The sequence below is a fragment of the Fundulus heteroclitus genome, chromosome 10, assembly GCF_011125445.2.
Source record: "Fundulus heteroclitus isolate FHET01 chromosome 10, MU-UCD_Fhet_4.1, whole genome shotgun sequence".
Taxonomy (NCBI): Eukaryota; Metazoa; Chordata; class Actinopteri; order Cyprinodontiformes; family Fundulidae; genus Fundulus; species Fundulus heteroclitus.
The window spans coordinates 20,583,149-20,655,237 of NC_046370.1; the positions used below are offsets into that span (position 1 = coordinate 20,583,149).

General features: G+C 41.1%; 1 protein-coding gene across 1 annotated transcript; it reads left to right on the forward strand.

Moving 5' to 3' along the window:
- Positions 1-4,596: 4,596 nt before the first annotated feature.
- On the forward strand, positions 4,597-48,402 carry grid1b (glutamate receptor, ionotropic, delta 1b). The gene is made up of 3 exons (XM_036142588.1): positions 4,597-5,301; positions 38,829-38,984; positions 48,320-48,402. The coding sequence occupies exons 1-3, from the start codon at positions 5,220-5,222 to the stop codon at positions 48,400-48,402; spliced, it is 321 nt and encodes a 106-aa protein (XP_035998481.1). The 5' UTR covers positions 4,597-5,219.
- The last annotated feature ends 23,687 nt before the right edge of the window (positions 48,403-72,089 follow it).

Below are 72,089 nucleotides of genomic sequence, written 5' to 3' on the forward strand. Positions count from 1 at the left end.
ACGGAAGAAGGCAAACAGAAAAGCTGATCAGGAGAAATGGAGAACAGATCTAGATGGCATCCCACAATCCCCTGCACTGTCCTCACCACCCATGCTATATCCTTCCTTTCCTGCACTGTGCAGCTCCAATGCTCTCAGCACTTGTGCTGAGAAGTAAATGTCTCAGCACAACAGTTTAGTTGAAAGTCCAGTGACTTTCAACTAAAGTGGTTGCCTAGTGGTTAGAGCCGTGCGCTTGCGTTCTGAGAAGGTTGCAAGTACCTGGTACGATCCCCATAGCCTGCACTCTGGGTCCCTGAGCAAGACCCTCAACCCCAGATTGCTCCCCAGGTGCTGCACAGTGGCAGCCCATCTTCTCCCCAAGGGGATGGGTTAAGATGCAGAAGTGAATTTCTCCATTGTGAGATCAATAAAGTTCAATTATTAGTTTAAATTTTCCGAGGAAGAAGAGCTGTTGTTGGGTTTTCCTCACCTGTATTTAAAGTTCTGGTGAATTTCATAATAAATTCACCCACCAACTTACGCTAACTTGACCAGTGCAAACAAAATGGCAACACAGAAACGTAAGGAAACAGAGGCCTTTGGAGGATGAATTAGAATATTTAAGCACACAGGTAATGGGTTTTGCACTAGAAAACGAAAACCATCACTGTTTTTTAGTCATTCATGAAGGATAGCAACAGAAAGGACCACGTGAACTTCTGTTATGAAGACTTTTTCTGCAGCCGGAGCAGCCGCTGGCCACTGTTTCCCTAAGTGTGAGTGTGGGTTTGCAGCTAACCGGAACTGGATCAGGACCGTAACCTGCACCGTAGTCAGTGTGATCCCCGGGTACGATTGCGGACCTCCTCTCTGTAGTGGATCTCACCATCATCATTGGAAATGAGACCCACCACAGTGGTGTCATCCGCAAAACTTCACAACAGCGTTTGTGGGGTGAATAGCAGAGCAGTCATGGGTGAAGAGAGTGAAGAGAACAGGACCGAGGACACAACCCTGCAGCGTTCCAGTGTTTATGATCAATGGTGCAGATGTGTTTCCCAGTCATTGCCACCTGGATTTGCATTTTATAAAGAAAAACAGAGTCCCTGTGAAGGCTTTCTGGACTTTCTCAATAACATAAACTTCTGACCACCTGAAAGCTTTTCCACACGATTCCACACATGTACATTTTGCTAATGACACGTTCAGAAGCACTGGGCTTTGCTTCCTCTTTTATGGCGATACAGACCCTCTAAAATAAAAAAAAACAAAAAAACAAACCCAAACATTTAAAAAATGCAGGGGTCTGAACAATATATATATTTTTTTCAGTTGCAACATAGAGACAAATCCTTGTTTTGTATCTATATGTGATTGGAGCATTACCCTGCCTCTGCTTGAGACATGTGACAGAAGAGTGAAATTTATCTCTGCCCAGACTCGTTCACCTGAAACTGTTTTATCAGTTTGTGAGGTGCTTAAATGTGCCCTTTCACATTTTGTTTATGAATCTATGATGTCGCTGATGTTCAGGCTGCAGTTTGTCCTTCTCTCCATCATCACCCAACACACACACACACACACACACACACACCGTCAGTTAGTGTCAATATGTGAGGAGGCAATGAAAGTTGTGTAACGTTGCTACCTGACAGCCCATTAAACCCGAGAGGGATGAGGATGCAATTACATTGTCATCCACTCTGGAGTTACAGCCGACAAAACAGATGGATCAAGTGGGGGGAAAAAAAAAATCTAAGACAGGGTTTTTGTTTTAGAAGAAAGGTAAGATTTTTCAGGGTGAGCGGCTGATTCGTTGACAGGATATCAAATGACTGAGAGATGGTGATTATCGACTGTGATCAGCCATGTCATAATGTTCAGCTGCTGAGTTTAAAGGACAAGACGCGGGTGAAGTTTTCCTCTGGGAGAAATAAAATCCCTCCTCATGTTCTGTCACTTCTTCTTTTGAAAAGACCAGACTTCGCTTTGAATGGAGCGGCAGATTTACAGCCTTGCCACTATGGTAATTCACTCAGAGTGCAAATAAGTGTTTAAAAGCAGGAGCAGCAGTGGCGACACATCAAATTTCTTGAAAGCCTTGGCAGCCGAGAGAAAAAGAAGGCATAATGAGGAAAAAAATACAACACGAATCAGTTTGAAAACTTATTTTTGATTGGATGCAAAGTCGCAGAAACAGATCAGAAGGTCAAAGTCTTACCCGTGCTGATGGAACCTCTTTGCTCGTTTACAGCAATTAGGGTTCAACAAACTAACAGATTCTTATAAATGTCTTTATTTTTTTCCAAAAATGTCGTTATGTATATAGAAATAATTTCTTACATAAAGAATAAATTCAAATTTTACAGCTGAAACTTCCTCATACAGCCTTTGCTTCTATGTATTTGATGTAAACATCTTATTTGCAACTTCACTAAACTTTATTTCTACCAATGCTGCTACAATATGACAATTGACTGATTTCTTTATAAACATATTTTGCATTAACAAGTTTTCTACTGCTGGAAATAACTCACAGTACCCTCTGGGTCTTTTTGGCATGCTACTCCTTGTAGTGATATGTTACTGCCAGCAGGAGGTGTGATGTTCTTTTGATGAAGCTGACTGATTCCCGTCAGCTTAGCTTTGCAGTGGATCTGAAGGTGTGGGGGGCTTACTAGCTCTGTCTGTGGGGTCTTACTTTACTCATGGACATCTTTCAACTCTAAACTAGAAATACTTAGACGTTTATCAGATGGTTTTTGGGTTAGATCATTCCCATCAAATGTGTTTAAACCAGGTTATTATCTACTTTGGAAAAAAAAAAATCCCACTTTACATCAGGACTAATATACAAAAAAGTATCATTCCAGTAAACAAGACGTTTCTGTTAAATCAAAGCTAAACTTAAATACAAGGAGAGACTTTTCATTTTGATGGCCAAAAATAAAAAATTAACATATCCCCAGATTATCATGCCATTCCTACATGAAGTTAGAAATAAAGTGGAGAAAAATACATACGAGTAGTGCACTGAATATGGTAACTGAATTAATGCTTAAGATCAGGGTGGCTGTAGATTCTATAGTATAGAGAGGTTGTCCTCAGTGAGAAAGATTACTGGTTGTTATCTCTTTGTGTTTAATGACAGTAGAGAGATAAGATCATTTATTTTAGTAAGGATGACAAAGTTTGAATGCGTTGATCAAATTGACCGCAATTCGAACTCTTGCAGGCTCCTTGTGCAGTGATGTAAATTCAAAGTGAAGAGCAGATGTTCGGAAACATCTGGCCACCATAGGTGCAACTCCCCACCATCACTGTCACCTAAACAGACAGACAGCGCTAAGAACAGATATCACCTAAAAAAACAAGATTGTATGCAAACCTTGAAACTTGTGGAGCAAATTATTTTCAAATCACAAGATATTTGTATTTATTCAAGAAAGGAGAATTACGATTTTAACTGATGTGAATGTGGAAGTCCACTATTTATTTATTTATTTATTTATTTATTTATTTATTTATTTTAATCGTCATCTCGGCTGTAAAATGAACATTAGGAGGGAAAAAGACAGTCTGAAGATCCAGGGGAGCTGTCCGGACCCCGTTGGTGCTGAAAATCTGGACGCAGTTGTAGAGCTTTTTCTCAGCATTTCTAACCACACGTAGTCAAACAATTAAAAGACATTTCTGAGTCTTATTCAGTCGCAAGAAATATCCTTTAATTGTAAGGCCAGGTGTAGCACTCTCTGATTCGCCTCTCCTCTCCTCTCCTCTCCTCTCCCCGGTGCGTGGTAACAGTCCCGCAGCGACCGTCAAACCAGGTGAATGGATGTTGCTCAGCACCTGGAATGACATTACAGGACATGTCAGTGACGTCACAAACACATAACCAGCCAGAGGCTTGACTCCGCAGAGGATGTCACCCATCAGTGTTTGACCACAGCGAATCCCTGCTGTTGCTGGTGACTTGTTGGAAACTCCTCCACTCCGCTCTGCGCTCACCTAAAACCTCAACCACGGTTCTCAACCGCTGCTTCTTCGTTCTGAGAGTTTTTTTTTTTTTTACGCAAAAAAGCCGACGCATAACATGCAACAAAGTGCTATACCTCGTCGCGTTTAGATTGAAGAGGTGAAAAAAATATGTCACATGTGCTGAATGAGGACCCACGCTTAAAAAACAACGAAGCCTGGTACAGTGTCCAGATTCGGTCCGTTCGCAGCGCGTAACCGAAAACCTCACCAAGGTGCTTCGCGCAGATTTTAGAGAAGAAAAGCTGTCATTCGTACTGTAACTCCACACACGGAGGCAAGGGAGAAGCTGACAGTTTTCCACCATTACTGTTACCGCCATGTAACGGGATAAATAATCCCAAGAGAGATTAGATCGCGAACATTTACGCACAAATATGAGAGTCACAAGCAGACGCAGCGCGTCTCTGAGTAAATCCAGCACATGCAATACCTTTGTTTCAGCGCAAAAAAATAATAAAAAAAATCGCTTATTTACTCCCTAGAACGACAAATAGTTAGTGGCATTGCCGGTTCTGGACGTTAAAAAGCCTCAGCCCCGGTTCTTGAGTCCCCGAAAGATCACCTGAAACCTTACCGACAGAGCGAGTATCACCCCGGGGCGAGAGAACCTCTGCGCCTCCTCCGCGCTGCGCTGCGCTCCGGCACCCATCCTTCCATCCATCCCTCCATCCCGCCATCCCTCTCCATCTCCGTCCCGCGCCTTTCTTTCCTCTGCTCCGGCTTCCAGCACCGGAGATAGATGTTCTGCAGTCACGTGGGTTGAAGGAGAGGAAAGAGAAGGATGGAGAGAAAGGAGGGAGGGAGGGAGAGAGTGAACGTCCCTCCTCCTGCTCCTCCGCAGTTTGCAGTGTGTGATGTCTCAGACTCGGAGGTAGAGAGTCAGAGCTGCTCGTCCGGCGGATCTTCACCTCTGAAACAAACCCCCGGTGTCTCCTGTCATCCTCCCCCTCTTCCCCTCTCACCTCCCCGGCTTCGCTCCTCTCTGGAGCCCTGGAAGATTCGCTCTCTTTTTCCTCTATCCTTCTTCTTCTACTTGACTCTGACCAACAGTTTCTTCAGTGGGATTTAGTTTTCTGCTCATCACTCCCCCTCCAACACTTCGCTGCCGCCGCTTATTTTCGGATTTGCTCATAAGTGAGAAGGAACCCAAGAATCGGCGAGGTGGATCCGTGGATGCGCCTCTGGGGCTCGAACTGGAGATGGAAATGCTGATATTGTTATTTCATTCCCTGTGGATATTGCAATGCAACACCGTGAGTGCCGACTCCATCATCCACATCGGTAAGACACCATCGGGGCTTTATTTCTGTTCAGCCGTGCGGGTTTTGGCTGCAGGGAGAATCGGGCTGCGCTGAATAGGAGCAGAGAGCAGGGGACGCTTACGGGTCGGAGAAATGTGAATAGATTTCTGCTGTTATAGGGCTGAGGTGCATGCGCTAAATTCCAAACACCTCCGCATTGTAAAGATAGAAAAAGGGGGACTTACTTTCATGGCTGATTATCATTCCAAGCCGTGCCAGAATACCGCGAAGAAGAAGAAGAAGGAAGAAATGAGACTGTTGCATTCAGGCTCAGACGCACGCAGAGTGGAGGCTGAGAGAGCGCCCCGCAGAGTGTTGCGCCATCCATCCATCCATCCATCCATCCATCCATCCATCCATCCATCCATCCATCCATCCATCCATCCATCCATCCATCCATCCATCCATCCATCCATCCATCCATCCATCCATCCATCCATCCATCCATCCATCCACGGACTCCTCTATGCATATATCCATCTTCGCTTTCCTGGAACAGGGAGCTCTAGTTTCCACATTTCCACGCAGAAACCCTTCAGATCGGCCCTCCGTGGGTGATTAGAGGGTTTCACTTTATCCATCCATCCTCCTCCCCTCTCCCTCTCTCACCCACTCCTCCCCTCATCTATAAGCGTGAACTTTCAGTTGGACGTGAGTGAAATGTTAATCAACTCCAGCAGAGGAAGCGATGACAGAGGGGACAAACGGCGACTGTTCGGGCTCTGAGGCGGCCAGCGCCGGCCTCTCTGCCCTCTTTTTATCACATTATTTCCTGCTGTTTCAGTCCAATCACTGTTTCACTGAAAAGGTGAGAGCTTAGTGAGGAAGCGGTGGAGCTCGGATGAAACAGGGGGGCACTTCTCAGATGAGCTGGAATAATTCCCCTCAGAGATGATCCAGATCCCTGATGTGCTGCAGCCAGAGCTCGATGCCGGTGGCGGCACTGCAGTGAGCCGGGGTGCTGAAGCCAGCAGAGGAGAGGAGGAAAGCTGCGGAGTTATTCTGCAGAAGGATACACATCCCTCTTTAACTGATGAATCGAAACACGCTATGAGAGAAAATAATCTGATCTGAAACATCACTGTATGGTTTATAAGGCCCTCAAACCACACATGCATTCCTGGCGTCTCATGTGTTGGATGGTAATGAAGTGGACACAGAGCCGGCCTGAGGGAAAAGCAGAGCTTGTGGCTGCTAAGGGCCTGTTCCTGGTAGGGACAGACTGGGAAAGCCACCAGTTGCTCACATGTATGAAAAAACACTGTTGACAGACTGACAATATAAATACCAACTACACTATGCTTTAACTTAGAAACAAGAAGGAATATCTTTATAGATTATAATGTAAACATGACACACACTCATCCATCCATCCATCCATCCATCCATCCATCCATCCATCCATCCATCCATCCATCCATCCATCCATCCATCCATCCATCCATCCATCCATCCATCCATCCATCCATCCATCCATCCATGCATGTGAGGAAGCAGAATGTATTGTATGCATGCATGCACACATGCATACAACGGTGGTGCAAAAGTTAGGGAGGTCGTCCTGTAACTGGCGGGTTGCTGGTTCGATCTCCTGCTCTGGACGTCGTCGTTGGGCAAGACATTTCAACCGGTGCTCAGAGGGCCCGGTGGCGCCAATGTATGGCAGCCTCACTTCAGTCTGTCTGCCCCAGGGCAGCTGTGGCTGCTAGCACACTGTAGCTCACCACTGTCAGGGTGTGAATGTGTGAATGAATGAGCGCTTTGGGGTCGTCAGACTTGATAAAGTGCTATACAAGTAAAAGCCATTTACCACATACATACATACATACATACATACATACATACATACATACATACATACATACATACATACATACATGCATAATTGGGCTATGGGGGTAAGAGTCCAGGAGGGAACCCCAGAGATCTCTTGAACCGGTCAAGCGTCTCCGACCCCTCAACTGACTCACCGAGGCCTTGATAACAGAGCTCCTCGCCCTATAAGGACTGAGAAGACACTGTGGAGGATGCTGGTTTTACCGGGCAGCATTTCATTTTTTTGGTCACAAATTAAACCTTTCTCCTCAGCTTAAACGCAGAAGTTAAGACAAACAGCTGGGCGTAAAAATGACCAGACTTCCAATTTACTTGAACTGATCAGAACAAGGAGGAAATGAACGGCTGTCTCATCTGTCCCAACATTTCCTAAGCTAAGCTCTGGAACTATAGTAGCATTAAGCAGCAGTGAAGTGAATAGGTGGGCCTTTGCTCCCAAAGAACTTTCTGCTCAGGGCCGTACAGTACCTTAGGGCGGCTAGGTGGGGAAGCATGCTTCTTTCTTTCATGTTGACTGGATCCAACCTTGTATCTGGACAAAGTAAAAGTCCCGGGGACAGGCTGGGATGTGTGCATGGGACAGATGGGAGGATATCAGCATCCCTCTGGGAGAAATCAGCATTCAGTGGGAACAGTGATGTGGGATTATTACAAACACAGAACAGCTAATTCAACAGATCAACAGGCTGACACCAACATGCCGCTCCGGGATGATTTATGAGCGCAAGAGAGGGAATTAAGACCTGTTACTGATGCATTTGGGTTCTTTAGATAGAAAACTCAGGCTGCACACGTCGTTTCATAAAGCACAGATGTTTTAGGGCCAGGACCTGTTATGGTAAAAGAAAGAGTAACTTGGTGACGAAGATAAAGAAACTGAATCACATATGCGAGTTTCAATATAACCTGTAGAACGTGTCTGTTGTTACCTGTTCAAACTGGGCAGGTGGATTGTTGAAGCTCCTCGTCATAAAAAAAAAAAAAAAAGCATTTTGAGACGTTGGTGAGCTCGCTTCCCCATAACAGGAGAGAACATGCAGCACCCAGAGCTCCAGCTGCACGAATCTGTCATTCCCAAAGGTTTGAGCTGGTAAAAGATGTTTCTGTCCACCTGTGAGGGAGGCTAATTCAGAGGCAATCTCCTCGACCCAAACTCAGCCATCTACATCGTTTCATATCGTGTGTAGGAAAGTAATCACGTATTCTTTTAAAATGCGAAATGTAACCCAACTTTGAAACTTAGCCTCTAAGGAAACCTAAAGATACGTCTTCTTTTTAACCCGAACACTTGATTCTGTCGTTCAACCAATACTGCTGCTGGATCTGGGCCAAAGATTCACACAAGAGTCTTTTTGTTTTCTAACATTTTCGAATATTTGCCCTTTAGGGTTTGTCAGAGTCATGTTCTGTCACTCTGCTTTACTGCAGGAGCAGACGGCTAAATCAAATCCATATTCTCATACAAGTATGTCCTTATCCGTCTATCAATCAGTTTAACGCCGATGTCTTCCTAACCATTCAGCAACAGCTGCGATATTTCTCATCAGCTCTTAACTAATGTTGTTTTTTTTCTTCCCCCCGACATTCTCATATGGATCATTTAGCAAAATCTGTTGGTTTAAGAGGGAACTGAATTTATTTTCCACATTAAGGGTGCTACAACGTGTTCATGTCGTCGAGAATCTGTTGGAGCTCTCTTCGGAGCTGCGGTTGCTCGGCTGCATTCAGGGACTCTGTTGTTTCCTTCACCCTCTCCTGACAGCCGGATCAACTTGGCAACGCAGCGCAGCAGAACCCAGATCAGTTGTGACAGTTTTTCAGCCTCGGCTCTGAGACCCACCCCAGCATCTGTCTCGTCCAGCCACGCTGCTGATCGCCTGCGACGTTTCCCGGTTTGTTTGTCGCCTCGTCTCCTCTGTCCGCCACTGAAGATCAGTGGCAGGAGGGGAGGTCGGCAGTGAGGTGCTGACGGAGGAGGAGCTGATTGGTAAAAGAGCTGATACTCAATAAAGCGTGGGCGCTGGGCCTTTGGTCATCCGTTGACCCCATTTGCTGCCGCATTCAAGTCCAGCACCGGTGGCAGGATCCAGCTAAGTCAAGGTCCAAGAATCTGCTAAATTAAATCTGTTCAGATCCCAGCGGCAGCAGATGCTTTCTCTAATTAGTTACACTCCCTGTTCTTTGGTTCAATGTGCATAAAATCAGTAAAAAAACGAAAAAAAAAAACCAGCTGCTGTAGTTTTTATTTGTGCCGTGAAAGAAAAGGAGCGGCCGAGGACAATCAGAAAGCTGCAGACCGTAAAATAAAACAAATAAATCAGTTTTGAGTTACTTTCTGCCCTTAATTAAAACTCAGAGATCAAGTTGTCAGTTAGGAACACTCAGGATATCAGAGACCCCTTGGGAGGTTCAGAAGAACATCTCCTTCCAGAGAGGCAGCAGTGGAAGTGATTATGGGAAGCAGACACACAGCTGGATGTCAGACCTGAACAGACGAACCCGCCAGCACTCACAGATGGGCGAAACAAGCTGCATGCCGTGTGTCCAAGACAAAAAGAGATCTTTGTTTCGGAACACCATGCCAGCAGCTCACCAGCTCTTCAGGTTCGAAAGTCCGTTCTTTACCATTGTGCCTGTGATCTCACAGAAAACATTCATAGAGAGGTTTGATGAAGCACTTCACAGATAAAAAGTCTGCAGAACTAATTGAATCCCAACAGACCGTGGACTTAATAAGATAATGCTTTTGTCTCTGTATCTCTGTTTTTTTTTTAACGTCTAATTTAAAGTTCTAATAGATTCTGATCTGGCTGCAACCACTTCCAATATGCAAAGAAGAAAGTCCAACAAAATGCTAAAACTTTGAAAACATTGGGGAAAGTGAAAACTAAAAGTAAGAACACCCCAAAAATTATAAATGCTTTTAAACTGTACTAAAGTTAGGTTTGCTGACAGATGTTCAGTATATTAAACTTTATAAAAGCAAGGCAGGAAGGGCTGGAGGCTGGCTGCCTCTGACTTTTACTCAACTTTTAAAATGTGTTTAAATAAATTAAATATTTGCATCCCTGACCTTTCTCACTCCATATTTGGTGGGTTGGAGTCAGATTTCGGCCAAAAGGGAATATGCACAATAAACACTCATACAATAATTTCTTTTAATGTAATTCACAGGCACATAGACTATTCTCCACATACATTTTGAACAGTTTATTCCATGCATGGCGTGGGAGTTTTTTTTTTTGTTTTAATTAGAAAAGATCTGAAACAATGTACAAAACAAGTCAAGGAAGTATATTTGATAAATCTATAGTTGTTCTCACATCAGAGATCATTGACAAAGCATTTTTGTACATAAAGAGGAGACAAAAGGACAACAAAAACAATAGTGGCATAGGCTAGGTAACAGAACAGCAAGGATTTAGCAATTTTCTCACACATCTTGGCAATTTTCTTATTTGTCTTAGAGATGTACTCAAGTGACTTAAAATATTCAGCAAAAAATGGATTGTTATTTGCATGCATGCTTGATTTAAGTATCTATTAAAAAATGATCACAAGCTTAATGACCTCAGAAATATCTAGATTGTCCATGAAATAAAGTACATTCTTATATGTGAGAGAAGTTATATTAGGGATTTTGAGTGAGATCCAACTATGAATATCAGACCAGAAAACACATTGACACTGTATGATAGATAAACAGTTGTTTCTATTTCAGAGGAACAAAAGACACACGGATCAGAACCAAACTTTTCTGTGAAGTAAAGTTACCACAGAGTATATAGCATATATATTTTTGAAGTGGGTTTCCTTTATTTTCAGTGAAATTGGATATTTCACATTCAAAGAAAATGACCTTTTTTGAAGGCATTTTCTAGGTCTTGTTTAGACAAGACCTAGAAAATGCCTTCAAAAAAGGTCATTTTCTTTGCTAATAATGTTAGCATTATTAGCATTAAAAAAAACTTTCTATTTAAAGGCTAGAATGATCAATTTCTTATTAGATTTTCTGTCTTATAGTGAGACCGTATCAGTTGTCAATGAGAGCATACATGTGTTGATAGATGAAAACAACATAGTGTTTTTTATAAGTTTAAGTAAAGGTATGGGAATCACTTTACAGACCTTAATATAGCCATTACAAGAAACCTTTACTTTGTACTTATTTACAAAGTCGAGAAAACAGCATACTGTCTGTCTGTAACAAATCCTGATTAAAACATATGCCGTTTTCATACCAATCAGGTTTAAGATTTCTTGTCAACTGTTACAACCCTAATATTCCACAGGACTGAATTGGGAGGAGAAAATTTGTGAAAAAGAAACATCCCAAAATCTAATGCTTGCTTATAAAAACTTTTTTAAAGGTATCTTGGAAATTTCAAAATCACATTTGAGCAAAAACTCTAACCCTCCAAGCTTTAAAAAAAATTGTATTTGGAATGTGGTACCATATAGACTGAGGCTGGGAAATACACTCTTTTAGCCATCTGACTCTGAAAGCTGCAATAAAAGACTCAAAATCTAAAGCATTTAACTCTCCATTTTCATAATCTTTTACTAGTGCTGATTTGCGTATGTAGTGAGTTTTATTTCTCCCGGTACAGTTAAATATTATAGAGTTGGACAACTTCATCACCTTTTTGGAAAGTGAAAATAGAATGACAAGCACTTCGATCCATCGGGCATATATGAAGAAAACCTTAGTCTCAAAATACAATCAAATACAAATGCTCGTATGAGTATTCATTATACGTGTTCCCTTCTGGCAGAAATATGACTCCATATTAGCGAGACTGTATTATATTTAAGGGTAAATCCGAGTAAAGCACATTTAATACAAAAGCACACCACAACATTCAGATGTTTAATTGTAAAAGACAGCCATTTCTCTGTTTCTCACTCTCTACAATTATCTACTTCCTTTGCGTTGCTTCATACGAAATCCCAATAAAACACCTGCGATCTGTCACATGGTGGTCCTGATGTGACAACGCGGGAAAAGTTCACGGCGTGGCGTAAATACTTTTGCGAAGCACCGCGCGCGTCAGTTTAACCTGTGAATGGGGCTGTGCTTAGCTGTTTGCTTCTCACCGACAAAGACCGACCTGGGAATGGGAGTAATTAGAGAGTTAAGAGTGATTTTTATTGTAACTGCGTCGTAAAACTGAAACAATGAGCAGCAGGAAGTCGAAGAATCAATGACGCCCGGCCTGCGAGGCAGCATTCTTACACCCCGTGCAGCCATTTCCATTTGTGTTTTTCATTGTTTGTTCCAGAGAAAGGCACCCCAGATGATCCAGATGGATCTTTTAAAAAAAACAAACAAAAGGAGATATATTTCTGTAACAGATCAGAGTCAGATGTACTCAGTGCGAAGAGCTATCAGGTCATGCAAGTGTTGCTATCAGGCTCTAAGACGCTGATGCCATCTGCGCTCAGGTTGTAGCTCTTTGTTTCCCACCTGGGCAGTTTTCTAGCTCAGAAGGTCCCTTAAATGCCCCTCAGGCCGAGCGGATAACAAGTCACTTTTTATAAAGAGCCAGAGGAGGAAAGATTAGCCCGTCCCATGAGCCAGGCAGCTGACGAGGGATGATTTACGGCGCTGCTGTAGTGGCTAGCAGAAGGAGAGCCTGCTTATCCGATGGCTGGTTTTGGAAAGGCAAGCTCGAACTGCAGGAATCCAATCTGTTAAAGCTGGCAAAGCAAATGAGCAGCTGCGGCCTTTTTTTTTTCGCCCCCGCCGCTAAATAAGATAAACTGACCCGGTTAGGGAAGAACGCAGCGGCCTTCCCGCGCTGTCTCGGTCAGGGTCCGGCCACAGCGTTTACCTCCCCTACCTGCACAGACGCACATACGCCAGGATGGACACAGCAGCCGGCTCCGAAGGCTTAGCGTTTGACCCTGGAAGAGGCATTAAAATACTCCGCGAAGCAGCGTTAGCGCTCCTTCTAATTCGCCGTGACAAACCTGCAGATGCAGACCGTGTGGGCAGAGCGAGAGGAACAGGCTGAGAAGGGAAACTGCTTTGACTAATTACAGGTTCCACAAAGCTGTTCTTACATGTTTTCTTTTTTTTTTCTTCTATCCCTGAAGCTGAGATGAAGCCTCTGTAGTTTGCGGCGAGCATAAGTGGAAATAAAAAAAAATGAGTCTCTCAGAACGCGACACCGCCATTAGACTGTAAAATCAGATTCCGCAGATCATATTAAAACCATTTATCAGTGGGTTTAAACTTATTTGGGCCTTTTCTGGTCAGACAAATGGCTTGCTGATGAATAGATCTGAGTATTAACTGAGTAGTTCAATACATCAGTAACCGTGCTCCTTATAGAGGAGCGGGTTATTAAAGCGTCATCCTGCTTTACTCGGATCCAGCTTCACACTCTCTTCACGACTCACAAAAGATGATTCTTCTACACTTTCATACACAAAGGTAGATAAATAGCCAAAGCTGGAGACTCTGCGATGTCCTTCGCTAAGCCATTAAAAGTTTAGTCCAGCACTTGGTCTTGACTGATGTTATGTGTTTTGACATAAAATTGTGCTCTAACGTGCCATGAGATTATGTTTATCATGAACCGTTGTTATGTTTCTGAGCTGAATTGAGGTGCAAGCTGGGTGGCAAGGCAAGGCAAATTTATTTGTACGTCAGTACAAGGACAACGCAAAGTGCCTTACACGATTACAACATTGGAAAATTCAAACAGAGTAAAAAATGAGTAAAACAACAAGCAGTTGGAGTAAAATGGAATGGAAACTAAAAGCAAATATTAATGATTTTAAAAACAGTTGGGCTGCAAACTTAAACTAATGATGTTTCAATTAACAGTTTAACTTGAACAGTCAAACATAGTCCTCAACAATTTAGTTTTTAATCTTGATTTAAAGGAACTCAGGCTTTCAGCACTTTCACAGTTTTCTGGAAGTTTGTTCCAGATAAGTGGAGCATAGGAACTAAATGCTGCTTCTCCATGTTTGGTTCTGGTTCTGGGTATGCAGGCTAGACTGAAAGTTGAGAGCCTTCACTTGCTAACTGTCAGCAGGATAACCTGAACGTGACTGTGCTGGCCGGTGAGGAACCAGAGCTGGTGTGCTGTCACGTTTCCATCGACGTTCTCATGCGCATTTTGAGGTATCGCGTTTGAAAAAGATTGATGGAAACAGCGAAATTCGAAATGTTTTACACTCGCCTTAGGTGTTTTTTTGGGATTTTCTGAAGATGGAAGCACACTGGCCGGATTGGTTCTGACGCAGCGAACATTTACCTCACAGGACTGATCAGCTGTTTCCGCTGTCAGCGTCGTCCCGAATGTTCCCATAACGAGCGCGTAAAACGCATTTCTTTCTCTACGTCTCCAGACAGCATGTAACATCGGCAACTTTAGCTGACTTGTCAGAACGATTAAAACTTGCTCAGAAGCAGCACGTTCCTGAAAGCCTCTCCATTTTTTTTCCTCAGATGTACGGTCCATGCTAGTGTGCAATCTCTACTTCCTGCTTATCATTGTCAACTTCTGATGAAGTTACAATTTGCGTAGCCTGGTTAATCCGCTCCAAGCCAGTGGATGGGCACACACCTAAATCACATGTTCTGTTTTTTTTTTTGTTTTTTTTTGCAAAAGTAAGCGCAAAATTTGCACGACAATTGGATGAAAACATAGCCTGTGAGGTTGAGCGGTACCAGCTAGAAATAGTTGGAATCCTCATCAAACCTTCAGCATTATGTTTTGGACTCCTGATAGGGGCAGAACAATGCCAGAGCGGTCAACAGATCCCCCCCGATGGTCTGCTACATCAATCTGGCCGAGGAACCTGATCAAGTGGTCTTTAACTCACACCTCAGGGAGAATTTCTCTCGTGTCTCCTGGGAGGTTGGGGACGTGGAGCCTAAATGGGCCGTGTTCATAACCTCTACTGCGGATGCAGTTTGCAGCAGCCATAGCGTGAAGAAAAACAATGATGCTCATTAAGAAACAAAAAAAGAAAAAAAAACAAATAAAAACTAAAGAGAGGAGAAATTGGTTGTTTTCTGGCTGTGGATAATTTGTCTCTCAGGGACAAGAGAGATACAAAAACGGCATTAATATTTTGGTGAGAAATTAGCTTTTCTGTTGTTTCCTTCTCCTCCTCAGAGGAGGCGTTGTGTAAACCAGCACATTATGGTCCCTTTGGAGCTGGTATTAAAAACTAGTCTGTTGTTCAGCGGCTTTCGCTTGTCTCGGACTCAGAAAGGTATTTTTTAAGGCCTTGTGAGTGCCCCCAAGTGGTCAGATAATTAACACTAAATTATTCGGTAAGTAGGTCATGTCATCAGCTTCACTTTTAGTTTCAAGCATCCAGCAGGTTGAGGTTAATAAAAAATGCCCCATGCATTGTTATGTACTTTTTGGGCCACTGCTGCAACAGTTGAGTGACATTTACATCAACGCCGTAGCAGAGGCTCACGTATGGTACACATCGGGTGTTAGGAGGTGAGATTTGCAGTGTAGAGCTGAAAAGTCAGGGTTTTCAATGCCAGGATGTACGAGGCTGGCTGCATTATATAACCTGGTAATGCCAGGAGGTTGTGAGTTCAGAGTCTGAGTAAACTGCCAGGAAGAAGCGTCACCGGTTCAAAATATGATCTTTTCTCAATCATTTCTCAAACAGAAAAATCCGACTGAAGCCATTGTAAATCATGAAAGCTTTCAACCATCCTATATCAGATGACATTTAATCACCTAATTCATCCACAAAAAAGCCCATTGGATTACAGTCATAACAATTCCCCCTTCTTGTCTGTCTTCTTTTCTCATCAGCTAAATAGCTGCCACTTTATTTCAGCCACGGCGGCACCCTCCTCCCCCCCCATCATAATCATCAGATAATAATACAAAGACATGCAAAGAACTGACTGCTGATGTTAGACTGAACGAGTAGTAAAACATGCCCAGGTCTGTTCGTGTTTTGGTCAGTGGGCGTCAGGATTGATGTTGGGACCGCATCAGAGCTAAACTTATTTTCAGGTTTCGGAGTTTTACATTTAAGCGCCTCCAAGTGCAGTTGGGTAACTTACTTATTTTCAACCGTTTTCTGCAACATTCCTCCTTTAATAACAGTTTCTTTTTATGAGCTTTTCTCCTTGATCGTCTCCATGAATGCAGCCTCTATGTTTGCAAATAGCGTTAGGTGGGGGGTTGTGTAATCAGTGTTTTTTTTTTTTTTTCGGAACCCTGACACCCTGGGAGTGAAAATGTGTCAAATAAAGAGGAAAATAGAATCGCTTCTATGTTAAGATGCGCTTATCTGGAAACAGAGCGCCTGAGTTAACAAACTACCTTCACATTCAGCGCTGCGGTTTCCGTTATGAGGTTTCGTTTAGGCCAGGATGCAAAAAGAAAGGTACTGTATGTGGAACCTGTGCAGCAGGACTTTTCCCAGTGGACTGCAGGTTCTTTTAAGGTTCTGATGCTTTTATTTGATTCTTGCAAATGACAAAAGGCAACTTGTTGCTACGGATAATCATCACAGCTTTGCACCACTTCAAAAAAAAAAAAAAATTAACTCATCATATTTTCAGTACGGTTAAAAACCAAAAACAAAAGGCAGTTTACCACTAGATCACATCCTAGATATGGATATGTTTGAAGCCTAGTCTTCTGCCTGTTTTGCGTTTCTCTACAGTTCGCAGTTACTTTGCCTGCATTCGGATTTATCTGTAATTGGATTGTTGTCGTTCCTTAACAGCGGGCTCTGAGTACCGGGATCTAACATGCTGAGGAAGCACAATGACTAAAGGAGTACAGGCGTGACTATTTGTGACGCCTGCAGGTGTATTAGGGAGTAACGCAACAAAACCTAAAACCTAGATGTACTCGTCATTTACTGGAGACGGCAGCGACAAGCAGTACAAAGTTGGTCCTGTCTGCTGCTTCACGGTAATCTGAGGCGTAGAACTCCCGGAGTTACGAGACGAATGTTGACAAAATGACGACTCTTACATTTTCTCAACATCATCCGCGCCCATTTCAAATTTCTGAACAACAACACTCCACACAAGCAAGAATCCTGTGCAGACCCGGAGTGTCCAGCTTGCTCCCTCTAACAAGTCGATACCAACGGCGAAAGCACCTCCTCCGCATGTCCTCAAGCTCTACAGGAGCCCGCCGAATCATTCGCGTGTGGTGTGTTGAAGCAAAGAAGCCTCCAAAACAAGAAAGACACGGTGCTTAAAGACCACATTTGGGCAGCGCTGGGCTAGATGATGGATTGAAAAAGGAACTGAGAGAGCTGCCAATCTAGGGACGCAGGAGGAGAGGGATGTCACACGTTGCCTACCAGCTTGGCCTGTGCAGGACGTTCCTGATGGAAAGAAGCAGGCAGAAGAAGAGGAGGAGCTGAAAATGTGGAGCTTACCGAGGGAAAATGATGTTAAACGGCCACACTGAGCATAAATCTTTACTATGGGCTGGATTGCTCTCCCTGACGCATCACCTCCACTCGCACACGCTCATGCATTATAAATAATGCTCGGGAGCTTAGTGCATGCATTTGGTGTAAGTTGTACAAGTTGAAGGATCTTGTAAGCAGCTCGGTGTAGAACCTGCAGACTTTAAGTGATTATTTTTTGGAACAATCTTTTAAGCTAATAAAACTTTCGCCTACGAGAAATCGTGAAGATTTCCTTTCATTTATACAATCTTGACTGCTTGTATCATGGATCCGTTAATCCAGGTCAAGGTGTTTGATTTACCAAAGATAGAACCAACAGAAAGTATTTACATCCCTTTCATCTTTTCACACGTTAGAGTTATTCTAGATAGGAGCTTTTTTTTTAGGAGTTTAGGAGTTTTTTTTATTTCTCCTAGGTCTCCTCACAGCCCCCATAACGGGAGGGCACGGCAGCTCTTTAAAAAGACTTGGAGATTCTTCGTCGTTGCCAAACCTTAATCCGGGCCTTCATTAGCATTCCCTTCCATGGCTTAATGTTTTGCTGAAGCACATTGGGCAGCAATCACAGCCTCAAATCTTCTTAAGTATGTTTTCACAAGTTTAGTGCTCCTCTTTGGGGAGCATTACATTCTTCTCCTCTGCAGACCCTCTCGCGCTGAGCCACGTTTGATGGGTTGCGTCAGGAGAGAACCATTTTTAGATGCTCAATTTAACTTTATTCAGTGCTTGACTTGGCAGCTCAAAGACATTTACAGATGGCTCCTAAAGCCCCTCCGTAGTCGTCTTGGCCATGCACGTTATGTTATTGTGTTGACAGAGGAGTTGTTGACTTCAGTCTCAGGTCCGAAGCACTCCGGAGCAGCTTTTTCTTGAAAAAATCGCTCTTGTTTGAGGTGATGAGGAGGGGCTAGTTTTTGGCTTTTTGGTCAAATCCAAGTGGGCTACCATGCTTGTTCGGCTGCTACACCGTAAAGGCCTGATTGGTGGAATGTGTTAGCGGTGGTTGACCTTCTGGACGGCTTTCTGTCTCCACAAGGGAACACTGGAGCGTTTTAGTCAGCTCTCTGACCAAGGCCCTTCTTTCCTGATTCCACACTTTCTGGTCAGATCCAGAGGTGGTCCTGATGGGTCAAAATGTCTCCATCCATCCATCCATCCATCCATCCATCCATCCATCCATCCATCCATCCATCCATCCATCCATCCATCCATCCATCCATCCATCCATCCATCCATCCATCCATCCATCCATCCATCCATCCATCCATCCATCCATCCAATTTCCATCACGCTTATCCCTGTTGGGGTCGCGAGGGTGCCAATGGGCGAGAGGCGGGGTACACCCTGGACAGGTTGGCAGTCTATCGCCGGTCCAAAAAGTCTTCAACTTTCAAAAAAGAAAGTTGAAGACTTTTTTTTTTCAGCAGAAAAAAGCTGAGAACACATTGCTATCAGGATGTTCAGTGCTTCTGATGTTTTTTTTTTTTGTACTTGTCCATATACGTATAACCCGATACGTTCTCGCCTTTGGTCTTCACTGCTTAGTTTTTGCTCTGATACACACAGTCAACAGTCAGACCTCAGTTACACGAGCGTGTTTGAATCCAAAGCTCGTTAGATCTGCCGAATGAAATCAGCTGAGCAGGCTGACTCCGATCAGGCTGACAGAAAGATCTCAAGGATATCAGTGGGAATCAGATGTTTCATGGAATGGGTGTGAATACTTATGTATACCTGTAAATCTTTAATTTTTTAAATAAATGTGTTTAAGAAAAACATGCCTTCCCTTCCTAATCACGGTATCATGATATTTTGAGTAAAAGACTATAAGTTTAAGCTACTGTGAGTACTTATTGGTGGCGCTGTACAAGGACATCTACTTTAACAGAGCACACCCAGTGCTCTCACCAGCGTTACAGCAAAGTCACACAGGCGTTTCCTGTCGGACGAAGTAGCAGGAAGAAATGTTAAGTTTCGTTTTCTAAACAGGCTTGAACTGAAGGTGAGTTTTAGCCTCATGTTTCCCACCCCAAAGGTCTTTAGTTTGAGCACTTCGTAAGCTTTCGGTTGTCTTTTTGGGCGTCGCGTAGAGGAGTTCCCTGCTTTCTGGCTTCGACACGTTCAAGGTTACCGTGATGTCATTCATCACCCGGAGCCTGATGAACAAACAATGCAGACCTGTTTTTTTATTATAAGACGCAGTTTGTTAGTTTTACAGCACCTCCCAGCTGCAGAGGGACAATAGATCTTAATATCTGTCATTTTATCCCCTGACTGGAATGAATCCTGTTTGTTTCAGCCGGTCTGGCTGATCACGTCTCTAATTTCAGCAGCTGCACATCGCATTTGCATAACCTCACTGAAGGTGATGAGTTGGCAGTCAGTCAGGAGAAAGAGGAGCTCAGCAGCTTGTGTTGGGGTGGAGGAAGAAGGAGTTCAGCTCTCGTGTTCGGTTTTTTTTTACGGCTCTCTTCCTGCTGGCAATGTCCGACGACGGGGAGACATATTGCATCCTGGAGTAAACTAGGAAACAAACTCTAGTTCTGGTGTGCGGTCTCCTGGCAGGATCTTCTTCAATGTTTTTGCAACAGGACACAGAGCCGAGGCGTCTGTTATTTGGATCTTTAATTATGAAAATAGCCTTTCATAAATCCGCAAAACCCCGACTGCTATAAATCTGCTCGCCGTTGTCGCGCTCGGTCTTTGCCGGCGTTTTAAACCCCTCGCAGTATTTCACATTAAACGCATCCTGGCGCAGGATCGGACTAATTCTGTTTAGACACCGCGAAACCCGAAAGGCCAATCCGTCACAACAACACACCTCGACCGGCCGACAGCGGCTCGTATCGCATCTGAGGGCAGAACGGCTGAATTGGAGCCTTTGCCTCTTCAGGAGACCTCTGTCTGAGTGGGAGGATTTCATGATAAGTGCCTCTAAATTACAGATATGTGTTTAGGTCACATTACGCCGATGCTCTGCCTCGCATTTAACTCAATTAGAGCTGACATGGCTGATGAGCTCAGGGATGCCTCTGCTGTTGCGGTCCCATCTATTACCAGCGGGTCACCAGCGCGTCTTACACGGTTGTCTTGGGGATATTTCACAGTCAGCTGACAGAAGCTGTGAAACTGTTGCTTTAAGGTGGCAAACAGGCTGAATTTATTTAGTGCTATTGTATTCGTACTGACCAATCAGCTTTACACCAGAGCCACACTCACCCTGTCACACACCAACACAAAGATCGGCGGGCAACTAGGGGTTAACCGCCTTGCCCAGGGGAACATCAACATGAGGTAGGAGGAATCCGGAAGCGAACCCACAACTTTTCCGCTTGCAAGACAACTACCAAACCCCACAGAGTCACAGTCGCCCACCTCCACTTTACTCTGAAGATGACCGAACCCCACAGCAAAGACCAGCTCGTCCCATCTCATCATATTTCCAGTCAGCCAGAGTTTCTTTCAATGCATTTGTGTGAAAAAGTAACTTAATTTTTCTATTCTTGCTTTTTTTGATGTACTGAAATTAAATTTCAAATCATCTCTATATTTTAACATTCAATAACTTGGGTATATACAAAAAAATCCAATCATTTCATTGGGAAAAAAAAGCTATCCAAAGAAAGCCGGCTTAACAACTGTAACCAAGCATTTGAGATAACAAGCAATGAGTATTTTACATCTATGCGGAGGAATTTCTCTTCTTTGCCACTCTGAACCTGCATTTGGTGCTTTTTTTTAACTATTCACAGGTAGACTTGCTATTGTCTTTGGGATTATTGTCTGTTAATAATCAAATGCCCATGAATGTGACATATTATTCAAAATCCACTTTTTTAGCCCTTAAATACATTTTGTTGCTTACTTAGACTCAGAACATTTTATGTAGTCTGTTCAGGTGCTGCATGGATATCTTTATATTCTACTTTTTTGGGTCACATTTTTTAAGCCTTTCAGTTTTCTTTTTTTGAACAATTACATCACAGTCTTTCCTGTGGAACGACTAAACAAGGTGATGGACTTTATTATCCGTGTCCTGGAGAAGCACAGAAGCCCCAAACCATCTCACCGCTGTAAACCGAGTTTATGCTCTTTCAGAAATGCGAACCTTTGAAGAATCCCCGTTTTGCCTCGTCAGTCCACAGAGGATTTTCCTGAAGTCTTGGGGGTAATACTGATGCTTTTTTTGTGCCTGTGAGATGGGTCATTGTGTCGTTTTTGGTCAGCAGTGTTTTAAGCCCGGGAAGGCTCTTTCTCATTGTTCAGTCATGAACACTGACATTAGAGGAGGCAAGGGAGGTCTGCAGTGTTTGGATTTTGAGCGGGTCAAAAATCCTCAACAGTGATGTGAAGGAGTCATTTTCAGGTATTATTGGTTGTTATTGTTAGTGTGGCACAACTAGTTATTAGGTTTAGTAGAAAATTAGATATTCACAGAAGACCTGATTGCTTTGGATAGCTTTTTAGTGTTAATGAAATCATCGTTAGAAAATTGCTTTTTTGTATTTACTCAGGTTCTTACTCATTACTGTTTTTCTGAAATTAGTGTGTTGATGTGAAACATTTAAGTGTTTAAAAAAACACAAGAGGTTTAAACGTTTAAATTTGTCTAAATAATCAGTTCTGTGGGGCATTTTTAAGAGTTTGAAATCATTTTTCTTTTTACCTTTGGTCGGTTTTAAAATTTCTGCCACAAGGACACTTTTTGTGGTCTCTAATTTATCCCTCTTTAGTTTGTATTTAATGAAAATGATGGGGAAAAGCTCTGCTGAGTCTATAAGTTTTTATCTTTATTCTGGAAATATTTCAGCTTATCCCTGTGCTTTGTCTGAACAGTTGCCGTGCTTTGTTTCACTCACATCTAGAAGACCAGAGCTGTCGGCAGCGTAAGGCCCCACACTCATATAAATGAAGTTAATATGTTATCTTGAGTTCAGGAGTCGGGTCATAACCGAAGCATCACCTCTAATTACCCCGCAGCACTACTTGCTCGCCCATAAAGCACAGTTTGTCCCAGGCTACACAGCCACCCTACAGCCATTCATCTGTTCTTCATTTCTACCATTTTTTTGTTCTTATGCTCCTCTGATCATCTTTTTTATCCTTTATATCCCCGCCATCTTCTCTACAGTCCTGTTTTGGATACCATCCATCATCTTCATTCCTCCCAGTCCCTTCTTTGTGGTCCCTCAGAACCACCGTCATGAAGATATTACTTTTTGTAATGCCTTCATTCTTCTTTACATCCCACTTATCCTACCTAGCTGTCTTTATTTTTTTTCTTTTTGCTAATCAAATTTTTAATAATAATAATAATACATTTTATTTATAAGCACATTATTCAAGTCAAGACACGTTTATTTGTATAGCACATTTCAGCAGCAATGCGGTTCACAGTGCTTTACATCAAGAGTCTTTTATTGTCACCACGTGTTACAGTGGCAACATTTTTCTTTGGCCGCTCCGATTCACATTACACACAATGAAGGAAAATCGACAAACAAACAGGCAATGAACAAGGGTTACAGAGTTTAGTTTCATTTTATTTTTTTGTAGCATTCAGGAGAGTCACATCATGAAAACATAAAAACATCATAAACCAATCGAAGCATCGAACCATACTTTTTACATTGTCAAGTAAAAACATCAATACGCATCAAACATGTTGGTCAATGTTCCTGTCATTATGAGTTGAAAGCAACTCTAAACAGGTGGGGTTTCAGGCTCCATTTAAAGGAACTCAGTTTTTTGTCTGATTTGCAGTTTTCTGGAAGTTGGTTCCAGATCTGTGGAGCATAGAAGCTGAATGCTGCTTCTCCATGTTTGGTTCTGGTTCTGGGTATACAGAGTAGACCAGAACCAGAAGATCTGAATCTTCTGGAGGGCTGATACAGCAACAGGTCTTTAATGTATTTTAGTGCCAAGCTGTTCAATGATTTATAGACTAACAGAAGTATTTTAAAATCTATTCTCTGAGACCTGCAAACAGTCGGCTTCATCTCTGAATTGTTTTTTTCCCCCTTGGAAACCATGAGGGAGATCTCAGGTATTCCAGGTCATGTGTCTATCCTCACTCTGAGTCTCCTCCTTCTTGGCCTCCGCTCATTAGACTCTGCAGATGAAGCTCAGCATTCTGATCCATCTCCGTCCTCAGCCTCTCCATCTTAACGTCAATCAAACTAAACTCAGATTCTGTGTTGTGACGTTTTTTTTCTGTGCGACCCCTGTATGTATTACGACTCAAAGGCAGACCCTGATTTCATCCCCACAATCCACGTAAATTGAATCTGACAGGAGTAATTGAGGGCAAAGGTTGAGAGATTCCTTTCAGACTCGACCACTGTCTTTTTTTATCCTGACAATAAATCCATAGTTATAATTTGCATATTCAATGTTTGGTGCTCCTCCTTGCCAAATCAGAAAATGGTTTTATATGAAAATTACCACTAAAAACAACAAAAATAAACAGGCAGGGTTTCATCTTTACACCACCGAGGACCTCAGAGCTCCAGACTTAATTACCCTGATTTCAGGCATTGCAATTGTTGTTTGGGGAACAAAACATGCCGCTCACTGAGTCTCTCTGGGAGGGAGGCTTAAGGAAATCTGTACAATGCAAAGAACAATCTGTTTTCCTCCATGTAATAATACTCCAGAGGTCTGCTACATAGGTTTTAATTCTCTCTGGGTTTTACTGGCCACCTATTTGCCACATGGGCAGCTTTGAAGATAAATTACACCTCTTGTATTAGCAATGATTAAGCACCTAATAGGAATGGATTTTCCTGCATGAGGGCGATGAAAAGACCAAGGCCAGTAAACATAATTGCATTGACTGTGTGCGCAGAAATGGTCCGTTTTTGTCGATTAACGGGCGCACAGTAATCAGACGAGTGATAGAAGGTGGAACAAAGCCGAGCCCGTCCTCCAGATTTCCTCTTTAATTCTTAAAGGTGAAGTCCCACTGTGGCAACCCGCTGGATAACAAATGGCAGTGCTAATTTTTCTTTAATGCGTTTTGTACTCTGGAGTGAAATAAGTGGTGTCTTAATTTGCATTAAATCAACACAGAGCCCAATTTGATTCTGTCTCCTTAGAATCATTTCGGCGAGGAAGAATGAAAGTATTTTATGAAGAAACGTGGAAGTTCATGTGTAACAGATCTGTTGCTGTTCTTTGTGGTCAGAGTTGAGGCAGCAGTTGCATGACAACCTGAGAAGCTTGTCGTTTTTACGCCTTCGGAGCAAACGGCTCCACGTCATGAGAGCCAGTTCGTCACTCACAGTTGAAACCACAGATTTGCATTAAATAAAAAAAAAAAACATTACAACTCTAGAAAATACAACTCACTGTCTGAGGATAAAGTTGACAATATATTTGACGGAACCTTTCCGTTTTAGATCAATTACGATAACTAAAATATTTTTTTTTTGCTAGAACAAGAGAACTGTTACTTTTTAAAACTTCTTTGTCCGTAGTCAGAAGTTTATGTATATTTTGGCAGCATTTTAAACATTAAGACTTCAGTCAAACCTTTTGTGATTCCTTCCACGTGGTTCTCACACGTGATCGGCTCTTGGCTAGTTCCTACTGAAAGAACTTTTGTAACCAAGTAGAGGTTGTTGGATGACAAATTGCTAATAGATATCTGTTGTGCTCATCTCGCTGGTTTTCATTCTAACTGAGATCAGAGCCTTGTGATGGCCACCCCAAAATGTTGACAAAACGTCCCTAAGTCACTCTGTAGTTATTTTGGGTGTATCCTTAAGGTCACTGTCAGGGACGTGCAGAGACCGTTGGAGGGGCAGGTGCTCAAAGTTAAAAGAGGGCACATGGGGCACGGATTTAAAACGCGATACAGAAACATACCTTGCTATACATCCGGCTGAAATGTACCAACCAATACTATAAAGAATGTAACATGGAATCAAGGGCGTAGGTTTGATTTGAACTTTGATTTGAACTTTAACCCTAGGGACACTTCATTGCTCTGACATCATTGGTCCTACGCAGTATGCATGCTCCTATTTCTTTATGCTTGACTTGAGCGTCAGGGCGCGTTTCTTCTGTCTAAAGAGAAAAGCAGTATTTCTTACTACATTTATACAAATTTTATAAGCACGACACACACTAGATGCTTTTTGTTAATCTGGTGGCCTAGTGGTTAGAGCATTGATCTTGGGTCCCAGAGATTCTGAGTTCAACTCCCACAGACTACCATTCTGGGTCCCTGAGCAAGACACTTAACCCCGATTGCTCCCCTGGCGCCGCACAGTGGCAGCCCACTGCTCACCAAGGGGATGGGTAAAGATGCAGAAGTGAATTTCTCCATTGTGAGATCAATAAAGTTCTATTATTATTATAAATTATAAAGCAGCGCCCGATCTGATGAACGTTGAATTGAGACTTTTTTCCCACTTTGAAAAAGTTTGCATTTGAACTTACCAGCAACAGAGACCTATCAATTTTTACCATCTGCAACATTCCAAACAAATTTCTTACATCATATATCTGAAGAGTAGATAACAGCTTCTCCTTACCTACATCTTCTCAGACAATTAAATTATTTCCCTAACAATAGTGAGTTGTCGATGTTTAAATGTGCAATAAATCTTAATAAATAAGGAGCATGGAGGACCCAATACTGTACTTTGAGTAAGATTGGTGACACCAAAACTGAATTGTTTCATGAGTGGTTGTCCATTTCATCACTCAATATACTATTGGTATATACTAGTAAGACTAATACAGAACAGCAGATAAAACTTTAAGATATGTTAAGGCCTATATTAAATTAATTTTACGACCATATCAACAGATTAAATACTTTTTACTTTTTTGGTGTACCAAATTACCCTCGTAATGAAGTAATATTTTATGGATTAAGTCCCTGATGATAAGAATGTCTAGCTCCGCCCCTGGTTTGCAGTAGTTTACTAATAGACAGTGTGGAAATCTTTGTACAATAAAAGCAATGTAAATAGTGTTCCTCGGTTGTATTTGTCGTAATTCTAATTCTAGAAGTAGAAATAGTGAAATAAATAGCACTATCATTTTGTGAAATCCTAATTACGCTATTATAAATAAGTAAAAGTCTAAACAAAATATAGCAGTTGTTTAGGCAGCATATAGTGTTGTTGTGTTGTATATCATATAAAAGAAATATCACCTGCTATTTATACCTGAACTGCATCAGAGGGTCAACAAAAAAATTAAACAATAATAGCAACGAAATATTGGTAAAAGGGAAACCCTCACCTTTTCTTTTTCAGGCAGCTGTGGCTAAGAATCAGAATTTTTAATAGTCTACAGTCTTTGCTTTTCCATCTTTCCAGCCGGCTTCAGAACTCCAGCCTGGCACAAAATATTTAGTTTTATAAAACAGATTAGGTTTCTGTTGATAAATGCATTATACTTCAGAATGGGGTACCGCGCGCGAGGTATTTTTAGAAACACAACGTCACGATGACGTCACATCACGTGGTACGCAGTGGGGCAAACTCCGGAAAGCCACCGTTGTTTTGCTGTAAAAGAGACGTGCGTTAGCCTAGGTTTTACTCGGTAAACGACTGCTTTTTCCAAATCTAAGACCATGGTTTTTAAACATTGTTGCTATGGAACGTGCAACAGCGACTCGAGTTACGCTGATCGGCCGCATATGAAGGATGTTTTCTTCAAGACTGCCAAGGAGAAATGTGTGTGCTTGGAACACCGGGGCGGTCGGCCTACACAACAGTTCAACCCGGAAAAAGTTACCAAATTCAAGTACATATGTAGCAAGCATTTTGTCGGAGGAAAGGGCCCAACCGAAGAACATCCTGACCCAATTCCAGCGACATCAAGTCAAGGTAAGAGTATTTTGGTGGCCGACATGTTAATAAAGTAGCGCCTGCTACCATGACAGCATATAGGCTATCATGGTAGCAGGCGCTAACATGATAGCCTGCTACCAGGATAGCTTACTCAAAAACATTTCAAATGAGACAAACATTAAACATATACCCATTCCTGGACGGTGATTGCAAACAACAACAAAAAAAAAAAAACGGCCGACACTGCCATGATCGCCGGCGCAGGAAAAAAAAAACAAAGCTTACCGTTCGATCAACTGGCCAGTTTTCCAGTCTTTTTAAGCCCTCGAACCTCAAGCCATCGTTTGAGCTGAAGGTTGGTGTGTTCTTCGACAGTGCGGCCAGTAATCCGTGCGCCTGGGACATCGTCTTGGGAAAGTTTAACGGCTGTAAAGTCGGTCATATCGCTGTTTCTGTTGCGCTTGTAATAGCTGGGTTATCCGTGCTTTCTCTCCTGTATGCCCTACCTAAGCGGCAAAAGGGGCGTTGCTCTTGAGACGGTGACGTCACGTGCGCGGTACCGTATTAGATGCTATTTTGAGATGCTAACGTTGGTTACTTACATTTCTCAAGTTCCATAAATCAAAACTCTCTCGCCTGCTTCTTTACAGAACTGCACTCAGCAGCTTTCACCTATTTTACTGCAGATAATTAGTTTCTTAACTGGGACTAGTTCCGTAGCCTAGTATTAATTGTGGTAACCACAGTATTCCTGTATGATAACTGTAAAACTGAAATCTCCGCTCCAAGCAAGCACGCAGACGGACAGACTAGAAAACAGCCAATCAGAAAGAGGGAAGGCGGGATTTAAAGCAGTATAACCAATGACAGTGGAGTTAAACAGCACAGAGCACAGTCAAGTGTGCTGCAGATTTAAAGGGACAGGTCCACTGAGGGCAGGACAGACTGGCCAGCGTGAGGCAGCGGAGCTGGGAGCTGCGAGAGAAAAAGTAGGGCAGAGTGAGGGTACGTTATGTGGATCATGTATTTTTATTATTATTATTATTCTTTTGGACATGCACCATGCACACACACACACCAACAAACACGCACACAAAAAAAAAAAAAAAAAAAAAAAAAAAAAAAAAAAAAAAAAAAAAAAAAAAAAAAACTGACAAAAGGGCACTTTGGGCACCAAGGAGCAAAGGGGCAGGTGCTCAAGCCCCCCCCCCCCCCCCCCTCTGCACGTCCCTGGTCACTGTCCATTTGGAAGACTCATTTGTGCCTAAGTTTCAACTTCCTAGCAGATGTCTTGAGATGGTGTTTAAATATGTCCACATATTTTTTCTTTCCTCATTATTCTATCCATTTTGGGAAGTGCCTAAGTCTCTCCAGTAGTAAACCACCACCAGCACCACAATGCTGAGCAGATTTTTCCATTCTTGTAAACAGCCTCTTGTTGTTGTTTAATGCATAAATCCACATGGACATTTTGCACATGTTTTAAATCCCCTTATTTAGTTGCACGCTTCCTCAATATGGGTTTGGTAGTTTTAATAACTGTAAAGTTTTGTTGTTGCTGTTGTAAATTTGCCCTTAATGTTCTGTTCAGTCTCTTGTTTTTATGTTTATCTATCTATCTATCTATCTATCTATCTATCTATCTATCTATCTATCTATCTATCTATCTATCTATCTATCTATCTATCTATCTATCTATCTAAATATATATATATATATATATATATATATATATATATATATATATATATATATATATATATATATATATAGAGAGAGAGAGAGAGAGAGAGAGAGAGAGAGAGAGAGAGAGATGGCTAAACATAAGAACAAGATACAGAACAGAACATTAAGGGCAAATTTACACCTGAATTTCTCACTGATGGACAGTAAAGGTTATTTCTATTTCTAATGGTGTTATCCCAGTGCTGGAGAATTGAGATGCTGCTCTCAGATTTTCTAACTTTCCATTTTTCCTCCAAAAGTAGCAATGGTTATTATGGTCACATAAATCTCGTCTCTTTAGACCACAGGACGTAGTATTTATACGCACATTTTGCACCAAAATGCATTAGAGTGATCTCATGGCTGACGCCATGTTAACCTCCGTGGGATAAAAGGGACACCTTAAAGGCATATCAAATATGTACCCAAGGATGAACCAGACGGGACAAATCTCTTCCTGAAATCTTGGCTTCTTTCTTTAATTTTCTCAAGAACTTACACAAGGAAACAGTCTTTGAGCTGCTACCAGAAACTTCATCCAGAGGTGTGTCTCCATTTAACTTACGTGTTGTAAAACAATCCATCACAATCTTACAAACCCATGAAATTAAAAGTTTTTCTTTCATAAATTGCTTAGTAAGAGCAGACTTCTGTCTTTCTGTGATTTAAAAAACCCAAACAATAAAGTTTTTGGTAACTCAAACTCACCTTAAAAGAGGAAATACTTAATTTTAGTTTAATCCCAGACATTGAGAAACAAAGTCATGTGTCTCTTAAAACAGGGCATGTAAGCATCTGGTTTAGCATGTGTTAAGAAATATTTTAAAATATTTATTATTTCAATATGGAGTTCTGAACAAAAAAAAAATCTGAGCACTGCAAATAGAATTAGTGGCACAATGCACCAAACCTTGAAATTCACAATGTGGTGCCTGGAGAACATTTGAAAAGATGCTGGCTGAGAACTCACAAGGCAAGTTGTGAGGCAATTCTCACTAGATTCACAAAGCAGATTGCAATAAATACATCCAGAAGCAAACCAACCCATCAAGCCCAGCAGAATAGATCAATTTGAGCCCATTTTTTTTGGAGCTGACAGCAGTTCTTTCTATAGACAAACACAATGGACACAGAAGTGATCAAAGAAACAGAACATGTTTTTGCTTTTTCAATGATTATTGGAGTCGAGAATGCTGGGCCTTGAAAAGGCTTCTAGCTGTGTCAAGAAATCCCATTTTGAGCTTTTTAAAGTGCAATGTTTCTTCACTGATTAATTCAGAGAAAAAGGATTAATAGTAATAAAAACAATAAATCAGACAATTATTGCAAGCATAATATGTGCCATACTTCATCAGACAAATTATTTACTAACCTATCACCATCTATGCTCTATCTTTTTGCAAAGCAAGCGGGGCAGCATATCACTTTCATCCCTTTTTCCTCTCAAAATGTCTTTTCCAGATGGTATTTTCTCCCGTTGTCTGCATGGCACAGAAAGCTGTTTGCCTTTCATCAAAGGCAATTATATTTGTTCTTGCTGTAAATTATTTACATACAATAAAGACGGGTGGAATTTCTCCCAAAAATATGCAGAATATCTCATTTTATTGGGAGCAGACTGCCGCTGTTTGCTCTGCGGAGCTGATTTAGGAACAGATCTCTCTCTGCATGTAGAATTAGCCACACATTTAACATCCAGAAGCAATGTATGTCAGTCTTGTTGTCTTTTTTCTATTGCTGTTCTTTTTGTTACAAACTGTTTTTTTTTTTTTATGACAGGCAAATTATACTTTGTTAAAACACACACATAAGCCATTAAAGTTGGAATGTGAAACAATCACTACAAGTCAAGCATTTGGCTTTTCCTTATTTTATGACTCTCTATATTGCAGATACATGGTAAAGACTTTAAAACTATGACTCAAAAGTATAGAGAATTATCCAGCAAACACAAATTTGACAAATAACTCAATACATCTTGTATATTTTATCTTTTTCTAAATACCTCCCCCCATTTGTTTTTATTACTGCTTTGGTCACTCTTGGCCTTCCCTCAATTAGCTTAACGAGGTTAGCCACCGGAAATGGTTTTCCAACTGTCTTGAAGGAGTTCCCAGAGGTAGTAATTAAAAACAAAAACAAACCACTGAATGAGAAGGTGTGTCCAAACGTTTGACTTGCAGGGAATGTCCGACATTTTGCAGTTTCAGAAAATGTTTCAATGATTTAAATTTAAACATGTCAAATGTATGGTGCCTGCATCCTGTGTAAATTTGAAAAAAGCTGTCGGAATGTCTATAAAAAACAAACAGAAGATTGAGGAGGTCTTTGTTATTGTGATTATCGGGATTTTTGGACGATTGCTGGTACTGTTGACCAACACACTTTGCATGAAGCCATCCAATAACAATAATCATTATGAAGCATCAAGGGCAAATCCAAAATCCAATTTACTGTGTACCTTCTAGCAAAAACACATACTGAACTTTGAGAAATAAAACCTTCTGTGTTGGTGTCTCCAGCTGGCAGCCGGTACCTGTAATAAAATCTAGGAATATTGTCACCGAGCGAGAGTCCCAGCTGCCATAAAGCCTCTCAGAGATGAATAGGTGGGGAGTTTATGGTCCCGCGTCTCAGAAGCTGCTAAATCTCCAAGTAAACCTGCTGCTCTCTCCCGGTTTTGCAGCCAGCTGGAGCTCCGGGACACAAAGCCGGGTGCTGTTGGTTGATTACCTGCCAGAGAGAGGAGGCGGCTTGATAAACACAACAGCTCCAATGCATTGTGTTTTCGCAACAGTAGCGGATAAATTGCATTTGGCTGCCGGCTAGTGTGAAGTTCCCACCTTAGACGTAATGTAGGAATGTTTGCGGAAAAGGTCAGACTCACAAATCACGCGCCGGTTGGCAACTTGAAAAAGAATTTCCGCGTTTCTACAGCCTTGATTAACTATTCGGCTCATTCAGAAACAAATAATCTGACCTTAGAGATTTGAGCGTTTGCGTGTGGGAAATGCCAAGCAATATTTCTTGACACCATTTCTTCTGAGCGCTGTATGTTTATGCAAACCAGCCGCGTGTACTGCAGGAGTAATTTCAAGGTATTCAAACCATCAAATAGAATAAAATCATATTCCTCCAGGGCAGGGGTCTCCAACTCGAGTCCTCGAAGGCTGGGTTTGTGCCACCGTCGCTGCTTTATCTGCCCTCACCGCTTCAACACGCCTGACTCAAATATCAGCTCATTAGCGGAGCTCTGTAACTTCACTGCATCCTTAAAGGATTACAGGGAAGGATTACTAAAAGGAAACATTAAGGCATTGGAGTTTGACGCCACCATTTTACTGATCCATAACCCGAAGCCAGCTGAAGTTGCACTCACACACAGGAGACATTTTTTTATGTTATTTCAAAATGCGGTTGCTTTATCAAAAAGATACTTAAGGTTTTTCCTCGCTTTCTGCTTACAGAGCACTTCAGAAGGAGAGTAGGAGGCGGATACTGCGGATTAAATGCTTTGATTAACTGATCGTCAGTGATTGCACCTATAAAAAAAATAGTTTTCTCCGTTTTCTGCTCTGGAGCGTATAGGTTGACCCAGTGATAAGATAGAAAGATATCAGTAATAACCTTAGAGGGGTTACTGTTGCTGTCCCCGAACTGGGAATTGTTATAAAGCCGTTTCCATCCGCCTACAGTAAAAAAACAGATTATTTGCAAGTGAAAACCCATTTAAGACAGCTGCTAATCTTTCTAGAAGTGGACATCCCAGCCAATTCCCCCCAAGGTCAGTGTGTGCAGTCATCAGAGAAATGACAAAACTGAGACTGTACAGGCCTCAGTTAGCATCTTAAATGTTTGAATTCATGACAGGATATTTAAATGAAGACTAAACCTCATGAAAAAGTTGAAGAAGAAAGTCTCATCTCTTTATGAAGGACATAGCCACACGCCTTATTTTTTGCAAAGCCGCATCTGAGCAAGCTACAATATCTCTGGAACAATGTTGTTTGGACACCAAAGAAGAGATGTCTACCAAACCCAGCACACACAGCACACACTGACTGCCAAACATGGAAATGGAGGGCTGATGATCTGGGCTTGTTTTGAAGCAACGGGACCTTAGCACCTTGCAGTAATCAAGCAGACCTCAACCCCCTCTGTAAAGCCAAGTGTTCTCCATGTGCTCTGCTGAAGTTTGATCCAAAAGGCTTCAACAACAGAAGGGTTTAAAAAAGGACAAATAAACCAAGGCGGTGCCCAATCAACCCTGTTTATAGTGTGGCGTGACCTTTGGAGAGGTGTGCAGAAACAAATGTCTGCGAGCTGCAACGAGCTGAAGGAGCGTTGGAAACGCAGACTGGGGCGAAATTCCTCCGTAACAATCCGAGAGACCGATGAGGTCAGACAGAAAATGACTACTGCTGCGTTTCGCTTCCAAAGTGTGGCGCAACAAAGTGTTGGATCGTGGGCTGAAGCTCATTTGCACGTTCTTGCTACGCACGCTCGGTCAAAAACACGACTGTTAGGTTAATTGGGCTCTCCAAATTGCCCCGGAGGGTGAGAGTGTGTGTTCATGGTTGATTGTTTCTGTGTTGCCTCGTGACGGACCGGCGACCTGTCTAGGGTGTAACCCCTTCTTCCCCCATGCAAAATGACCACCACCAGCCCCCCTGGACCACAGCCCATTATTGTGACGATTACCCTGCTGTTTTACTTTTTAGTATCTCTGAAATAACAGAACCTTTTCTGCTCCGAATTATAGTTCTGACGTTCTTAGACAGGTGGAGAAGTCTGTTCAGTAATCTGAGAGAACCGACAGCTCCTAAACGTCAGCCCACGTTGTGTCAGCGACTTCCAAGGCGTTCGGTGGTGAATTTTTCCTGGACAGCTCGATAAGAAGCCAAATGCAAGCAGAGTAGGATGGTTCAAATTGTGCTGGAGTTTGTTGTAGTCAGAAAATGTGTTTTGGCACCGGAACGGCGCGTTTTGCCAACATGATGCCACTTAGCTGGTTAGTGATGAAAGTAAAGTGGTGTTTCAGTTATCACACTTCAGTGTAATGTGCTGCTCTTACCTCAGACCATGCTGCGACAAATCATAACCCACGGGTATCTAAGTGAAACCGGATCGTAACGTCTTTAAACGAAAACAGAAACATTTTTTTCTAAACTGGGTAACAGACACCTGTTAGCAATAAAATGCTTCAGCCTTAAAAAAATTTTTTTTTTTGCCACTAAACCGAAACATCACATAAACAGAAACACTTTACTTGTTTCATTTATCCCTGCACCTTATTAGAAAGGCGGCCTAAAGTAGTCTGAGTGCTGAGTAACCAAACCATGCTGACCTGGACCTTATTTTGCCCTGGTATCAATAATTGTGCCATTTTCTGGTTTTCTTTTTACTTTTATTCTGGCCTTTCTGATAAAGTCATGCTCTGTTGCTTTAGAACTTAATTTAGATTAGATTAGCTGTTTTTTTCCATTAGTTATTTAGCTAATGCATTTGCAGTTCTCACCACCAGAGGGCAAATGTATTATACTTGCTATAATTTGCAACTTGAAGTAAAAATCCACAAAAGTTTATTCATTCATTTTAAAGTTGTTTTTTACAGTTGCCTTTCCAATTCACTGATTTCTTTTAACTCAAACTAAATAAGAAAATTAATTGAGCACAAACTGTCAGCAGCTTAAGCTGCATCTGCAACATATGTTACAGATTGCTTGGAATAAATCATTAATTGAGGGGTACTTTCTCAAAACAGACACGAGGAGCATAACATCATTCTTGGAGGTTGGACCTTGAGCTTCCGGAGCCCACGAGACGCCCCAGCCTTCCTCCCATTCCCCCCAAGATGCACTCATTATTAATTAAACCGGCTGAAGTTCAAGACTCTCCAAGCTGCAGCTATGAGGAGGAATATAAGCCTCACATCAATTCCCTCGGCATGCCCCTGACAGCTGGAACAAGAATTTAGTAAATTGAAGGCACCTGAGTGACTGCAGTTTCCAAACTTAATGATTGATCCATCCAGCCCGGAAGCTGGACAGCGCTCCCTCGCTGCAATACCAGGAAGGCCCTGAAGTCCACAGCCAGTTTTCTGCAGCGGCGATTAGTTTGTTTGGAAACGCTGCAAGATGAATGAGCTAGCAACGGCTGATGGGAATCCATACATATAGGCAGGCGTTTATTAATTATACTTAACAAATTTTCCACAACCTCAACCTGAGGGGTTTAAGGATCTTAGTGCCTGGTTTATTAATGGTGGTAGGAGATAGTAATCCAGGAGACTGTTTTCCGCTGCAGGGACAGCATTGCTCTGGTCTTATGTGCTAAGGAGGCAGGAAAGAGTAAATTCAGTGGTTGTCGTCTTTTAATTCATCGGGAGGGACTTTAAATCTCCTTTTTGCCTGGGAACAGCTTAGATGATGCCATGATCCACTACGTAAGAGTTTGTGTTTAATGCCTGTACCTGTTACCTCTGCAGTCCAATCCTGGATACTTGGTTCTGTGATCGTTGGTTAGGTTAAACCCGTATTCTTTAGTTACTGTTTCTCCTGGTTTTATTTTGGTAGTCTGGTTCATTTTCCTCCGTCTGAGTACCCCGTGTCGCCTTTTTGTTTGGTTTGAGTCCTTCTTGTGGTGTGTTTTGTTCTGCATTGGGATAGTTTTCTGGTTTCCGTGTGTAGGTTTGTGTTCAGCTCTTCCTCCTTTAGGATTCCTTGAGTTATCTCGGGTTCTGATCACCGATCTTTGGGTTTCACGGAACCAGCCTCCAGTTTTTACCCATGAGACAGACAGCCTGGCGACTTTTAAGACAAACCTTGAAGAAAGCTTAAAGTGGTCCATGTTATCCTGAGCTATGTCACATGTAAAGTTGCTATATTGTCCTACCGCTCTTCAATCATGCATTATCTGCAGTTATTGCTGACATTAACCTTATGTTCTCTCTATGTTTAACCGTGTCAACTCTCTGGAGGGGTCCATCGGCTGAGCTATTGCTGCCAACACCCTCATGTTCTCTCTCTATAGATAAAACACTTGACTCTGATTTCACCTTGTCTCCATCTCAGACAAGACAACTGAAGGTGCTACGACTGACCGTATGGACTCTATTTTCCATCCCATAGATTTTCCTACTCACTCAGACCTTACATGTTTAGCTGTGTTTTCGTTCTTGATGCAGCCTCTAAAGCAGGGGTCACCAAGATGGTGCCTGCGGGCACAAGGTAGCCACTAAGGACCAAATGTGGTGCCAAATGTGGTGCCCTCAGGCCTGTTTAAAAAAAATAGTACAACTATCCAGTGAGCTGTATTTAAAATGCTATTTTATTCACTTGCTCCTCCTTTTTAATCATACTGGTATTTACATAGATTTAAAAAGGACAAAAGCATTAAAAGCATATTTATATTACATAAAGTTAAGGTGAGCTTGGACTCTTGTAGTTCAAAGGTCGGTACAGGTTTAAAAAAAAGGTTGGTTGTCCCTGAACTACTGCTGCCATTAAATATTTCCTCTTTTTACACAGTATGTACTGCTGCAACAGTGCTTCTGTTTGGTTTGGGGGGTATTTGATCTTTCTCTCTCCTCCCCAACCCTCAAATGGTTGCAGTAGACATCCTAAGCCAGGATCCTGGCTTCTTCACGATGACTACATGATTTAAAGGAGTTTTCATTTCTGCTGCCACCACGTGCATGCTCAGTGTGAGGGATTGCTGCACAGCAAACCTTTTCTTTCACCGTTTGGCATAATAAACTGAACTTGACCGCATCGTTTTATAACTAGGGTTTAGTTTCTCTGCTATTATAACCAGCGTTTCAGTTTCTATGCGCCTCAGCGCTGGACCTAACTCCCTGAAAACCTCAGGCATGTAAAAACTGCAGGCTCTCATAAATCAGGACTTTTATAGCGTTACTGTTTATTGCGGTTTTCACATGAAGTCCAAAAATGGAACTTATCAGGTCATTTTTCTCATGCCTTGGCTATTGACTTTTTTTTTGTGAGTTATGTATTTTATAGTTTACTTTTTACGTCATACTTGCATGTTACTATTGTTGTTTTGCTTTTGTCTAATGTGCTTTGTGTTTTTAAATCCTTTCATGTTTAAACCTCTTTTCCTTTACTTTGCTGTAAAGCGTGTTAAATGAGCCAGTGTCTGAAGAGTGCTGAACAAATAAACTTCCTTGTCCCACCTGCCATCCTCCTGGTCATTTGACTCTGCCGCTGGCTTGAATTATTGTGCCTGCTTTTGAACATTGTTTTCATCCCTTCTTCCTCATACCTGCCTACCTGACTCTATATGGGTCCTGCATTCAAAAGACGCCACTAGCGTTATTGTATGTGTCAGGATGAAGCCTTAAAAGACAAATAAATTTGTTATTAATATGCCACTTTAGTGCAGCCTTTCAGTAAATAGTGTTTAGGCTTAACGAACCAAAGTAACTATATTTTCGTAAATTATTGTATTCACTTTGAAAAGAGTTCTGGATACTATAAGTATTTATTGTGTTTTTATAAATAATATGATCAGCGCATCAGCCCAGTAGCAATGAGAACCCCTTGCGACCCCATGAGGGATAAAGCGAGTCAGAAAATGGATGGATGGACAGCCAACAACTGTTTGATGTTCAGGGGAAAAGAACCTTTCAGCACAGAATACAAGCGCTGCCCAAACATTTCCATTTGAATGTACTCACATTTAAATCTTCAGAAGATTCCCAGGCACAGAAAATAATCAATTGGTGCATCAAATTTCCCATAACATTACCTTCATGATGCAGTTTATTAGTTCTAGTATGTTGTCATGCTATAATGTGTTTGAATTGAAAATGCTAAATCTAAACTTAAAAACTGAAACATTTTAATTGCCTTTAGTCTCCAAATGGTCATGCTTTCTCTCTAGAACTACATCTTTCTGCTTTACTACAACTTATTACTAATATGTTGCTCATAATCGTTGCCGTTAGTGATGTATGATTGTCATGAAAACCAAAACTTTATTCCTGAAAGTTTTAATGCTGAGAGCAATATCAAAATGCACCGCTGCAGTCTTTGTCGGTAGGTTGAAACTCTTCAGAAGAACAAATTTGTACAGCAAAACGGGGATATTATATTGAAAAGAGGGGAGGTTTAGAAGTAGTATCTATGGCAGATTTTGGGTGCCCTAAAAGGAAGTCAGTGTAAAGTATTAATGCATTTTTAAGATGTGTGTGTGTTTCCTTCTTGGCTTCCTAAATATTTTCTGATGCTGAGGTATTTGGTTTAACATCAAACTAAACAAACAATCTTGGCAGATAGAGCATCATGCTGTTATGTTGCTAATAAAAACTAATGCTACGATGAAAGATCGCAGGTCATCTAGCTGCACATCATCTCGGTTATTACCATGTAATGGATATACTTCATGTTTTGTCTTTTGTTTATTTTTTATCGTCCACAGGAACGGCTGATGGCCCCGTTTTAATACAGCAAAAAGACTCTATCCTTCGTAGGATATATTCATTTGGAGCCAGATTGTGTGACATCCTGTAATTTACGACCCGTTTAGTTTTCCTAACTTGTTCCTGGATCCTTCATGGTTTCTACTGTTATATTTCTGCTTTATTTGGAGGGAGGGGGAGGGGGGGAGTAATTTAAAACCTTCATGTTTTTTTCCCGCCCTCAATCATTTTCCTCCTCTTCCTTCTCCTGACCAGGTGCCATATTTGAGGAGAACGCGATGCGGGACGATGAGGTGTTTCAGCTCGCCGTGTCCGACCTTAGTCTGAGCGATGACATCCTGCACAGCGAGAAGATCACACACTCCATAAAGCTCATCGAGCCCAACAACCCTTTCCAGGCGGTGCAGGAAGGTAAGGACCGCGGCGCTGTTTGAGGAGCATGGCTGATTCTGGCTGGATTCTCGTTGCGTTTTGGATGTCTTCGCCTTTGGTCGTTCGCCTGTTGATTTTGCTGCTGGTGTGGCTTGGTGAAGCGTGCTCGTGGTGAACGACCCACATATGAACCCTCTAAGCGAAATGGGGCTGCAGTTTGCTCTGAGAGGATGCTGCTGATCTCTGATGTCTCTTCTACACATTCTTCTTCACTATCCTTACTTTTGTCCGCCGGACTCAGGTTTCAGCCTGAGTCTGGGGAAGTTTTCAGGCAAGCGCTGAGCCTTATCACCACCACAGGCACTCCTAGGTGTTTCCACTTGGAGCAGATTTCTGCTCATACCCCAGAAAAGCAAAATATGTTGGTGATAAACAGATAGCAGTGCTGCTCCGGGTTGCTGACGCCGTTGAATATGCTGATTACGATGCGCGTGTTGAAGTGATTACAACCTTGTGGAAGAAAACTGAAGTGTTTTTCACGCGTGCCGAGAGAGGAAGGTGATGCCGTTGTTATCGCAATTTAGCTAAACTTTATTTGCTACGGTTGTTTCTTTTAAGAAAGATTTAAAAAAAAGCACATTATCTTGAAAACAAATGGATGTGCCGGTGAATAAATGTTTATTTTTTACAGTAACTGACAAAAGCATCAGCTTGCATTTAGTTATCAGACGTTTTAAGCCTTGAAACCCCTCCAGCTCTGATCCTCGGTGGCAAACACGAGCTTTCCAGAAAGAAGACTTAGAGGTGTTCATGTACTGACTTGGCACGTTACAGCCAGGTTCTCTAAATGTTCTCGCTAAAGCGTAAAGGCAGATGCCTCAGGCGCTGCCACAGTTATGCATCCTACCTTTTCAGACATAAAAAAAAACAGGAAACCTGTCTGTGTTCCCACGTGATGTTTCAACTAAAGTAGCGGAAACCTTAAAGTCAAAGACATAAAAAGGATTGGATGCAGATTCTGGACAGGAGCTGAAAGAGGTATCATTGGCTCGTCTGAAACGCGTCCTTAAAGATCAGGGTATTCTCTGAATGGTCAGCTGGGAGAAGGGGGGGGGGGAGGCCGTGTGGTAGAGATTAAGATGATTAATTGCTTTAATATCGCATTTACTCAGCAATCTTTAAATGTGCCCACATTTTACAATAAAAAAAAAAAACAAGAATAATTGTAAAATTGTTGGGAGAAGAAGTCCTGTTAGTAAAAGCATCTTTTGACACATTTCTTATGGTATCTAAAATAATATTGAGTGTTTATTTATTTATTATTTTTTTTTGATATTGTTGCTTTTGAAATTTTAGTATCATGACCATCCTAAGTAAACATTTAGTTAAATAGCAACTGGTAAACACACTTCAGTGGCCGTCAGTGAGCTCCTGAGAGGATTCTGGCTCCATAGTTTATCGCTCTTTTCCTAAGGGTTTATTTAAAGGGATTAGACGAGTGGCTTTAGTTCACTCACTTGACTTATTTAACGGTGGCTCTTTGGAAGAGACATTTCAGAAGCTGGAGATTAGCTGGTTTCATCCATTCCTAAACCAGTCTGCGTGCGTGTTTGGGATCATTCTCCTGTTGGAGCAACCAGTTGTGTCCAAGAGTACACTCTAGATTTTGATTTGATGTGAAGTTAAAGAACTTGGAGGTAGGAATTTCATCCACTTTGTGCTTTGCTTAAATACCATTTCCAGCTAAACAACCCCTCAGCATGATGCTGCCACTGCTACGCAGCGTTCTTAGGTTTGAGAGCCTCCACTTGACTCCTTCAAAGATGCTCCTTGTCATTGCATCCAAACAGCTCAACCGTCAGCCCATCAAGCCTTTCTCCAGAAGGCAGCTGGCGTGTCCCCGTCCGCGCCTGGAGACTTCAGTCCGGCCTTAAGGTGTCGATTTTGGAGCCATGTTGACGTAAACCTGGATTCAACGCAGACGGCGACGCCAGCGTCTCAGTTCATGGCAGGCCTGGGCCTCGGTGGTTCCCGAGCGTCCCGGCACATTTCCGCTTGGCCGTAGATCTTCACTGGCATTGTATAGAAGACCATTCCTGTTAGCATCATTTGTAATTACGGCTGGAAGTGAGAATATACCGAGCTGTGAAACATTGGCGTGTTTGAGAAGTTTTTAAAATACTTCTGGAAAAAAATAAAACAGTGCACTCACAGCATGAATATTTAACTGGGGTTGATTCAAGGTTTGACGGGAGGTATAAAATATTTATAACTCTGTAAGGCAAAGTTTACTGTGAAAAAGATTTTTTTTTTTTATGTTTCCATGTTGAATAGTCGTCCTTTTTGAATACCACAGACTTATTTATGTTTGTCTGATAAGTGGAGGAGGAAATGCTTCTTTCATTCATATGAAAATTTGGTTTGGATGAAATGAACGGAAAACAACAGGATTTGCCACTCGTGGACGGGGTTGTGCATTGATTAACGCGCACAGAATTGACGAGCATTAACATTAATGGATGGGCTTTTGTTCCTCTGCATTGTTATAGCAGTGATGTGCAGCCCTGTGTGGTTGCGAACTGTTTTTACAGGTCCATGGGGTTAATTTATCCGTTGCCCTATTGTCGTCATTAAAGTCTTTGTTGGAGGGAATTTGATTAGCATCCCTGTGGGTGGCTGTCGACTCGGAGGTATTTGTAAGGATTTAAAAAAGAAGTTACACATTTAGAAAAAATTATTTTGTCAGAACACCAAGTTTAACGTTCCCTGTCTGTTATGACAGGGGTTCAAACTGACTTGATCAACTTTGAAATGTAACGTACAACGCTCACAGATACAGGAACTTTTACCAATACTAGGAGAAGTTTTTACCTCCTTAAGTGGAAATATATATGAACAAATACTACTGCTTATTTATATATAGTGCTATATATATATATATATATATATATATATATATATATATATATATATATATATATATATATATATATACATTTATAGCACTATATATATATGTATGTATATATATATATATATATATATATATATACATTTATAGCACTATATATATATGTATGTATATATATATATGTATATATATATATATATATAATTTATTTTTAAAACCAACAGGATATATTGACAGATACCACATAACTCCTGCCGCAAAGCCCCCTAATCCACTTCCTCCCTGTTTAGCAGTTAAATTTGATGGCTAAACAGCCACCACCATTAAACAGAGTAATGAACTTGATGCGCTGCTTCATGCAGGTTAAACACCTGAACAGAGGGAGCATGAAAGATGAAACGGAGGACGGCAGGAGTTATTCCAGCAGTAAATGTCAGAGGGATGGGACGCAGAGGAGGCTGACTGAGGAGAAAAAAAAAAACAAAACAGGAGGGAGTAATGAGAAAAATAAAGATTCAGACGAGGATGGAGAGAAAAAGATGGAAAGTAAAACACTAAAGTCATTGTGTTATCAATTCATGTAGCCATGGGACGGTGGGGAGATGTTTTTTTTTCTTCTCTTTCTGCGTGCTGATGATAATGACCCAGCTGCTTTCTTGGTTGGTTTGACCTTTCTCGAAGCTCCAGTGATCCGCGGCCCTCTGAGACTCCCACAGCCCAGGCTGTAGTGGATTATGAGTAATAAGAGAAGGATTCACACTTTGCCATGTGTATTTTCTTGGCTTTTTATGTGTTCACGTGTAACCCCACTGAACTCAGAGGGTTTTCTTCATGCAGCAACAGTTTTTGTTGCTTAGCAAAGGTCTGTTTGCTCCCATGAAACTCTGCTTGGTATTTTAGAAATATGTAATATTTCAGATAAATTTACTACCACCTTCCCTATTCTAATTGTAAAGTTAGTTATTGAGGTATTCTCTCCAAGGACTCAGATTCATATTGTTTGAAATACGTTTTATTTATTTTAGAGCAAGCTGAATATTAGACTTTAAAGTTCTGATTTTTGGTAACCTCTGATTTTATGATTTTAGGTTTGGCAAGTGTATTAGTATCGCACTATTCATACGTAGGATATCTAAAAGAAAAACAAACAAACAATTCCTATTAAGTACAAAAAATACCACAAAACAATACTTATAAAATAAAACAAATTTTTTTTTTACAGACAACACAAATTGGATAAGAGGCAAATTTTAAGTAAAAAAAAATCGATGATGGGAAGATGAAGAAGAAATCTTTGACATTTGGTAAAGCTGCGGTAAACAATGTCGTTTTTATTGTTTTGGAGGACCTAACACTTCATGCATACTTTGGGTTTTTAGTGAGTTGATTTTAGAGCTGAGAAGCACAGAAACCAAATGCAGCTGTCCATGTTTGAGTTCTGGTCCTGGGCACATTAATGAACATTTTAAACAGCAGAAATGTAAATGTACCCAGTGACAGCACACAAAAGCTTAAAAAATAAATATCAACAACAGCCCTCTTCAGTTTCTGGTCATTTTGCGTCATTTTCCCCCTTTGGCAATGAACTACAGTCAGCAGGGTGGTTGCCACAGTTCTAACTAGTGCCATATCAGTCTGGCAGTTGTCAAACGTTAGCTTTATTGATACTTTTTTTTTTTTTTACAACACTGTAGCAATGAAAGTGGACAGGGGAGTGTTGGTCAATTTCAATTCAGTTTTATTTATATAGCACCAAATCACAACACAAATCATCTCAAGGCACTTTCCAAAGTCAAATTCAATTAAATTGTACAGATTGGTCAAAAAATTTCCTCTCTAAGGAAACCCATCAGTTTGCATTTAGTCTTGATAAGCAGCATTCACTCCTCCTGGAGGAGCGTAGAGCCACAGGGAGAGTCGTCTGCATTGTCCATGGCTTTGCAGCAATCCCTCATACTGAGCATGCGTGAAGCAACCTTTTTCTGGACATTTTGCTTCATTAATCATACCCGCAGTACAAAAGTTTATTGCAGAATGGGGACTCCGCACCGGGGAAACGGATCTCAGTGTGGGAACTCCGACTAGACACCGTTAACCTATACCGTCCGGCATATTGACCACGTCACACTGACCCTATAAAATTCTTAAACATCAAAGTAATAGGGTTGAAGTTACTTCATCAGGGTTGTAGCACTTACAAAGGTAATCAAATGGGTTATCAACATCCTCAGGCGTGTCCTGTTCCTCTGTCTCATTGGCACAAATTCCTCCCAAACAAAGATGGTGGCTAAAGATGGCCCCAGAAACTCTACTCTAGCACTCACGCTTTTGTTTCCCATGATGGTTCAGGTAAGCCTCTGCAAGGTTGGGCAGGGACTGCGTGACTGTGTGTCTGCAGCACAGCTGTGCTAACCAAGTTGTGTCAGTTTGTATCCATTTAGATGGAAATGAGCATTTCTAAAGGGGACATATCAGGCAAAATCCACTTTTCTGGCCTATTTTAGTCCATATATACATTTTATTGGGTACTTTGAGTCTCGAGGAGTGCAGAAAAGTTGAATGTATTACGTATAGGAGCTGCACAGACATTTTTACATTCTGTTTGGGTCATATTTTTCAAGCTGTACAGTTTTCACTATTCTCTGTTTTTTTTTTTAAAACAATAATGTCAGAGTATATGGTGTGGAGCTGTTAAACAAGGCCATTGACTTCCTCCTAACCAATTGCACAAATCCGCTATCTTTATTTTTCACTGCCACTGAGATTTTGTAGTCCAGGCTGAAGAATGCTGAAGCTACAAGTTGGTAGGTAATACCTGTTTGGTTGTTTGGTGTGTTAATCAATACAATTCATTACACAGCCCCCCCCAGCATAATACAAAAATGGCTGAATGGGGTGGAGTGGAATGTTTTGTGACCTGTAAAAGGGGGGCGGGGCAGGGTGTCAAGTGCCTTCTTTAGATTTATGTCTACATTTAAATTTAAAGAGATTGGTCAAAAATGAGTTGCAACTTTTTACATTTATTAACAAGAATTGTCAGTTAGTTATTTTTTTTTATTTTTTTTTTTTACATTTTAAAATAAGGAGGCAATACCAAGCCTTTTTCAGTTTTTCAATTTTTCTGTTGCCGAACCACCACTTGAAAACCAAGGAGCAGGTAACCAGGGACTTATGTGTATGGAGTATGGAGAAAAGGTAAATTGAGTTCAGACAATCATTTAGTGTTCCCAACAATGTTTTTGTATTGCACCTGGAGCCAAAAAAATAATTTTCTAAAAATGTTTCAAACATTTTGACATGAATAGTAACTAATTTTGATGTGAAAAGGGGGGGACAAAATAAACTGGAACTTCATATTTTATTCAGGAAAGGTAAGAACATTTTCTAGGGAAAAGCTGTAATTTGGTCATCTGGTATGTAATTAATAACATAATTAAAAAAAAAACCTTCATATTAGGACAGAGGTGACACATCTTTGCATATACAGTAAGATATAAGATTCACCCTTTAAAACCCATTTCTTTTTATATAAACACAACATCAATTAAGTGCTTTTTTAATTGTTTTGTGTAAGTGTTTAGCATGGTTAGCGCAGTTAGAATGACCAACTTTTTTTCATAAACACTTAGACCATGTGCACACCCATTGTCCCCCCCTCCTGTTCGATTATTTCCTCTAAGTGGTTCACCAAAATAAAACACCCTCCAAGTATGCCTCAACTTTTAGCTTAACCACTTATCCTAAATACGGCAGATAAATGATTACAAGTTTCAGCGCTGATGCTCTTACCCCGAATCATGGCCTCCTTGTCTTTTTTCTAAACTTTGGCACACCTCTAAAAAGGGGGTTCTCCACACATGATATCTGAAGAATGACTGTGCCGTCATGTAGATTTGATCTGTTTCAGGACATGTGAATCCTCGTGTGTGTCTTAAGTGTCTAACTAAATCTAATCCACACCGTACAAATATTCCAACAATCAATCCCGCTTTATCAGTTGAATTAATTCTTACTTTTAACAGCCAAAATAATGCAGGCATTTAAAGAAATAAATTATTAACAGTTTCCTGAAATACAAATTTAGCCTGCCTTGTTTAAAGCTAAGAGGGGGGAAAAAGAGCAACTTTCCTGTAATCAGCTAAGCCTCTCAAATTTGAACTCTGATCTGTTGAAGTGGCAGCCTGAATGAAAAACCTGCATAGCTTGATAGAAAATGCAGCCTTACACAACTTTTTTTCAAATTCCTTTTGATGTTTTTTTTTCTCTAAATTGGTATAAAACAAACAAAAAAATCCCTAATAAGACAAAACATAAAAAAAAACTAAACCCTGGCTTCTTAGGATACAGAACGAATCTATAACCTTAACACCACAGCAATAGTTTAGCGCCTTAGACATCACATGTCTAAACTTACGAGAGAGCACTGAATGCTCATTAGAAGACTTAATAAGGTTAAAAAAAAAGAAAAAGAAGTGGATGAAAGTGAAATGTTAAATATTTAAAACAGACTTCAACCATATTCCACAGAGTTAAGTTAATTCACACCAGCAAGTTATCAGAGGTGTTGCATCACTTGGTCCACAGTCTTGAACTCAGACAAGCCTCTTCTTCTAAAGTCAAAATCTTCAAATTTGTATTAAACTGACTGGGAAACGTTAACCAGGAAGTGTCATTTGATGTGAATTAAGTCTTAAAAAGTAAGATCTTTTCTAATTTCAGTCTAGAAAATTGCCACTAATATCTCCAGAAACAATCTGAGGGGTCTTGGTTTCCCCTGAGCGTCTAACCAGTGAAGGTGTGTTGGATCAGCACTAAAGCTGTCTGCCAGTCATCTCCGATGTATTCAGCACTCAAAGCTTGTCTCGTTTATGGCCCATACCGATGAGGCCAGTCATGAATAAACTTCAGACATGGAATGTTTTCTGTTTTGATATTCCGATTTTATTTTTAAATGACATGTTTAAAACATCTGAAGATGTGCTGTTGCCGCCGCAGTTCGGCCGCTCTGCCTGAATATGTTTATTGACTTGATCATTTTTTTATATTGCCGCGCCGGCGGGCCTAGAGCTGATTGATCGGTGCTCCCCGGATGAATCGCATAACCTGACGCCGGGAAGCGACAGCCCTATCAGAGAAGTGACAAACCCTCGTTTTTACAGCGCACAGTTCGTCACATATGCCAAAATATTTGAGTTCATGCGATCTGAGGCACGGCCATTTATTTCCCGCGTAAACAGCTCGTCTCATTAGCACAGCCAGTATAGCTGATGATCAGTACGGGATTTCTTTCGCAATACTGATTCTTTGTCATTATAGTAGCTGTTTGTTCAGATAGGAATAGCTCCTGATCCACACACTCGCATATGGAAGAGTTTGAATGCAGTAAACAAACCTTCTGTTGAAAATCTCAGCAAAACCATCTGTCAGCGCGATCCGCCTGGATTACATGCCTTGAGTTCCCAACAAAGAGAGTCTGAGACTGTGCAGCTCTAATCCTTTTAACACATATCAGCCGAATATTCAATAAAGACGCCTGGCTGTACGCTGTGTTTTTTTGTTTTTTTTCCCCACAGATGGTTCATGTTTTTTTTTTTTTTTTTTTTTTAAGTCAAGCAGCCTTGGCTTCCTGACTTGCTGCTTTGTAATTCGGATATAATGTGATGAACTTTTTAACACTGCTCACTAATTCTTTAATTGGCTTTTCAATTCAAACAAATTAGCCTAATTGTCTCATTATGATCCTGTCCGGCTTAGCTCAATAACTGTATAATTAGAAGAGAAATGACTTGACCTGAGAAATCTGCAAGGAAACGTGATGCTTCCTTTTTTACCCACCGCCCCACTTTTTATTCCTCATTTTATTTCTGTTTTTTAATTCTTCATTAGCTTTTGTTTATTATGTTTGCTTCTGCATTGGTGGGGAAAAAAAATCTGAGGCTTTAATTTCTTGTTTTATTTACCATTAATATGTAGAAGAATTTGTGTAATTTGTTTCATTCTCTCCTTTCTGACATTTTTGTTTTAAAATTTAACGGTACTGTGATGTGGGTGTTCAAAAATTATGCTCATTCCCTTTTGTGTGTTGCTGTGTTTTTCTTGATTTTTTTTATTCTTGAAATAATGCATCTGATCTAAAATATCTAGTTACAGACTTGTTGCGTAGGTAATTTTAACTGTTTATGGAACAGAACCTGAACTCTGCATGTACATAAATGACTGGATTAAGCAGAGTATGTTGGCGTATGCTTTCAAGTTCAGCCACCTTTCAGTCTGTGAGCTTGTTCTGCTCCGGTTTTGCAGAGGTACACATGAGGGAAAAAAAAATAATTAAGTTAAATGAAAAAAAAAAAAAAACCTGAATTAGCACGACTGCTGAATGTGAAACAACCGGGATTGTTATGTGCATGTAGGCTGCCTTTCTGTTTTTGCTTGAGTGACAGCTCCAGATGTTGGATCTTTGCAGACAAATCGGCCACATCTGTCTCCCAGCGGCAGATTGTCCCTCAGCCAGGGCTGATCAGGATCAGAGGAGAGAGGCAGGTGTGAACCGGACATTTCACCTAAATTAGATGAAGAAATGCTGATTAGATTCTGTTCCCCAGGATTCTTGCTTGGATCAATTGAAAAGTTTGAATTCTTTAGTTTGATGCGCACATTGTTCTTATTATTTTTTTTTAAATTGTACTTAAACGTATGCCTGCTGATATTTCTCTTATGAATCTGAACTAATAAAAAGTGCTGCTTTTGGTGTGAGTGAGCCCTTTTTGTAAACTTGTTTTCTACATGTAAACTGGTAAAAACTTTTAGGCTAAATATTTCAAGCTACAGAGAAGATGCAATTTTCTTTGGCAATGAACAGCAAAGCAGGTTGTCTTCTTGGTGCAAAGGCCTTTATCTATAAACACACTTCTGGACGACGGACAACGTTTTAATTATTCAAAGAATGTCAATTATGTTGCACGTTTCTTGTTTTTGATTACAAACCCCAAAATAGCTGGATAAAACCCACTTAGTGTCCTAAATACCAGCCACTTCTGGGAATAACAAAGGGTTACAAACATCAGTGACTTTGATGGGTCCCTTTGTGAATGTGTTTATTTCTTTCTTTTTTTTTCCACTGAAGAATTTAGAGGACCACAAAGTCAAAGATGCTCGTCTTCAGATCAGATATGTCTCGAATTTGGAATGTCTATAAAACTGCGCTGCAGTAATATAGTTTATTTAGTTTCTTTTATTTGGGTTGACACAATTCAAGTGATCCTTGAGGCGGTCTCTGGCTCATGGGTTAGATTATGTAGCAGTTCACGTCTCACAGCAACTGAGGTGAGCCTCTCAAGAATAATTCAAGAATTTCAAAGGAGTATCAGTTTTAAAAAAAAAAAACATGTTTTTATGTACATGCTATGAACACTTTGGATTCATGTTTGTACTGTTGGTAACAATCAGTGAATTATTTTTTTATCATTAAAATAATCAAAGATAAATGCTGACCGTTCTTATGCTGGTTTATTGTGGCCTCCATGCCATACCCTTCATCAATGGCTTTGTCTGGAGATTCTTCACCAGATTCAAGGTGTCACTGAGCTGGGCCGCTCCAAAACATTATTGCCTTCGGTCAGAAGAACCATGTTGGCAAAATTAAGATGACCGTAAACCTAAACCTGTCAGGTATGAATCATTTTTGGGATTAAAATTATACATATGGAGTTCAGACGTCTTTTTTTTTTTTTTTTTTGCAGTTGCATAACATCCTTATTTTTTTAATTAATTGATATGGAGAACAGAAACCTTCATATCTTGGACTGTTTTTAATGAATTTCACATCCTGACTGCAAAGATGAATATTTTCTGCAATTTAAAACTAAACCACTCTCAGCAGCGGACCCAACCGTTGAGGATGTCTGTGTTCATGTCGGAGCTGCAGCCGTAACCCTGTGCTGCTTGGCTCTTGTTCCCGATGAATCAGATGCTCCGGAGAAGAAGAGCGATCGCTCCAACTTTGTTCTTGCTGTTATGCTGCTAATTGGAGCTGTCAGTTCGCTCTGTGATCTTTGTTAATCCACACTAACAGCTCTGATGTCGGCTGATTTCTTCTCCATACTGGGATCACTGCTGTCCTGTCTGCTGCTGTTGCTGGATGCTTGTGAGAAGTTAATGATGATCCTATGGTCAGTTTCAGGGAAAAAAAAACAAAAAAAAAACTTTTCCTCTAATTCAAGGCAACAGTAATCACATTAATACCAGTTCAATAAAGATTAATTAAATCAAAATGTGCACAATGAAAAACCTTAAACTGAATAAACCTTATTCATAGTTTGAGGTATATCTCCCATGGCTGACTTTGCATGAAACCATTGATGGTCTAAAAATAATAACAGCTCTGCAACAACAACCTCACTTTAACAGTCACTAAGATCACTTGATTAGCTCCAGCATTTCTAATTTCAAGAGAAACCCTGAGTAAATTTGAAGTTCTAAGTGTCCAAAACGTGTTTATTAATTAAAACTCAAAGAACACACAGATGCGTACCTCCACATGTAAAAACGTTCACTGGTCTCTTTACCGTGCACGTCCACCCAGGGACTGTTTCTGTGAAGGTTTGATGAAGGGTTTTACTTTTGAGGCCAGTCATGAAGGGGTTGTTTTGTGCAACTGTGGTTCAGTCAGTAGAGAAGTCATCTCCTAATGGGAAGGTTGTGGGTTCCACCTGTCACATGTCGATGTGGCCCTGGGCAAGGCTCTTAACCTTAAATCGCCTACCGATCTGTATCGGTGTATCAATGTGAGTGTGACTGGGTGAATGGGTTTCTAGTGTAAAGCGCTTTAAGTGGTTGCTGTGACTGGGAAAGCGCTAGAACTTCAGTCCATTTACCGCTGTTTCTGTGTTTAGTTCTAAAAGTTCATTTTTTGCACATGTCAAAGGAAACTGCTCAGCGGGTCGCTGCTCTGACCCTCCCTGGTTACACTTGGTGTGCTAGACTTAAGTGATTAATCTGGTGGGTAGGTCATCCGATGGGCTATGTTAAGGAGATGTGCAGATTTCTGTTCACTCGGGAATAATGATGTCGAGCATGCCAAGGAATATACAATTTATGTAATGTCATAAAGTAGATTATGTAGACATTTCTATCTCATTTATGGTGATGCCTTCGTGGACCATATGAATCGTTACAACCCTGTTTCACTCTTGTATCCAATGTAGGCCTATATCTCGAATTACGTCTTTATTTGCCTGCCTCAAGACCTTTATAAATGAAAAATAAAATTTCTAAATGTAACTAATTCATCTTTACTAATTGATATTTACTGTTTTTTTATGATGAGTTCTTGAAGTTAGGACCTATTTATGTTTTGAGATTTTATTGCAATTACAGAAATGCATCTTTCAGTTTTACAAACATAAGCTTTAACACAGAGGGTTGGCTAGATAGATTCAGGAGTCAAACATAACAATAAACAAGAGGAAACAAGTTAATATGCAGGCAAATCCTTCAAGAAATTCTGACACTGCTGCTTTAAGTTGAAATATAGTTGCGAAAATAAAAGGCTGAGATGAATACATATAAAAGACTCTGGAGAGAGAAACTCCGGCTGAGATGCAGCAGCTGTTTCATCGCTGACTAAGCCTGAAACGAACACTTACATTTTGTTTTTCACTCCATCCAACTTTATACTCTTTTTGTTTGTTTGTTTCAGTGTTTTAACGCGTGAAGGCTTTGGAGCAGTCACGGTGTTGGTGCGGCTTGTTTTAGGGCTTTACAGTTTACTGATATTACACTCCAATTTAAACTCCAAGTAATCAGAGAAATGGTTTAATCAATAAGCAGCGATTATCATTATTAATGAATGGTTTGGCCACATGTCTCCTTGGGAAATATACTATGCTCATACTTTTTTTTTTATCTTAGGTTTTGGGCTTTAGCTCATTCAAACTGCAATTACCTGGTATTAGATCCCCCCCCCCCCCCCCCCCCCCCACACACACACACACACTCCTACCTGCACCTCTGAATAATCAGGAAAACGCTGTTCAACAGGATCTACCCTTTCAGTTGTGTTTAATTTAAGCTTAGCACAAACTTCACATACTCAGAAAAAGTATTTAAAATCTTGATTTGTGCTCTTGTCTCTGCATTTAAAATATCCCCCCTTTACTCAATGAGCACAGTTAAATGTGTTAGAAAAGCTTCTCTGGATTGAATGGCGGTTTTACATGCGGGTTGTTTCAGCTGGCTGACAGCTCGTATCATTGTTGACAATCTGCGTATGTCCTTTCAGCTTGTGTGGTTGTCGTTATGATGCTATTGAGCATTGTCTTATTGTACCCTGCTCAGTTTGAGCAATTCTCCTATTGTATTTATAATAATGCATATGTTTGTTCAAACACCTGACATTTAAATCAAATTGTTTTAATGGCAGAGCTTTTTCTTTCCTCAGCCTCACTGATGGGGATGGGTGATGTAAGATGGGGATAACAACTGAGGGTCTATTGATTTATCTTTTTCATTTATCTTCAGATTGTTCCCTCCTGTATGCTTTTCTTTAACAGCATAAATCCTTCAAACCTCGTATGAATGGTCACAGGGATGAGCTGCAGTGCAGCGCTGATTCGAACATGATCAGCTTATTCATTTCCAAAAGCTTTATGTGGCGTTTTCTCGGCGGACGTCAACTTTAAATGCGCAAGTCGATATTTCATGAACGTAAAAAAAAAAAAAACGCCGCTCAATTGAAGTGTAACAGGTTTGTAAGCCAAGGCCTTAAAATCAATCGTAAATCCTCCTGTTGGGTAATGGGCTCCACTTTGATTCAAGCAATCTTTTTGTAAGAGAAGGTGACACATTTACAGCACCTAAACTTGCATTAATGTAATGAAAGTCTTCAAAGGAAACCTGGTCGTTTAAGGCTATACGTTCTTGTCATAAACCCCCCGAAAATCCGCAACACAGCGCTTTCCTTGTTAGTATTTTGTTGTTTTACATTGCAGGAATTTCACTACTGCCTGCTTTTTTCTAACTGAATTTAGCCAGAGCTTAAAGTCCTCTGTTTGTTGTCGCTGAAGCTTTTATTCCTTCAGTGTGTTGATTTGAAGTGTGCTGTGGCAAAAACGATATAATCCAATCACCGTTGTGATGAAGATGACTCTCTGGTCTTATAAAGTAATCTTGTACAAAAAAGAGTTCTCTGTTGTTCTTTCAGATAGGTGCTCTAACGTTTCACAGTTGGTAGAATGCTTTTATACCAAGGAAGGGAGAAATCCAACACATTTACAAAACCTACGGCGAGAACTAGCTTCTTATGAAAACTTGTTATGAAAGCTGGCTTTTGTATGTCTATACTACTGTAGGCGCTGTCTAGTAGGCAACCATTCAAGTGGGAGCAGAGAAATCTATTTCAATGTGCATAAGCATAATAAAGACATAATCTGAGCTATAACTTCAAGACCGTCATAAGAATTCATAAAGCGAAGTTCAAACAGTCATGAGACATTAGCAAGCTGTATCATTTTCTATTGCAAGTGTTTGGTCTTCAGCTAAAGGAGAATTGGGATTTTTTTTTTTAAACACTACCATTGCAAATTTGAAATGCAGTCTGAAATATCTGTAAACTTTTGACTTTAGAAATGCACTAGATTTTAAAAATTATTCCCTCACCTGCCTTGACTCGTATATGACCTTCAGTGACGTCCCATTCCTAATCCATTGGGTTGAATATGACATTGGTCCAACCTTTGCAGCTCTAACAGCTTCAACCCTTCTTAGCAGGCTGTCCACAAGGTTCTGGACAGTCTATGGGAACTTTTGACCATCCTCCTAGAAGGACATTTGTGACGTCATACGCTGAATTTGGATGATAATGCCTAGTTCGTTGTCTCTGCTGTTCTATGGGTTGAGGTCAGGACTCTGTGCAGGCAGTCAATGTCATCCACATCAAACTCTCTCATCAATGTCTTTGAGGACCTTGCTTTGAGCTCTGGTGCACAACCATGTTGGAAGATGAGGGTGGACATCTCCAAACTGTTCCCACAAAGTCGGGAGCAAGGAGTTGACCTAAATCTCTTGGTATATTTAATCGTTAAGAGATCCTTTCATTGGGACCAAGTTGTTCCTGAATATCACCACCCCACCAGCGCCTGGTGATGTGGAAACCCATTCCCTGAAGCTCTGTGCACACTGATCCTGAGCTAATCTAAAGGAAGTTGGCGACCTCACGACCGGGCCTGTTCCACAGAGGACACCCCATCACAGAACCACACTGGAATTCACTGAGCTCCAGAGAGCAACCCATTCTTTCTCAAATGTTTGTAGAGACAGTGTGCATGTCTAGGCCCTTTATGTTTTATACACGTGTGTCTATGGAAGTGACTGACACCTGATTTTAATTATTTGAATAGGTGAATGAACACTTTTGGATACATGATGTATATGACAACAATCTTGGTGATCCTGACCTAAAAACCAGAAGAGTTCATCATAATTAAATGACGGGAATCTAAAGGGAAAACAAATTATTTATTTATTTACTCATTTAAATCTTCTGTTGAATTAAATGTAAATAGTTGATCACAATTTTTTTCTAATTCCAAGTGGAAAAAACTTTTCAGGCTGTGCAATCGAACCATTATTTATTGCTCTTGTACATCCTATTAACATGGTTGTCCAGAGTGTGTATTAACTAAATTATTAGCTTGGTTTAAAGCTAAAACACGATGAATGTACGCAATGCCTTAATTCAACAGAGTCTAAATTATTTAGTTTGCTGTATATACTGGGCCTGGAGCGATGAGTTGTCCGGTCCATCAGGTGTTGACAGCCCTACTTGCTCTTTCTTCTACTTTAGCGTTTGACTACAGTTTCTGCCAAAGCCCCATTGCTCCATAAATCCCGTCTTGTCAATACCAGCAGCCATAAAGGCCTAAACTGCCCAAGTCCTTCATACACAGGGGGAATTTACATCCTTCTGCTCTAAGATCAGTTATGGGCCCATATTTCCTCTTCATCACAGCTAACTAGAGATGGGCTGACAGCACTAAGGGGTTCCTTGGTACCATAGATCAGTACCGGTCCATCTGCTTGTCATGTCTGATTGGGGCATAAATGTAACCGGCTTTCCTTTAAAGTCACCAGTGACAGAACATTTAGATAGTGATGAGGGGAGGACTTTTTTTCTTTTTTTCCTAGAGGTAAGGAAGGTTTGATGCAAACAGGAGATGAACTCTGTGAAACACAGCTGATGGTTTCAACTCTACCCAAACACTGATATAGAGCACTTCATGTAATTAAGAGCGTTTGATTTTTTTTTTTTTTTTTTTTTGCGTAATTTTACACTGCAGGGACAATTAGGGCCATTGCTGTGATAGTCTGGGGCACTCCAAATGTTAACAACCAAGGATCACAATTACCTTGTTTAAAACAGCAGCTGGCCGGCTGATAAATAACGTCCGTGGGCGATGAAATGCTTGACAGACCCCACAGAGATGGCCTCTAGATTAAATGTGGCTGTATTAACAACACAGGTTGCTGCTGGTGCTGCCGGCGAGAGCGTGTGGGCTGTTCATGTATCTGTTACAGGAGGCACTAATGCAGTCGACCCTGCTTAAATAGACTAATGACTGTATAGTTAGGCTACAGTTTGCGTTCATTTAATTCACTTTATTCATAATGTGTCAATTCACAACAAATGTAATCTTAAGGTTCACGTGAAGTGCATATCCAGCTATCTCGAATAGAATTCAGTCCAAATTGATAAGTCTTTCTACTTCCTATCCAATTGTAAACAGTCCAAATGAATCCAAGTATAATAAAGTCAAGGCAGATTCAGCAGTTAATAACAATTTATTCAAATGTTCTAGATATCAGAAATCAAAATAATGCACCAAATCTTGACTTTGCAGCAATCCCTCCTAGGAAGAAACCTCCAGTACAACCAGAACGGCATGAGCGGCCTTCCTCATTCTGCCTGAGAGGATGAAGCCTCTTGTGAAAAGCTCATGGAAAAAGATAGTCATGTTTATGCAAATCCTAAGCAACATTTTCCTCGCAACCAGGATAAGTAGGCTTTTGAGCAATGTCAGTCTCAGATATGTGGCAAGCGCTGTTTACAGATGTAAGTCTGCTTTAAGAAGGAATGGAAAAAAATAAACACTGTTACTCCCCCCTTTAACCAACATTGTGATCAGTTCCTTGTTTTAGATGCACCAGAACAGGGTTTATTGAAGCTGTGACCCTACTGATGCATTTTATTGGTGCAGTGAGTCCCCAGTGGTAAGAGCAACGTACGTTAATACCTGCAGGATATTTGGAAATGTAGTCTTACCAACTGCTGGATTGACAGAATATGACTTTCTCGGTTTTATATGATCATTTGCCTTCAGAAAAATGTGCTGTCTGAAAACCGTGCTGGAACTGGAACTCTGTTCAGACAAGTAGAAATCAGGAGGAAAGTAAGTGCTTGCAGGCTTTACCTCCTTATTGTCTGACACTGAGAGTACTTTTAAGTTTTCCAGTTTCCTGCACTCACAAACTTGCTCTCATATTTAATGCAGAACATACAAATATCCCTATTCTGTGAGCTCAGTTTTCTGCTACGCCGGGGGAAACGGCTTCCTTGACATTTTTGTGTTTATCAAAGCGCTATCCAGTAGCATGACATCGTGAATGTGATGTCATAACCTTCCTGTAGATGAGCTCGATCTGAACAGGGCTCTCTGTACAGATGGAAGTTAATTAACTAGGGTTCACTACATACAGTGGTGAAAAATCCATGAAAAATAACATTTCTTAAAAGCTGCATCTTCATATCGCTGCTCCTTTATGAAAGAGAAGAGCTTCACAATACTGCTGTCAAGTTTAAAATCTCTTGCATTTATTGTATAAAATAAATTCAATTTAAATGATAATTATTTCCATCTTTTAATCATTAGTTATGTCCAACTTTTATTTATCAGAAACCGTTGAACTCTGTGATACAGAAGAAGTGTAGGAAGTCCCCTGAGCGGAATCATCAGAACCCGTCCATGGAGTCACGTACTGCAGCGAGCCTCATGATGAGACACAAAAGATGGTTTTAAAGCCGCTCTGAATGGAAACAGGCTGGCCTGATATTTCCCTGCCTGCTGTATTGTTTCCTGCGTCCCAGCAGGATCACGCTTGATTCCAGCGGTAACACCTTATTATTAGGTTTGGATAGTGCGCCGCCATTGTTTACAGCGTTGACCCGCTCCAATGCTTCCCAAAAGGGTCGGTGTTTTTTTTTTTTTTACGGCGAAATGGAGGTCAGGGACCCATGCATCCTCAGAAGGATCTGCTCTGGCCACAAATATGACGGATGAGATTTACAGAGAGGTTTGCTGCAATCCTCAGAGCTTCGGGGTTTAAAACTGATGGCGAGAGAGGCGATGAAGATGATGAGCAGCAGGGGAAATCCTTCCATCTTTAACTTCAACAGGAGATGGCTTATTGGTTTGTTTAAAGTTGAGAACCGCACATGAAAACGGCTGGACAGACCCACTGGATTAGATCTTTTGATTGTGGGATTTTTTTACGACGTTCTCACAACCCCAGAAAATCCTTTACATTTTGTCACATCACAGCCGCCAACCTGAACGCATTCGGTTTGGAGTATTTTGTGACCTTCTACTACTTTGGGTTGCTAGCATTGTGAAGTGAGGGGGAAGTTGTGGAGAAATGTGAAGCAGGGTTTAGGTTGTCAAGCTTTGAACTTCTCCCAGAGAACCGTTGGATCAGCCATCTGCAAATGGAAAGAGTTTGTCAAAACTCAAAGACAAATCTGTCCTCCCAAACCCACTGGCAGGGCAAGGAGCGCATTATTCAGCAAAGCAGTCCAGAGGTGACCAGCACTCACGGTAACCCTCGGCTGCATTAAAGTGAAGAAAGTTATAGCTGCAGTAAATACTGGCTATCAATTTTTGGAGGCCCTCCTGAACCATGAACCCATTATTTGGCTTAAAATCTGCAGTTGTGTGCACTGATCTTTCTCCTTTAGTGGCTAAGAGGCTCATGGTGACTCTGGAGGAGGTGTAAAGATCCATTGCTCGGGTGGAAGAATATGTATAGGAAAAGTTCTAGTATGAAACAAATCTTGGCTTTATGCAAAAGTAGTAAGAAGAAAACCACTGTTTATAGAAATTCATAAGAAGTTTGTAGTTAGCCGCACCATCTGCGCTTTCTTTTTTGAAATGGTTTGAAAGCCGTGTATCATTTTCCTTCTACTTAAATATTTGCCAATCCCATGACAGTAGGCCTTAGTGCGTCAAAACTTTGTTCAGGTTCATAAAGACAAGGAATCTCTTGTAACATAATGTTTATTTTGTCTGTAGTGCTGCTCTTTAGTTGCTGCACTGAGAAGTTCTTAACAGACACTCTGTATATGACCAGATGTACACAAACTGTGTTTTACAGTAAAGAGAATCTGTTCTAAATCATTGAATATGTGTGTTGTAAAATCTATGGGAGAGGCAGAGAAAAAAAGACTTTCTGAGACTCTTCAAAAAATTACCAACGGAACATCAGGCAAAGGCGGCCTGTTAAATAAATGATTTGACAATCTTAAAAATTCCTAAAAACATCTGGTGGTGAAAACTATCAGAGAGACTCGTGTTGTCTATCCTGATGATGGGGCTTTTCTTAAATTCTTCAGTCTTTCTGCCGTTGTGTTACAGAAATGGTCTCCACCCGCACAGTCAATGCAACACTTTCCCCGCCCGTGGGGATTCTCAGAGAGCTCTGTGCATTTATAAAGCCGGGACCCAAAGGAAACCGGGTATAGCTGCCATCACAAAAGATGTTTTTAGTTTTAGAACCATTGAGTCTTTAAAACACTGCCTTTGGAAAAAGGCTACTACACTGTGAAATTCTCCTTACATTCATTTACATTTAGTACGTTGCATTCATGAGTGGCAATTTTTCATATTCACAATTGAACGAGGAGACCAAAATAACCGTGCCAGGAGTCAGATCTGTAAAGAAAATGACATTCCCGTTTTTACCCAAAGCGGATTAATTTATGTTTGCACAGTCTTCAGTGAGAACAGCAGGCCTGCAATGAGAGGAAAGTGATTAAAAATACATTGTTGGAATTATCTCAGTCTGCAGTTTAGCGGGCCTCCATTATCAATTATCCCCAACATGCCCTGCTGGTTAAACTTAGTAATTATCAGCTAGATGAAGTCGTCGCTGCAGTTAGGATCTGAGGGTGCGGTCTAAGCTTTAATGTGTCTCCGCTGATTCATTGTCAGCTCTAACAAGGCCGGAGCAAAGCGTACAACTGAATGTTTGTGAATCATTCTTTCTAAGCGATATGGAAGATTGTTTTATGTCCTGTCGTGCAATACATCTTAAAGGTAATCTTTTTTTTTTTTTCTTCCAACTGAGCTTTTTTAGTCGAGTAACACAGCAAGATGTCAAATTGTCTCATGCACACAAAGGCAATGAATGCAGGAAATGAGCCAAGAGATTAAAGTAGTGGCAATCATGTTGGAATCACAGAATTACCCACTCGTATCCCAACAGCACGATGTACAAAACCGCAGCGGACCCGAGATCGCCCGGTCTTACACCTATTACAGTAAAAGTCTCTTAGCGTGCGCCGTCCGTGCACCTCGGTACCCGTTAGAGCTGCAATAGAAGAGGCACAAGTTACCGTCATCATTTATTATTGTACCGACGCTTCTTGTAACTGTTTTCAGCAGCAGAAACACAAAACGTAGCATGAGAGCAGGGTAATGTGGTGGATTTGTCTGTAGATTTTCAGTCTGAAAGAGGAGAAACTGACTAAAAATATGATCCATCACCTCAAAACTGTCTCCGAAAACTTGTTTTTATTTTTATTTGACATTGTTGTCAGTTGAACGTGTGACGGTCTGGATTATTTTGGGTGAATCTGTGAAAGGACCGCACTCATTTTGATGAATTGAAGCGCATGCAAAACAGTTGGTTTATACTCATAATCGACAAAGACGTAGCCGAGAAAAATGGGCCCTCAAACTGTGCTGTAAATCTATATTTACAACATTTACAGAGATATTTAGCAAAAAGAGTGGAAATCAGGGCATTTCTATTTCACTCGACAATACAGTGAGACTTATGCTGGTGTAACACTGAGAGAGCAGGTTGTTTTTTGTCTTCAGTAAAGCACAGGAAAATAGTTCTTTTGTTGTTGTTTTTCTCTAAGAACTGAAAACTGCTACCTCAAGCTGCTGCTTCCTGTCTTACCATATATGTTCTTACACCAAAAAAGATGTGTGTTCCTCACATCTATATATTAACATGTTAAGTAGATTTTGTAGACAGTCCTGTCTTGTCGCATGTTGGATGCGATGCAATGCTTTAGTTGTGATGTCCCCATGAGTATATATTTATATATTTTTTCCTTTTCCAGCATCACGTGACCTTCTGAGTAGCTGTGATGGCCCCCACGTGGAATGATGATGATGATGATTAGCAGAATGATTGAAAAAATGAGGTCAGGCCATCAGGTTTAGTTTCTGTTTAACCTGTCAGGGGTCCTGATGCACGTGCATCTTCATCAGCGCAGACAGAGAATTCACATAGCGTTGCATGTAGGGGTGCAGCTAACGATTATTTTTGCAAGAGAATTGTAACAATTATTCTGATTATGGAGTTGAGATTTAAAAAAAACTCTCATATTCTGCAGTTATTTCATTTAGTAATATAGTAATAGTAATATCATCTTTATTGTCATTGAAACATACATTACAACAAAATTTGTTTTCTCCATTTAACCCATCCCCTTGGGGAGCAGTGGGCTGCCATGTGCGGCGCCCGGGAAGCGTTCTGGGGTTAAGGGTCTTGCTCAGGGACCCAGAGTGTAAGCGCTGGGGATCGAACAGGGATCCCCAGTGCTGCATCCTTCTCATCCTTCTCTGAGTGCAAGCGCGCTGCTCTAACCACTCGGCCACGACCCCCCTGAACTATTTAAGCTTATTTTATGAGTAATAGAACTATGTGAATAAGAAAATATGCATAAACAAAGGATTCAATTCTTCCTTTTACAAAGAAAATCATGTATTGCTAAAAATACAGGAATAAAGCATGCCTTTAGTTTACACTTAAACTTTATGAGTGTATCATGAATTTGTGTAACAACACAGTAATCCATATCGCTTGCAAAGGGATTGATATCGGACTTTCTGGACTCGGATATGAATCCTATCAGACCCTACCCTATTATGCTCTGCCAGAAGTGTGTTTGGCCACTGCAACTGAAAAAGTGTGTGAATATTATGTCTGCATGTTTTGTTATCTTTGTGCATCTGTCTATGAGAATGTCACCATGGTAACACATGGTGGCAATGAAGATTCTTGGTTCTTTTGCGTACTTATATGCATCTGCAGTTAAAGAAAAAGTAGTTTTAATATCCACATGTCAAAATCTCAGTCCTTTCTGGTTGACTTAACATCAACACACAAAAATCCATTTTCTTTAGCGAAAAAATTATTTTTAAGAGACTTTTTATACATAAAAAGCATAATGTTATTGAAATAAAATAGAACCCATGGAGTGTACTTAAGGGTCAAGGAACACTTCTTTTTATTATGCCCTGAGCAGATCTGGGGCTGTAACTGTATGAGTAAGAGCAGAGATAGGAAAAATCTTGCAGTTTTCACTCCATGTGAGCCGGCTCTTCTGATTCACTACAGAGCATCGGCTCTCAGAGCCGCATCTTTTGTGCATGACACATGAGTATCTGCAGACATCTGTTGTTTACTAAAATATTTCCTCAGTAATGTGTCTTTCTGGGGTGCTTTCGTCGCGAGTTGATAGTAAACACGTAACTTATTTGCAAATTGACAGTCAATGCGCTGCAGCAGTGGATGTTCTCCTCCTCTGCCATTGCATCATCGAGGAGGTGCTATTATGGAATGCTAATTCAGTTTCACAGTACACATACTGCGCTGTGTTATACTTTATGTTAAGTTTAAAGTGATCCCACACTTTTGACACTTGCTCATTGTGCATCACTGCACTTGGTATCCGCGTGTCAGCAGCGTAGGCTATTCAGCTATCATTAGCTGAGAAGAAACACAAATAACCAGCCGATCAGACGACAGTGCACCGAATAGTTGATTAGAGTTTAAAAAAGACCCAAGGCATGTAATTTATCTCAAGGCAGTTTAGAAATCAAGCTACTCAAATCATTCGAGGAATCGTTTCAGCCCTAGTTGCATGAGATTATGTAATGTTCTTGGGTCACTCCTGCGATATATGAGTAGCAGCTGTGTAAATGCTTGAAGAGGCGGTGCACATGTGTGCTACATGAGGCGTGTGAGAGCTGCGCCGCTTATACTGTGAACCTTTGTCCAAAAAGTCCACAGCAGCCCGGCTGCTCTTGTGGTCAAACTTAATGCTGTTTTATTAAATACGTTGGAAGGCCATGCAGGAGCTCATCTTCCTGTGCTTTTACATGATGTGATATTCATCTTCTCTTGCTCAAGTGATTTTTTCCCCCCAATGTTCTGTTTGGTTTATTTTAACGGTATAAAATAAATAAGAAGTTTTTTTTATTAATCAGTTTTACTGAGTAAGCAAAACCCTGTCCTATACCCAGCAGGAACAGGCTAACTGTGTAGTGTAAACTTTATAAGCCTGAACAGTGCTAACTTTCTTCATGTCTCTGTGTAGTGTCAGTCCCTTCACAGTGACTCTACTTTCTGTTGTTTCTTTATAGCTTTCAGTATAAAGAAACAACACCCCCCCCCCCCCTCCCCTTACTCCTGCCAGATTTCAGCATTGCCTTCTCTGCAGGAACTCCTAGCAGCATTGAGAAAAGTTGCTCATTAGCAAAGCAAAGGAATGGACCGAGCGGCCAACATCCTAAAGGCAATCTCGTTCCGGCTTTGCTCCTTTTTCGGACTCTCACTTTCCCACACTCGTCCTTACCTCGCCTTGACTTTCTTTTGCATTTTGAAAACCCGTCTGTTTCCAGGGTACACAGAGCTTTCTTGGAAGGACTGAAAGTAATCAGAGCGGGTGATATCAGCGTGAGCTCTTGCGCTACTCCTTTACAACCAACTCCTGGGCTCGCAGAAAGAAACTGACTCACTGTTATTTGCTTTCATAACTATACGTCCCACTCTTTCAACACTTTGAGACTATTTGAATGATTTGACAAGAAAACAACCGGTTTATGTAACAGGGCTTAAACACCACGATCAACGCGGTTATTTAGAGTGCATTTCAATACATGCTAGCCAAAAAGAGTTTGTCAGACCTTCGCTGCTGCGAGGTCTGTTTAATTTCTTAGGTTTTATTTTGTTCCGCTAATCTTTCTAATGGTTGTACATTTAAAACAAGTTAGACAGAACCTGCAGTGACACTTTCTTTTGCTTGGGTTCTCTCAGTAACCAAACATTCAAATTTTAAAATACTGCACCGAAAGATCTTTGACATTTTTAACAAATTGTTTTGTCTTAACAGCAACTCACTTTAAAATTTTTACTTACTCCTGTTTGACAGAGATCTGCACACTGTTGCTGGCATTACAATGAAATCAAATTGGGTTCCAGACCAAGAAATAAAATGCACAAAAAAGAAAATGTATACTGTAGAGAAAGTTAGAACCACTAAGTGCTAAGAGGTGAAACATTCAAGACCATTTGTGCACGAATGAATGAATGTATGATGTGTAATAAACCTCACTATCAACAGTAAAATGTAATAATGAACAGTGGATAGAGACGAATCGCACGTATCCCAGTGTAAGTTGTGCTCCAGTTTGTTAAGATCAGCAGGTGGCTCCCCACATGCACACCATCTCTCTACCATCATCATGATTACATCCAAATTGTCTTGTCATTATGCATACACTGGTGCACATGCATCAAAAAATGCAGTTTGGTGCATCACAGCAAGCTATCATATTACACTTACATGTGGGGGGTATGCATGTACCTGTGGGGGCATGTTGTGGTAGAGAGATGGCGTGTGTGGAGCTTCACGGTCCATTTAACATCTTCAGAATTGAATAAGACGAAGACATGGATATGATTTCACAAAAGAAATTGTGACCCAAAGGAAATGAGGATACTGTAGAAATAAGCCCATGTAGATGTCATATGATCCACATGGAGACCACTCATGCTGATGCACATGAGTTCCAGGAAGCTGATGTATGTCAAGAGGAAGGTAGTGGCATAGCAGCTGTAGTAAAAGGGTTAGAGGCGGTAACCAAAGCACCCGCTGCTCAATCAGAACGGTGACTAAAGCTCAGCAGACACAGAGGATGATTACAGGTACGGCAGACAGTGTAATCAGCACTTGATGAAGGTTTATAGAGGTCACATTTTGAGTGGACATTAGACCTGGTGGTTGGGTTGTTAAACTGCCCATCAAGTTCGGTTCAAATTAGAACAACCTATTTCAGTCTGTGACCTCCTTCAGTAATGAGGACGCAGTGCAAAGACCCCCTTCTATGTCATTACATGGTTTACACAAAATATTGTGTGTTAAGGGTGCTCCTCATCCATTTATTTAAGCATAAAATTGTTTGTGTTACATGTTTAGACAGTACACTTAGGCTATTTGTCTAATAAGTAATGATGGGTTTACTGACCGAAAACGCCTCTAGTTCGTTCCCCGGATTGAGATTCGTCCACATCTTGCCAGCAGGTCCTCAAGCTCGGGTCCTGGAAAGATGGAAGTACCGCTGGAAGCATCCGTTATCTGCACAGCTACAGGTGGCAGTACTTGCCAAACCGGCTGCATCTCTGGAGGACTCGGGGACGTCATTATTCGACATTTCCACATTACATGCAGCACTGTGACTCTCTTAGTAAAATCCATCTCCGCAGCTCCGTGAGTCGAACGGACAGAAGGAGCCGGTGGGCGGGCAGACGCTCCTCCTATTTGATGATGCAGTGAAAGGGCTGGGTGGGGGGTGTCATGGTTTTTAAGTGTTTGGCCCACAAGCAGAACACAATCGGGAGGCAGAGAGCAGTTTTAAGATGTTTATTTAAGACACTCAGGCGAACAGAGGAGAACGAGGGGACAAATCACGATATGGCAGCGCCAGTGAGAGACGCGAAGCCAGGACTCGCTCGATCTAAGGACGACAGGAGAGTGATTAGATAACTCTAGTGAATGGGAGATGCGCGAATGAGGGGGGAGCTTACCACAGAGCACGTGAACTGGGCCGGGGAATGTGGAGCAGAAAGTGGAACTCAGCAGGGCTCTCTGCGATGTGGGAACCAGGTGACTGAGCGTCAGGTGAGCGGGTAGATGGGATTTGGCGGTGCTGCTTCGGTCTGAGCAGCACCGAAGCAGGAGGCGGTGGCAGTAAGCGGCTGGAGGAACCAGGGAGGGTGCAGAAGGGGAACTCTTGTCCGGCTTGGTACCACTAAGGGGGCTCAAGGGGAGTGCCAGAGCAAAATCTGAGCGAAGGGGTTCCAGAGACTTGGCTAGAGACTTCAGAACTCGGAAGTGCATCCAGAGAGTGATCCAGTGCATGAAGCGATCTGTGAGAAACAGGAAACACGAGTGGTAAACTGTCGAGAGACAGTGGCCACTGAAGTGTACCACAACGGTTTAACACTCTGGCGTCTTCCAGCTGACTGCAATCTGCTTTTAAGCTCCAGCCCGGAGCTGCCTGAGCGAGCCACAGGTGCGCACCATGCCCACCTGCCGACTGCAATCACCTGTGAGAGAGAAAAGCAGAGAGCAGGCAGTGCTGACAGCAAGCTGCACAGCCCTGTGGGGGAAGATGGCTGTGTTGTCAGTGTGAATTGTTTGCGAGAGAGAGAGAGAGAGAGACGATACGTCAAGTGACCAATGAGTGGATCCAGGTGAATTTTTCGCCTGGATCACATTCGGTGTGAAGGTACCTTAAGGCATACATGCTGATATTGTCTCAGGTGAAACAACAAATTCATGCTTCCAGTTTGGACACATGAGGGAATAGGCTGAGATTAAAATTGAGTTTCAGACAACTTAAACATTTGAAAGTTTTATAGGCTCTATAATGGTTCATCTTTACTTAGACGTTTAGGTATGACAGTACAATATGAGCGTTTTCTAACATACTGGCTCGTCTGTTTCTAATTCTCCTTTTTAAAAATAATAAATAATGGCCCACACGATTCAAACCTTTCAGAGTGACGGAGAACAATGCAACAATGTGTTTCTCTGGTGAGGTCAAAAGTTAACTGGATGTTTGTTGAAGTCAAAATGGTGACTCCCCTTTGCAGAACTCAAACTGCAGGATATATAACACAATCTTAACAGTTACAGTAATCAGCAAATGATTTGGTTGTCTGAGCAAACAAATGAATAAAGTACTGTATAACATCCATTAATATTTCCCTTTAGAGCACGGGGTAGGTAATTTCAGCCTTCAAAGGCTCCATGTCTTGTATATTTTAAATGTTTTCCTGCCTAAGCCTTGCTTTCAGTGAATGAATTATTTGCAGGCTTCTATAAACCATGTTTACAGGGTGAGAAAATTAAGCTATTTGAATCCAACATATTTGGGTTTGGGGCATATCTGAAGCACACAGGACGCTAGCCGGTGCAGCTTGGAGTGGCCCACCCTGCTTTGAAGTGAACGTCTTCTGAAGGTTTTACAGGATTGTGCATATGACAGAACCAGTGAACAAACTCCATCAGAAATAATTTAATTTGTCAATCAGTGCAAATTTGATATATCCATAACTGTTCAGTTGACAGGTGGAGTGGAAAGGGATTGTTGGCTTTAATCCGTCTGGTCTTTAATGCCAAGAAAGGAAGGTTTAATGTTTTATTTTTCATTATGGTAAAACTGCCACCAATAATGATCAAGATGCATCTGCAGCCATTACACTGTGTTGTTTGATATTGACATGTTTGGATAGTGGTTACAAAAATGTTTGCATTGATTAAATCAGACCAGTTTTTAACTGATTGACTTGAATCAATTAAATGAATATTTTAAACTACGTACCATAATTTATTCAGTTTACTCTCAATTGTCTGTCTTATAAACAGATTACAGACCTAAATTTTGTACAAACAAAATTATGTCTTAACACATTCTTTTTCATAATCCTCCGTTCTTCTTCTGGGGGGAACCAAAGTTTAGGTCCACTGTCCATTTCGTCACATGATTTTGGAGATAAAAACACATGGGGATTGATTCCAGTAAGTCGCCGTTTTAAACGAAGCCATCCCACGTTGTCTAAATGGTAACCGGAAACGCTTCACAGACACCAGTAGGTTAAACGGGGACGCACTTTGACGCAGTTGTTCTTCATAAGATTGGCTGCTGGTGTTTGAACTCTAATCCCACTTCAAGAAAACAAGCTATATTTAATTTTACCAGCTCCTGGTATTTTAAAGTAGTCATTATAAATTGAGTTAATTAATTTGTAACAGTGTGATCCCAGGCTCCAAACGGTGCACTGAGACCATTGACGTGTACGCACACTAAGCTGAGGGCCGTCATCTTGTGTTTTATCACATTCTGCTCAATTTGGGGTATTTATTTTTTTACAAAAAGACATAAAGCTCACTATAGGAGAAAAAAACCCAAACATCTGTGTTTCCATACTTGAAAGCAGTGCTCCCACATGATGTATGCCTTTTCTGGTTTTTGTGCAGCTATGCAAAGTGACAGATCTGCTCCAGCGTAAAGGTCTTTCAAAAAAGCCAGAAATTTGCTGCCACAGATACTCCAGGGCTCCACTCCCACACATCTGCAGTCTGCATCCGCTGACAACAAGACACTGTAAACACTCAACGAACGTCTCTGCTACCTCCTGAGGCACATTCAGGGTCAGAAAATAACATCAGCGGCTAGCTGGGTGCAGGAAATATGTCGCTGAACCCCGACTCGGAGTAGCGGATGTTCATATACAGCGTGTTGAACTGTCCTCTAACAGTTCTTCACGGATCAGTTAATCTTTAGGGGGTGGAAGGCGTAGTGATGCTGACAGACTGACGGATAACCCTTTCACTGGTTTAGTGATGGAGAACAATGCAACAATGTGTTTCACTGGTGAGGTTAAAGACTAAATCGAAGTTCCTAGAAGTCAAAATACCACACTCTGGTTCTTGTTCGCTGTTTAGCAGTTAAACCCTTGAAACATTAATTCGACCATTCCTAAAGCTCTTTCGGATCGTAAACCAGGTTATGGAGTAAAGACGAGAGCAAGTGTTAAAAATATCTGCCGGTAAAATCTCAAGTGTGATTTTAAAAACGGCACATTACCATTAACAATAAATAAAATATTTAACTATACTATACCGTAAGTAAGAGACGAAGGCTGACACAGGCACTGATATTGAAGGAAAGAACCTGAAATAAATGCACCACTAAGCTTTTCCATCAGCGCCTGTCAAGTCACATATTTTCCAATTTGTCAGAAGTGAATGAGAAAGAGGACGACATGCAGACCGGGTAGATTCACACTTCAGCATGTGTTTTTTTTTTCCCGCTTTTCCTTTGCTTGTCTGGACATTTTTCCAAAGATGATGGAGCTGAAAGTGAAACAGATGTTCTCCGCCGAGGAACATGTGATTATGATGTGTATGACACCGGCCCTCCGCCGTGATGGAACATGAAGAGGTACGGTTCTGTGAAACCTTTCTTCAAGCAGTTTGACACATTTCTGTATATAAAGCCAGCACTGTCTGTCTCGGTATTTGTTTGTTCTGGACTTAAACTAGAAGGGTAGAAATGGGAAGAAAGTGCACTTTTGAAGGAAAAGTAGTTTGTTTTGTCTTCGTTTACCTCAGAGCTGATGTAGCGAATGAGTCACTAGAGGGGCTCTCTGCAGTTCACCTGCTCTGCTCATTATGTGCAATTATGATTATTTATCCGAATTATTCCATTTCCTGTCAGCTTCTGCAGCTTTGTTGGCAGAAAGAAAGAAACAAACAGCCTCAGAGTTCAAGAGGCGGACAAATTTCACTGAGTGGGGGGTGGGATAAATGTTGTTCAGCAAACCTTTTTTTCTTCTTCCCCATTTACTCCTTGTTTCCGCTTCAAATTCTACCTCGCAACACATTAGTTTTTAATAACTGTCTTAATTTTAGACTTCATCACATTAGATCTGAAGCTGTTTGATCACATATTCTTTTATAGATAATTACGCAGGCATGTCGCAGCTTTTTTGCTTAATCTTGTTAAAAATATTCGTGGAAATAAAAAGCTTCAATTTCACAAAAGTTCTACCTTTAACTACTGTCATATATCTGTTATAGTTCTCGGATTGAAATGGAAATATTGATCTATAATAAAACTAAATAAGCTCTTCTCCTCGCCGGCCGGTTCAGTTTCTTGCTGAGTTCACATTCAGGGGCCGCCTCCTTAAAAGTGGGCCTTGAAAATGAGAAGACCATAAGAGGTCGGCTGTGATTCGGGACGGTCTAGCCTTCACCGGTTGTTCTCAACCCTTACATCATCACAACTCCTGTTGCTTAGCAACCGAGATGGCGTGAAGCACAGCTTGAAGCCAAAAACGAATAGAGCCCAAAAGTTAATCCCGCTGCCTGTAAATAACTGTACGCTTTTTTATTTTTTTTTATTTTCCCCTTTATGTATTCATAATGGCTCACAATTATTCGTTTAAAATGTTATTGCGCTATCATTTTTTGTTCATTTTATTCTCATTCATTAATCATTAATTTGAAATATTCAATATACAGCTATATACATTTAATCGATGACAAATGCTGTTTGCATAATTTATCAGCAACTTCAGCAATAACACTTTAACTTTCTGTGCAAAGCTTAAATCAATGGAGTTGTAGAGAATAATAATGATAATGAATTAACCAAACATTGACATTTAATATCTAACTGAATTATTTCTGCTTTTCCCTCTTTGTGGAAAGCCAGCGAGAGTTTGAAAGCGACGCGCTGTGGGATAGGCGTTCTCTCTCAGCAGTGACCCTTCACCGCTCGGTCAGCTGAAAGCTCGGTGAGGCGATCCGGCTGTTTGTGCAGCCGCAGCAGACGTATCTGAGCGCTTTTAAAATTTAACAATACACCGAGCAGATAATCCAGGTTGACATAGCTAACTTCCTGCCTAAAAACTTTTCAAAAGTTACTTTTATGTCCCAGCGTGACTATATTCACAGTATTTCACTCCTCTCTGCCGTTGCCGTTTCCGTTCGAACAATTCTCTTTAACCCACAATTAAGCATGGTTGGGGGAGGGGGGGGGAATTGGTTGGTGGGCCAGGAAAACTACACTGAACCTATTTTTCAAATCTGGGGAAAACAAGGACATATCTGTGGGCTGCTTCGGGAGAATCCTTCAAATTCGGGCCGGCCTCGTTGCCACGCTGGCACATATTTGGCTTACAAACGCGGCCTTCCAATGGTTGCAGCCCATGAATTCAGACACAGCTGACTTCCTCTTGGAAGAGTGCTCTTCTTCTTGGGTTGCTATTGTGATTCTCCTCTTGTCACCTTCAGAGGGGAGGGAAAGCCCACAGCGCCACTCTTTCCATCAGCCAGACTGATTGCACTGGCAATATTTGTAGCCTTAAAAGCTGAACTTTAATTTCTATTACAGTACACATGCAGTTTTGTATGTTTATGTTATTGGGGTAGCTACACAAAGATCACTGCTCGGTGCGCTGTTTTAAAGTAACTGTTTTGTACATTTACTTTTCTTTTTTATTTCAGTCATCAGTTTACACACTTTTTACATTTCTGAACACTGTTTTATAATGTTTTTAAACTTACGGTGGAACACAATAACATAAAGGGCCAGTGCGGTTGTATGAAGTATTTAGAATAATACTGATATTTCAAGAACCTGGTGTAGCAGCTTTATGTGAACGCAGCGTACACTGCTGTTGGTAGAAATCCCCTCTCATCAACAGAGGTCCCTCCTTTCATCGCAGGTATCCAGTTGGACATCAGCTAATTCTGCTCCACTATCTTTACATTGAGCTGGAAGTCGTTTCAGGTGAGCGATTCAGCGGAGTGGAGGGCGAGCTTCTTTACGCACCTCATCTCTAACATAAAGCTCGGGTTTGGTTCACCTGTCCGTCTTTGCTGTAGCTGAATTAAGACACCTTGTTGTTCTCAAATTGCACACTATAGAGAGCTAGGAGTCCTCTCTGTTTGGTTTTGTTTAGCTATCGATGGACCGCAGTGTTGCGTACTTCTGCGCATAGATATTCTGCCTGTATTCAGGTTTAAAACAAGGCTGTATTACTTCGGCGGGCCTACTGATCAGCATTGGTTGTTCCAGAAATGGTGTACTTTTGTGTACGGCTATATACTGTGTTTAATGTAACAGAATATTTGAGTGAAAGTGAAATCTGAGTGATTTATAGTTTGGGTGGGCACTCTTTCTACCCTGGTCTGATGTGATGGACATCCGTAAGGCGTGCAGCGGAAGACGCACTGGTTGAAAGTAGACAAATTACCTACTTTTTTTATTTATCGGCTGATCATGTGGAGATGAACCTGTGGGAGTGAAAGCTTATTAAATTGCAAGGTTTCGTTTATTTAAACCTTGAATAGTGTTACTGCTTTTTTTTTTTTTTTTTTTGCTAAAATACATTTTTACTAAAAATTTCAGAATCGCCACATATTAAATAGGTAAAAAAAAAAAAATAAAGAAGAAGTCAAAACCCATTATTCGTGGCCATTGGGGGGTTTCAGTAGTGTGGGAGGAGGAAAACCATGTCGACTGTGACAGAAGTAGAACATTAAAAAAAGAAAATGCACCACAGGATCGGTTCATGTGGGCTTCAAAGTTTCTGCATTGCATATCCACATTAATTAAGAGATCAGAACCCTAATGTTGGAGCTTCGCGTGTGTGAGGTCAGACGTGTTACAGACACACAGCTCCTCTTCCTGCTGCGAGGGTTCTAGTGTAAGATGACTCTGGGAAGTACATGCAGCATTTTGTTACAGGATGTTTTATGCCTCAGTGAAGGAGATGTAATCAGGCTGTAATCTGAAGAAAACCCAATTAGAACAACATGAAGTGTTTGCTTCTGTGCTGTTCTTCTCTGCGCGGCTCCCAGGATAAAATAGGTCAAGGCAAAGATCTGTGTGAAGCCTTTCTGAACCCGTTTTAGCACTGAAATAAGACAAAATAATATTTCAGATCATTTCTGGATTTTCTTTCCAACTTAAAACATAACAAAAAAAAAAATAAATCTAAAGCTCAGTGGGAGTTTGTCTCCTGAGACCACACTTGTCTTTTGATCACTGAAACACACACACACAAACACACACACACATGCCCAG

Excerpts from the sequence above, each read along its gene's own strand:
- grid1b (XM_036142588.1), top strand. The coding sequence starts at position 5,220 with ATGGAAATGCTGATATTGTTATTTCATTCCCTGTGGATATTGCAATGC. Across the intron at positions 5,302-38,828 it reads CGACTCCATCATCCACATCG|GTGCCATATTTGAGGAGAAC; the intron begins GTAAGACACCAT and ends TCTCCTGACCAG. Across the intron at positions 38,985-48,319 it reads TTTCCAGGCGGTGCAGGAAG|ACAAATCGGCCACATCTGTC; the intron begins GTAAGGACCGCG and ends GGATCTTTGCAG.